The sequence below is a fragment of the Rhododendron vialii genome, chromosome 8a, assembly GCF_030253575.1.
Source record: "Rhododendron vialii isolate Sample 1 chromosome 8a, ASM3025357v1".
NCBI lineage: Eukaryota > Viridiplantae > Streptophyta > Magnoliopsida > Ericales > Ericaceae > Rhododendron > Rhododendron vialii.
This window is the reverse complement of record NC_080564.1, coordinates 9084862-9156148: the sequence shown is the minus strand read 5'-3', so window position 1 is coordinate 9156148 and position 71287 is coordinate 9084862. Positions and strand designations below refer to the sequence as shown.

The 71287-nt window shown below is 37.4% G+C and overlaps 5 protein-coding genes across 17 annotated transcripts; 3 read left to right on the top strand and 2 right to left on the bottom strand.

Annotated features, from left to right (window-relative positions):
- The first annotated feature begins 23735 nt into the window (after positions 1–23735).
- Positions 23736–29333, top strand: LOC131335659 (squalene epoxidase 3-like). Its single transcript, XM_058371128.1, has 8 exons — positions 23736–24336; positions 25994–26105; positions 26265–26439; positions 27091–27259; positions 27460–27678; positions 27809–28084; positions 28674–28952; positions 29107–29333. The coding sequence occupies exons 1-8, from the start codon at positions 24064–24066 to the stop codon at positions 29209–29211; spliced, it is 1608 nt and encodes a 535-aa protein (XP_058227111.1). The 5' UTR covers positions 23736–24063; the 3' UTR covers positions 29212–29333.
- A 2325-nt stretch (positions 29334–31658) lies between these two features.
- Positions 31659–41592, top strand: LOC131335657 (putative pentatricopeptide repeat-containing protein At5g65820). 8 transcript variants are annotated; one of them, XM_058371115.1, is made up of 6 exons: positions 31671–34058; positions 35867–35985; positions 36074–36207; positions 36314–36387; positions 40689–41137; positions 41304–41592. In XM_058371115.1, exon 1 carries the CDS (start codon positions 31852–31854, stop codon positions 33871–33873), a length of 2022 nt encoding a protein of 673 aa, XP_058227098.1. In that variant the 5' UTR covers positions 31671–31851; the 3' UTR covers positions 33874–34058; positions 35867–35985; positions 36074–36207; positions 36314–36387; positions 40689–41137; positions 41304–41592. The 8 variants fall into 8 exon arrangements, with proteins under 8 accessions (XP_058227096.1, XP_058227098.1, XP_058227100.1 ...); XM_058371117.1 differs by having other exon boundaries at positions 40950–41592; XM_058371116.1 differs by having other exon boundaries at positions 40692–41592.
- Positions 35889–41301, bottom strand: LOC131335658 (DUF21 domain-containing protein At2g14520-like). 6 transcript variants are annotated; one of them, XM_058371127.1, is made up of 11 exons: positions 41058–41301; positions 40678–40754; positions 40499–40582; positions 40237–40350; positions 40070–40156; positions 39228–39367; positions 39046–39133; positions 37264–37337; positions 36809–36936; positions 36218–36462; positions 35889–36127 (listed from the first exon to the last, which is right to left on the bottom strand). In XM_058371127.1, exons 1-11 carry the CDS (start codon positions 41260–41262, stop codon positions 36083–36085), a joined length of 1287 nt encoding a protein of 428 aa, XP_058227110.1. In that variant the 5' UTR covers positions 41263–41301; the 3' UTR covers positions 35889–36082. The 6 variants fall into 6 exon arrangements, with proteins under 6 accessions (XP_058227110.1, XP_058227107.1, XP_058227108.1 ...); XM_058371124.1 differs by having other exon boundaries at positions 35890–36127; positions 36218–36480; XM_058371125.1 differs by having other exon boundaries at positions 35890–36127; positions 36218–36477.
- A 10804-nt stretch (positions 41593–52396) lies between the features above and the next one.
- LOC131335656 (transcription factor RAX3-like) lies at positions 52397–54123 on the bottom strand. The gene is made up of 3 exons (XM_058371112.1): positions 53866–54123; positions 53425–53554; positions 52397–53260 (listed from the first exon to the last, which is right to left on the bottom strand). Exons 1-3 carry the CDS (start codon positions 53999–54001, stop codon positions 52642–52644), a joined length of 885 nt encoding a protein of 294 aa, XP_058227095.1. The 5' UTR covers positions 54002–54123; the 3' UTR covers positions 52397–52641.
- Positions 54124–55924: 1801 nt separating this feature from the next.
- Positions 55925–57108, top strand: LOC131298530 (uncharacterized). Its single transcript, XM_058324013.1, has 2 exons — positions 55925–56600; positions 56837–57108. Exons 1-2 carry the CDS (start codon positions 55925–55927, stop codon positions 56872–56874), a joined length of 714 nt encoding a protein of 237 aa, XP_058179996.1. The 3' UTR covers positions 56875–57108.
- Positions 57109–71287: the final 14179 nt, after the last annotated feature.

The following is a 71287-nucleotide window of genomic DNA, read 5'->3' as shown; positions in this document are numbered from 1 at the left end:
CATTAAATGTAAAATATTTTTTCAAGGGTTTCTGTAAAAAAATCAACCAAATTCAATACCTATAGATGCTTGATCTAATCATTTAACTTTTCATTACCCGAAAATCTGAATGAAATTTTAGATGATTGGATCGAGAACTTATAGGTATTAGATCGAGCTGATTTTTTACGAGGACTCTTGAAAAAATATTTTATATTTAATGAACGACTCGGATCATTTGTGTGGGACCCGTGGTGGACCCCACCACAAAATTTGTGCACAGATTGTCTGTACCAATAGCATGGTTGGTGAATTTTTCAGGGAGAGGAGAACTTAAAATGTTAAAGCATGTACGTGACTCTTTAAACAATTCTCTAAACTAAAGCAAAGAGCAAAAATGAGAAAATTGACAAAAAAATGCCCTACAACATCCTCTATTCCTTCTTCTTTACTTTGCAAAATATGTTTTGTTTTCTTTGCTTTTCAAAAAATTGCACACAGATTCTCTCTATTTTCAACATTTCTCTCTCTATCTCTTTCCAATTATCACCCATACTATTTTTCAAATCTAAATCCAAACACAGCATAAATAACTTTGCTACAGTGGCTCTTTTGTTTTAAAGAGTCACTATTCACCCTTTTAACTATTAATTGAGAAGAGAAATGTGGAAATAAATGAAGGAAATATAAAAGTATGAATATTTAATTGAATAGAGAGTGAGAGTAAAGAGTCTGATGCAATAGACATTTTAAAAGTGAGTAGTTAAAGTAATAAAATGAGTTTTTAAGATGTAATTTGGTTCAAAATTTAACAAAATTGATGCGGATGCTCAAGATTTCCGTATACAGAAAAGCATAAATTCTGTAGTGATTTTGGGTGTTTTGTTAACGCCTCTAACGATATCGAACGAAGCTCATTTTTTACAGAGACCTTAAACGACATATTTAGAACAAAATGAGTGGCTCCGATCATCTTTGTGCGACCCGAGCCGGGAGAAAATGGCATCTGTGCACAGCTGCTGTGTATAAGCTGCTGTGCATATAGCACTGCTCTTCCGTATAAATGGAGATGAAGAGATTTGTCTCAAAGCAAAAGACCAAAAGGGTAAAATTGTCAACTGCAAGATGGTGCCAGACTGAAATGATGCCTTATCAGTGACAAAGTAAAACGGAGACAACAAAGGACACGTGGTTAGATGGGGTAATTGTTTACCCGGCTCTATAGGTCGCCCGTTAGACGTACCGTTTATTAAATATGGATCTTTAAAATAAAAATAGGTAAATCAAAGCCATTGGTTCAAAACAATGCACAAAAAGCAAGAATGGTGAAAAGGAAATTCACAAAGCCCAAGGGGTAGCACAAACATTGTTGTATTTTTTTTATCCGCGAAAGTCAATATTCAATTATGAGGAGAAAACTTATACAACAGAAAGAAACCGCATGGGATAAATAGGCGTCCACAGACCGGACAAATTATTAGTTAGGACAATCAGAGCACAGTAAGTACAGCCCTATTTCAAACTAATCTAGCAAGATCAGGTTTGCAAAAAATAAAACTAATATCAAGAACATGACCAATTCACCACCGAATTAAATCCGGACATAAACCGGACTAAATCTTGAGAAAATGAAATAAAGCAAAAAATACACTCTCCTCCGTCATTGAGCAGCCATTCTCTTGTCTAGTCCCTTATCGATCAAGCTCGATCCAAAGCCGGTGACCCAAGAAGCCACTGGTGACCACGTGGCTGCAAACCCAGAAGCAGTGCGGCGGTGAACGACAAGCAATTTTGGTGGAGAAGGGAAAATAGAAATCAAACCTGAAGGCACGAATTGGTCTCTCCTCTCCCGCCGCCCAAATTATGGTATAAAACCAAGGGGGAAGGAAAAGACGAAGTGTGACAGCTATTTTAGAGTTGAAGAGATGTGCTCCCGTTTTTAGAGAGAGAAAGGGAGGACCAAGATGATTTGGTTAAAAGGAGTACATATTGGATAAATGCTTTACTTTTGGAAAAAGTTCAAACTAAAAGTGAAAGTCAGTATTATTAGAATAGATGTTTTAACATCTTATAAAAGAAGTCGAACACTTGATCTCCTTTCTCTTAAAACCTAAGTGCACACTCCTAATTTCGTTGAGCCAATGGCCTCTTCGTGCATTTTTGTGATTGATTCACACAATTGAGTTGTAGTCACTACAAGAAATTACACCATTGCCGACTAAAATAAATTTAGTCGCCTATTGTTGGACAATTACCGACTAAAATCATTTAGTCGGGAAATAATAATCTTTGCCGACTAAAACAAATTTTAGTCGGCGAAAAAACCTATTTGCCGACCAAAAAATAAATCTAGTCGGCAAATATAAATTTTCCCCTAATTTGAAAAAACAATAAATGAAAAAATTTTCCTAGTAAATAATTTAGTAGGGAATAGGTAATATTTGCCGACTAAAATTACATTTGATCGGCAAATATCAAATTTTCTCTATTTTAAAAAAAATCAATGAATGAAAAAATATTTCCCAACTAAATAATTTAGTAGGGAATAGTAATATTTGCCGACTAAAATTACATTTCGTCGGCGAATATCAAATTTTTTTTCTAATTTACAAAATCGATCAACAAATGAAATACATTTCCCGACTAAATAATTTAGTATGGAATAGGTAATATTTGCCGACTAAAATTACATTTGGTCAGCGAATATCAATTTTTTTCCCCTTTTACACAAATTTCAAGAAAGGAAATATTTGTTTCGACGGACATTGATCACGATGCAACCTTTCCCGATCTAACCCGTTCTTTTTTTTTCCTTCTTTAATCATAAGATTTTTTGTAAATTTTTGGCTAGATCGGGTTAAGGAAAGCCGTCTATCAGCATGCAAATTCTTAAATAAAAAGAATTTTGTTGTCAGATCAAGTGTCTATCCATAGGCGATTAACTTCATTCTTGGTACAAATGATCTAACTTGTATTACGTCAAAAGAGATGATTTGGATTTTGCCAAAAAAAGACCTCAAGCAGGGCTTGGTTAGTGCACTATAACACTTAAACGTCTCCAAACGCATTAAATATCTTTCGATCTTAATTAATTGAAAAGTCGCACGGACTCCCAAAAATGACTAAAAAATTAGAATTGAGGAAGTAATAATCAAGGACTGTGCGCAAAAAGAAAGGGTTGGATCACTAAACTCAAACCGAACGTAGTCACGTTTCTTGGGAAGGAGATAGTAGTTGGTGATGGTGTTGTTGTACGGTGTGGTGTGGTTGCTGTGCTGATCAAGGTTCCGTTCTGTGGTCTTTGCTGTCTCTCGGCCGCCTTGACATGGCGGCAGTGAGGGTCTTGATCAACATTTTTGGGCGGTTGAACTTAGGGCCGGGTGTGGATCTGTTGTTTGCTCGTAGGTTTTGCTTTAGTTTTTGTTTACTGTTTCTTTTTTTTGTTGGTTTTCTTCCCCTACATGGGATTTTCTCTCACTCCTTGTGTGTGTTGTTTTGGTGGGTTTTCTATTTCGTCTTATGGCTTTTCGAGGTCGAAAACTAGTCTTGTCCTGAATGTTCAATTCGTATGTGAGTTTAGGTCTCTTTTGTGATTACTTTCCTCTCTCTTTGGAGGTGGATACCCGTTCGGCCGTTCCTGATATATGTTTTTCATATCAATGAAAGTATCTCTAAAGTTTGACAAAAAAAAAAAAAATTGGTAAGAACCCTAGCCCCGTTATATATTTTAGCAAAAAATTAAATAGACATCCTATTGAAGTCATCATGGGTTCCACAGAGTTAAATGCTAAGTTTTGGTCATTGGATGGTTCTGCCCTGTAACGCCCCGAATTTTGAGTACATTAAAGAAGACATTTTATTGATAAAATCAAATGGAGTCTGGCTCGTTATTACAACAAAACTCTCACAAGAGTTCAATATTTACACAAATGAAGGGGGTTCTAGGGTTCCTAACTACAGCTCCACCTGCTCCTCCATCCTAGCCAGCTCCTCAGCTCCAAAAGCCTCCAAGGTGTACTGTTCATCTTGATAATCTACAAGGTCTGACACATTATACCAGCTTCGCCACCGATATAATATGTCAGGGTCACCAAAAAGGGAACACCGTGAGCTACAACAGCTCAGCAGAACAATCTCATACCAGCTAATCCATAACTTAAAAACAACAGAAAATAATAACACATCGATTTCCACATGATACATATATACGCAGCTAACAATGACACATCCACATTCGTTAATCAACTATCGTTGGTGTCCAAGATTCTCCGGGATTATCCTACGCAACTCATCGTAGATCGTGTCAACATTTTCACATACCAATTCATCTTTCAAAAATCATTTGTTTAACTCACACAATTTGCATTGGCTCCGTACCGCGGATAACCAAGCTACACACCCAACCTCGGTTCCACCGCGCCAGTCTCCCGAGTATCCTCACAATGGTTCCGCCGCGCCGGGTTCCCATTGGCACACATTTGTATTGGCTCCGTACCACGGATAATCAAGCCACAGTTCAAAATCCTTGGTTCCGCCACTCCGGGTTCCCAAGTATCCCACAATGGTTTCGCCGCTCCGGGTTCCCATTGGGGTTTTCGAAAAACCAAACCATCGGTTCCGCCGCTCCGGGTTCCCGAGTATCCCCACAATGATTCCGCCGCTCCGGGTTCTCATTGGGGTTTTCGAAAAACTAAACCCTCGGTTCCGCCGCTCCGGATTCCCGAGTATCCCCACAATGATTCCGCCGCTCCGGGTTCTCATTGGGTTTTTCACAAATCTTACTTTTACACACGCACACAACTCACATAATGCCACCCAAAACCGGTCATTATGTAGTTTCAAAATATTTCCTTCCTCGGAAAACATTTCCTTCATTAACCACACCCAAAGTGCCATGTTTCTAGTTTCTCGGTTCTTGTGTCTCGTTACATGCATAGACTCCGCAGTAGGACAAAAGTAAGCAGGAATCATTCTAACAAGATCATCCAATTCTATATTACTTATCATGCTAAATCACCACTTATAGCATAACGCCACATGTACGGACGCCCTTGGAGTGTATCACTTATGCTTATACAAAGCACAACGCCACATGTACGGACGCCTTTGGAGTGAAATCACTTATGTTTTATCACACCACAAGTAATACAGGCAATTCATATATGCATACTCATAACCATCCTAAAGATCAAAATACGAATACTTAAAGTAAACAGGTAAAGATACACTTCATATAATTGAGAATCTACCATTCTTTCTTAGCGGTTCAAAATAACAACGTTATACTTGAATCAGTAAATAGGAAGTAAGTAAGGATTTCCTTACCATTCTTCTAGGCGGTAGTAACGGCTACGGAAGGTTAGTCGGCTATCGGAGTAACTTCCTACGGTATGCCTTCGAGAGCTTCGAAAGAGAATGGTTTTTCTCGAAACCTAATCTTGACTAACACTACTCTATTTTATGGATCGAAGGGTGGTCGAGTGGCGGTTTAGTGGCGGCTTTGGATGAGTTTCTTGAAGAACACAAGAACACTCAAGAACAAAGAAGAACTAAGCAAGAACAAAGAAAGAACAAGATTTTTCTAAAGAGAGAAGTTGCTAGGTGAAGGTGTGAGTTGAATGGCATGGGAATGACTTTATTTATAGGCAAAACCTTGGCCCTCTCCTCTCTCTCAAGGCCGCCCCCCCCCCCCCCCCCCCCCCCCCCCCCCATACTTCAAATTTTGACACTAAGGATGATTATGGAAGATTTGTTTGGAAAGAATGAGACAATGGTACAAGATTTGGGTTTTAAACAATTCTAGAAGTACAATGGAGAGTTAAGTTTGGCTAGGAAAAAGATTCACCAAGAATTTGAAAAGATCAAGGTACACATCAAATCTTCTCTCTCTCTCTCCTCTCCCTCTTTCTCGGCCTCTCTCTCTCTCTCTCTCAAGTACACTTATATATATATATATATATATATATATATATATATATATATATATACATATATAATATAAAGGTACAAAGTACAAGATTCACAAAATCAAATACCCAATAAAAAATTACAATTAGGCACATGTCCCATTTAAATAAATAAACTAGTGTACTAATGTACTCTAGGAAGATCAACTCCCCATTAAACTAATCCAATTGGGTACAAAACTCTAATATAAAATAATAAAAGAGTACTTTTAAGAATCTTAGGCCTTAAAGGCTATTAAAGCTAATAAGTACTTTTCATAATAAAATATTATGTACTTTATCACAGGGGGTTTAAGAAAAAGACTAATTTAATAAACCCATGTACTTGGTTGGAAGATGGGCCTATTACCCAATGGACAATAAATTTCCTAACTTTTATTGTCCAATGGACAAAAGGTAAAAGGAAACTTTTATATTAAAATAATCAAAGTTGTCATTTAAAGCATGTGACAAAGGTGTGGTACTAAGTACCTCAATTAAATAAAAAGGCTAAGATTCTCCCCATTAGATTATTAATAGAGTACAAGTACTAGTTTAATCAATAAAGTACTAGAAAATCTAGGGTTTAGATATACCCCAATAGTTTAATGCATAAAAGTACACGGGAATCCAAATCTTGATTATTTAAATAAAACCTTATACTTGGTAGGAAGATTTGGGCTATTACCCAATGGATAATAATTTTCCTAGCGGGTTAAAGACCAATGGATAAAAGAAGTACAAGTACTTTTTATTTTAAAATAAGATTTTGAAAGACTACATGTACTTTTAGTCAAATATAATAATGAAAAGCTTATTGTCCAATGGACAAAAATTACCCTAACCATTATGGACCAATGGGCAAAGGCAAAGGTTCAAAAGGTTAGTCTAGTAACTAGGTGAGTTGGTTGCTCGGTTCCTCTAAGTAGTCGGTTGGAATCTAATTCGATTGGCCAAGTAGGGTTTTTAGTCGAGAGTTTAACAAATGACCAAAATTTAACTACGACGAAAATTAACAAGAAATCATATCGCCACTCAAGAGAAAATAAGTAATTCAAATAAAATCGAAATTTTTACTGACCAAAAATCAGGGGCATTACATGCCCATTGTCTTGGTCGATGTCGATGGTAAGCCCTTCATATTCCCATTGACTTAGGCATGTTTGTCTTTGATCCAAAGACTCGACACATACTTTTTGGAGTAGTCTTTTTTGCCTTTTTTCATTTTTGTCCTCCTAGCTAGCCTAATATAAGTGTACAAGATCACTCTGCCAGTCTATTTTGGTTCCCATTTATTTACTGTTTTTTGTCCCACATATACCAGGTAATCGCTGGGACTAAACCAGTCATGCATCGTTTTCAAAATGTATCTAGTCTTTGGGACCAATTAATTATAAAGCAGAAATACATTTTATAAGTGCATATCTATTTTATAATTAACCTCTTAATTTAGTTATTCTTTGGATTTGTAAATGAAAAGTATCTAACATGTGAATCTAACTTTTGGACCCAGCAAACAAAATTCCTTGCTCCACCCCTAGGTGCAATGAATCTAATCTAATAGGCGGCTCGTCCTCAGTGTCGTTATTAGTGTGAAGAAAAATGAAATTATGTATTATTGATCATGTGTAGCTCATTTGCGGGCTTTAGATAACAAAAAGGTTAATAACTATTGCCCACTAAAGAACCCTTTTTGCACGAAAGCAATTAGCTATAAACTCATATCAAAACATTAGTTTTATTTAGAATTACAGCAAAGCATTTTCTTGTTTTTCAAAATGACTTTTTAATAAAAATATTTTACCTATACTTTAAGAAATCAATTTTGTCATAGAATATAAGCAAAATCAATAATTCTAATTCTAACACAGAATCTACTATCACTTCTATCCCCACAAGCGTTATCAATTGAACCTCAAATGGTACTATGCAGAGAAACGTTATCATTACGGCCCACACTATGACAGTAACCAAAATGACAAAGGTTTACAAACTTATACATCTCTGTGGGCGAGACAATATTGGCTGGAAATGTATAAGCGAACGACATGGTCATCAGTGGCGGGCAAGGATTTTGACCCGGAAGGACCGGCTTAATAGACATGTATTTTTGGAAAATTTATATAAATGGTCCTCCTAATTTCACTCGAGTCTCATTTTTGTCCTCCAAGTATATCATGTGGTCGTCGATATCGAGTGATCTTCGATTTTGGTGACAATGCTATGATTGGTAATAAGTGAAATTCTAACGGTTCAGATCAAGTATTATAAAAAATTACTCGGCAGTTATGTTTTACAATTTAGACCTTTGATTTACTTGATAGTCAACTAGGTCTTATGTTGCACTTATTGTTGCAGAAGCCACACGATCACGAGAAAATCATTACGATCGAGACCGTTCATTTTGTTACACTTGTTGAATAATTCATCCTCGTAAATTTGCGACTCGATCAGGTTTAGAAAACCCCTTTATCGAGACATGAACTCATAATAAAATAATATTTTCGTTCAAACAATTGTCTAATGAAAAACGATCAAACTATAATCTCCGATAAAGAATGATCTTTAACCTAGTAATAAAACGAAGATAGATGGTTCTAGCCGGGCAAAAAGACCTCAAGTGGGGCTCGGGTGATAATGGTTCTAATTTGCGTATTTGGAGAAATAGGTTCTGTCTATGAATGTAATTGCAATATTCTCTTTTAGTGTGTAAGTCCTAAAAAAAAGATTTAGTGCTAACAAGTTTTTTTGAATTTTAAAAAAGTAAATTTAAAAGCTTATTCAAAAAAAAAGTAAATTTAAAAAATAAGAGTAAAACAGATGAAACCGAATGGTATAAGTATATTTATTACCGAAAAGAAAACAAAGTACAGCGGTGGTGGAGTGGCAAGTTGCGTGTGGGATGAACCATATGGTCTTATGTTCAAGATTTGGGGCTCCATCTTGGAACAAGGGAATCTTACCAAGGCAAATCCCCATCAAAAAGGGCAATTTAATTTTTCCATTTTGGCGACACCCCCTAATTTTTTTGTAATAACATTAGATGCCACAATGCAATTATTATTGCCGACTAAATATTTAGTCGGCAAAAGTTAACTTTACCGACTAAAAGAGAAATTGCGACTAAGTTTTTTAGTCACCCATTTAGTCGCTAAAACCATCCATTGGCCGACTAAACCTTATTTAGTTGGCAATTACATTTGCCGACTCTCATTCCCCGACTAAATTGCCAACCAAATTATTTAGTAGGGAAAACCATTTTGCGACTAAAAAGGTCACATTAGGTGACTAAACCTTTAGTCGGCAATTGTGTTTTTTCTTGTAGTGAGTAGAAGGAATGTTCAAAAACGAAAAAACGTAGGAGCATTGTAACTTCACTAGCTTAATTAAAAGGTTACTCGAAGTAGAGGTTGGGATACACGCGATGTGCCTGCAAGTCGAGACGATGAATTCACGTTTGCTAGATGACATATGATTATAAAAAATATGAAACAGAATTAATTGAAACACCTTCGTTGGGAAAAAAAAATTCAATGCAACAGTTAGTCTACCATCTTGACTTCGTACCCAATCCAATATCTGCACAAACACAAGAGAACCATTATCAGTTTTCAGAAAAAAAGAATAGAAACAGAAGTGCGCATACAATTTACGGTCTACGGAGATTCTTCAATAAGGAAGAAATCGGATCACGAGTCAGGGGTTCTTTATGCCTTTTGAGTTATCAATCATTCTACTTCCGTACCCAAATATACACCCAATTACACATCCCTATTATGAGTGTGGGTATGTGATTGAGTGTGGAGTTAGAATTTCCGTTGAGCAATATACTCAGTTAAAAGGAACAAAACAAAAAGGAAGCATGAAGATGGTAAAGTAGAGGCGGAAGACATTAGTGGAAGCCCACTTTAAAAGGAGTCCGTAGTTTCTCATGCTTTTCCGTTTATTTTCACCACTTTAGATATCTTTTCTATTCCACTAAAAAAAGAAAAGAAAAAGAGATATCCTTTCTAAGTTTTATTAATTAAATAAATCAAGATTATTTCACTCCGAAGTTGTATTGTTGAACTGATGGAGCGAATTATGGAATGTGGTTCGAATATCCCCCACCAAATACAACCTACTTTTACGGAGTAGTAGGTATGATTTATCAATCTATTAGTGTCCCACCACGATCAATTATGTTTATAATAAGTATCCACAATCTATTTGTTGTGTGTTCTAATTAATGCTACAATACAAATCACCTTTTGATGGATAGAATATGCACTCACCATTGAGAGGTGTAACATTTTCACTGAGAGGCCCAACGTTTTAGCCGATAGGCGTAACCCCTATATATAAAGGGTGCGTAACTTTATTTAATAATGGTCCATCCGTGATTTTTTGTTTGTCTCATTGAAATATGATGTTGAAATAATATTTTAAGCTTATAACGAGTAAAGGTCCTTCCTATTTTTATACTCCATTTATTTAAAAAAGGGCGAATAGTTTTTTATTGGGTGAGAGGTGGTACTAAATCGGTCTATTTCTAATTTTCTAGATTTTTTATACCTTTAATATGTTTATTTCCTTATTATACAGAGAATCCGGATGATTCTTTGGATTCGCTCTTTCTTTACTATAAAAAAAAATGACAACACAATGGAATGGCATTTTGCGTGACTGCTAGCTATGGACAGAATTGAAAACTTCCCTTCCGTTGTCCTGTCATCTATTCTTGATATTAAACCTGGAAAATAATTGAACTAGGCAGCCATCAAGTAATTTTCATTTGAGGGATCAATATTTGGAGTATTCCTGTCTCGTGCTAGCTCGAGGAACATCCACCACAAATTGGTCAATCATACACCCATAACATGTTTTGATGATTTTCATATGTCACTCCACTTGCTAATCCAATCCATGCACCTTGACGGTTCGAATACAGTGTCATAGCTAGTAATTTAAAGTTTTTAATTCAAACAAAAATTGAAAAAAAAAAAAGCAAATTTTTTTAGTAAATTTCCTATTCAAAAGCTTTGCCAATTATGTAAACATGTAAGACGAAGGTGAAACCTATTCTTATAGGGATCCATCTTTTGATCAGCTCACTTAAACTTTAACAAGCTAAAGAAAATGACAAAAAAACAAATACTCCAATATGTTTTTCACACAATTCTATACATTTTTCTAACTGTACCAGCAGCCCTTTGAGTTGATTTTAGTATTTCCTTTGTTTTTTGTTCAGCGAAAGTCATCATTGTTAGTTGTACTTAATGACGCTTGAATTCCTGTCAAATGCATGAGAGTACATGGTGCCTACCATTTATCGACTTAAATTACTTCTTCTACTTTTTTGCACCTTACGTATATGAAAACATCGTTCGTTTATCATGTGATTTTGGTATGCTATTTTGATATTTTTCAAAACGATAATATTACATTCAGTCCTTCTTTCCAAAGGGGTAGACCGTTGCCATATAGCGCAACGTCCAAACCTATTTCTTTCATCGAGGTATCTTTTCTGGTTAATTTTGTCTTTCTAGTTTTTTTGTCGACTTTGTGATCTCGACTGTTCATTGAAGTTGTGATGCGGAAACATCTATCTCTATCTACATGGAAAAGGAACTCTTGGCCATGCACCCGGCCAGACAAAAAGATTGTTTTTTGGGGAGGGGAGAAATTGCAAGGAAAACCCCAGAGTGTCGTGCTAAAACAATTTAGACCCTGTAGGTTTCTATTGTTCAACGTAAACCCTGAATTATTAAACGAGATTTATAAGTATACCAGGGTTACTCTCTAGGTGCTTGGCTGGGATTTTTGGCTACTTCAGAATTATGATTCTATGCGAGCGTGCCAGAAAAAAGGCTTGTAACTATCCTTTTTAGATTTAAGCTTATAAAAGCCAAACTTAATCAGACGATCGTGTTGTCGCTTCAATTACCTCAACGAAAAGGATTTTTCCTCTGAAGTATTGAAACGGTACAACGATTCACTAGAAATTCAACAATTAAAGAAGAACAAGATACCTTGATCAATTTAACCTGCTTTCCAAATGATTTTCCAACTTCAAAATTAAATAACACGAACAGATTACAATGTAACTACTACAAACTACTCTTAATTACTTCAAACTAAGTCTAAGTTCCTAAATTACTGCCTATGGACAAACAAAGCATAGCATAGCTATTTGTTTGATGATTTGTCTGAGGGTTCTTCCTTCTTTCGTTTCTTATATTTATAAGCAAGCTCTTGAGTCTTCTCAACAGCTTCCATTCTCCCGCCCAGCTGTCTTCAAAGTCAGTTCTGCTTTTGAGTTCAAACTTTCACTCCAAAGCTTTTGCTTGTAACCATCCCATAGTGGGTCAGTTAATCCATCATCTCCACTTCCCTTGATTGCATCGTGTCTGAAGTGGGTGGTTTTATGTTAGAATAACACTGGTTATGTCTCTGGGCTTCAAACTGCATATTTCTCCTCATTTACTCTTTGAATGACACTGACAATGATTGTCTTCATACATAAAACGACATTGAATAATTAGTCAGAACGTCATCGTTCTTTTAAGTGTGATTCTGTGCATTCCAACCCATACGTGTTTCGCTTTGTTCAGTATAGATGGCCACTTGTCATCTTTTGATTGGGCTAGTGAATTTCCCAAACAAATACTAGGGTGTAAAACTCTGTGCCAAAAAAAATCTAGGGTTTTAACAGAGAGATTGAGAGACCACGATTTAGGGTTTCAAAGCCATTTGGTAGGGAATCGAGGGTTTCTGTTACCTCGGTTCCACTACGAGAAATTAGGTCTTTAGAGATAAATTGAAATCATCACAAAAATGTATGTTTTTTGTTGTCAATAGTATAAGTCACTACTACAATAAACCATAAAGATCACAGTTATTGACTGTGATTATAAGTTTTCCATCACGTTTTTGCTACCTGATGGATTTTTTTATCTCGCAGCAAGAGTGAGATCATTTATCTCACTTTTTTCGCGCTAAAGTTTTTTACCACGCTACAAGGGTGATGCCATTTCTCTTTTATCTCGCCACAAAAGCGAGATTTTTTATCTCATTCTTTTCCGCCCTAAAATCTTTTATCACGCCACAAGGATGAAGTCTTTTCTCTTTTATCTCGCCACAAGAACGAGATCTTTTATCTCATTTTTTCCGCCCTAAAATCTTTTATCACACTGCAAGAGTGAGGTTGTTTTTCTTTTATCTCGCTGCAAAAGTGAGGTCTTTTATTTCGCGCTAAAACTCACTTTTTATCTCAGCTTTGGACTTAAACTAAGATAAAAAATTTTAAGCACCACTTTTTATCACGCTTTCACTGAAAACCGTGATCTTTGTGAATCTCTTTAGTATGACGCATATCTATTATTGTAGTAGTGAGTAACGAAAATTAGTTTTGTCACTTATAGGTTGTCTCTGAAAGTCATCTGATGACGAAAATCTTGTTTCCTCGCGAAAATCTTGTTTCCTCGCCTATAGTAACTTTTGGTGACGAAAATTTACAACAACGATCGAGTAAAGTATGTTTTGCTTGATGTTTTGCAATGAATTTTTTTTTTTTATTGTTTGGCATTTTCATTTTAAACGGTGTATTATCACTTATCCATGCATAGCACAGAACGAACGCTTGTATTACCGACAAAATTAATGGAAGTAAACTAGGACACATGTTAAGAGCTTTCCACCAATATAATTTCAGGCACTACTAGGTACGTAGCTAGCTACGAATTCTCGACTTATGCAATTAATAGTATTTTGCATTATTGACATGAATACTATGAAATTTCAACGTGGAGTACTGATTGGAATATGGATGGGATTTGCTCCTGTTTTTTGAATCATTTGATTGATCATGATATGAACAAACAACTGTTTTGTATTTGTGAGCACAAGTTTCTTGGATGATGGACGAGAATTGGCTTCTCTCTCTCTCTCTCTCTCTCTCTCTCTCTCTCTCTGTACGTAATGGGCCGATTGATTATCCTGTGCATGCACAGGGGATTTGTATACTCCTATTTGCTTACAAGTGTTTTGTCGACAAGTAATCTGAACATGAATGCAAGGGCCTTTCTTTCTTTTCGTTTTTAGAAAGAGTAAGAACTTCAGTTGATAATTAAATAGCATATAGGAAATACGACAACGTAACCAATAAAGCAACGAATACATATGAAAAGGCGAATCAGCACTAGATCTATCCAAAAAATATTGTTCGCCTGTAACTCGATGATGCATGAATGACGACAGAGTTTCCTTTGCCAAGCAATGGCCTTGGTAACTATTCTTTCACTGAGCCTTTAAGATCCTAAAAAAAAAAGTTTGAAATCTCCTTACGGAGGCTTTGCTTCTGATAGCTTGCGTACTAGCTCTTTGGCAGATTCTTTAGATATGCAGTTTCGTAGTATATGGATCCTAAAAGTCTGTTGACACAGACAAAATCGACACAGATCGTGCATAGATTTTTTGTGGGATTCACTACGGGTCTTACACAAACGATCTAAACCGTTCATTAAGTGTAAAATATTTTTTCAAAGGTCCCCACAAAAAATCAGCTCAATCCGATAATTATAAGTATTCGATCCAATCATCTTGCTTTTCATTATCTTGAAATCCGAATGAAAAATTAGATGTTTCAATTGAGTACCTGTAGGTATCGGATTGAGTTGATTTTTCACGGAAACCTTTGAAAAAATATTTTACATTTAATGAATGGCTCGAATCATTTATATGAATCTCGTAATGAGCTCCACAAAAAATCTGTGCGCGATCTGTGTTGTTCTTGTCTGTGTAAATAGCACACTTCGATATGATATTATTAGTAAAGCAGAAGAGGCTGCACAACAAAAGTATATCTGCGTAGCGACCCTCAATCTTTGTGTAATTGTGTGCACATGTGTTTTCTTTTCTTTTCTTAAAGGAATGCTAGAAACAAAGTAAAACATAATTCTAGATATAATTATGTCCGGAACGATTAATATATTTTGATCTACTATACACACATCAAACGGCTCTGAATACAATTGTTCATGTTCAGTAGTTGCGTTCCAATACCTTTTGTTTTGCTTTATCCAATGCTAGAAACATAATTAGTTCAAATAAAACTGTCCGCAACTCCACGTACATTTAACAGCTCAAAACACCGTTGTGTAGGACAGCTGTACAAATCCTATATTTTCGTGTGCACAGCTGTTTAATTATCCGCTGCCAAAGATAGAACTAAAACGCTACGGCTTTAACCGTATTTGAAATTTTCTTTTATTTTGTGTGCAGCAGGTATGAATTTTTTATTTTTTTATTTCATGTGATCTGAGTTTTACAAGTATGAAAGCCACGTGCAATCTGTGTGTGCATTGTTACTAGGTCTACGTTTTGAGAGTAGTAACGACACACACCTTGTTTCGGGACACTTTTTTTTTTACCACGCTAATGCAAATGAATAAATCATTCTACTTTCACACACAAGTACACACCCATTTACACACTCTCATTCATAATAGAGGTGGAGTCCGAACACATTATACATTCAGTGTGTGTGGATCCCATCTCTTTTATGAGTAGGGGTATGTAAATGGGTGCGTGTTTAGGTGTGGAATTAGAATTTTTGAATGAATAAATGGTTTTCCTATTTTGAATGGCATAATCAAGGCTTCCCATTTTTGGTTATCTATTTAAGAGATGACTAAGAGCATCCTCATTATAATAATCAAAATCACCGAGTTGTTAAAGTTAGCAATATATGCTAAAAAAACGCTTACATTGTAATAATCAAACTTAATAACCTCCTAACCAATAATCAAATTTAGGCATTTGCATAATCAAAACTAGCAATATTTTTGCCAATAACCAAATTTATTGAACCCCTTCTCACTCTCCTCTTTCCTCTTCATCTCCTCTTTCCTCTTCACAACTTTTACCCCAATTAAAAGGTAGGCAACATGTTCATGAGATCAGTTGCCCTTTCGGCAGCTAAATGCTTCCAAAAAAGAGCATCATTGATTCACAGAGGAATGATACTTTCTTGGGAGAATTTTGCATAAGTCCACTACAGCAATTTTCAAACCCATCTAGTCCACTTCTAAGTTTCATAACCTCTTAAGTCCACTAGCCTACAAAAATACCAATATACCCCAACATATGTAGCTTTAATCACTATATGTAGCCCTATATATACCCCACTATATGTAGTTTCTTTTCCATTTCTTCAAATGGAGGGAGGGGGGAGGGGAGAGAGAGAGAGAGAAAGCAGCGACAAATATCTCGTTGCAACCTCCTGTCATCGTCGCCATCACCACCCACTTCCCATTGCCGTCACATCCCGTCCCTGCCGATTACTCACTTTTGCCGGTTCACTCCTCCTTCTCCTCGCCTGCTCGCCACGGTGCACTCCTCATCCTCCTCCTCCTTGCCGCCCTTCGTCGCCATCCATGGCCGAGTTCCTGCCCTCCATCACTGCTACCACCGTCGCCGACACCTTCATCATCATATATCTGTTCAAAACATCAAGTGCCCTTCCAAATCGTAACAAATAACTCGATCTTTATCCCCTTGTGTCCCTCGGTATGGTTCTTTGTATTTGAAGGGTTTATACACCAGTAAAAGCATAAGAATCCTTCTTTTTCTTTTCTTTATCCTTCTCTGTGAAGGGTTGTATATTCAGATCTGTTAAGATTTTGTTTTTTGTACGTTTGTTTAGCTGTTGTTGGGTACCATATATGGTTATATGTTCAGATATGTTAGGGTTTTGTTTTTTGTACTTTTGATTAGCTGCTATTGGGTAACATATATGGTTATATGTTCAGATCTGTTAGGCCGCTGCGTGGACCAATTCATATAAGGTTGTTTATGGTTATATATGGTTATGATAACATATATGGTTATATATATAGTTATACATGGTTATGGTGTATATTTATGCATATATAAAATATATGGTTATATATTCAAGTCTATAAACGATAGTCCAATTGCACTGAAACTGTTTTTTTTGCTGGCTTTAGAATATTTTTTGTACTTTTTTGTTGCTGTTGAGAAACATATATGGTTATATATTCAGGTCTATAATCCGTTGCGCGGACCTATTCAATAATGTAAATTTAGTAGTGTACTAGTTTTTGTGTATAAATATATGTTAATTTATTTTGTACATATAACCATATATCGTGAGATATATAATGTTTAGGTTTTCGTTTAATAGCTGATATCATGAAACATATATGGTAATATACGAATTATTGAATTTTTTTTTAACATATAAAGCTATATATTTCCATCTGTTTAACTTTTTCCTTATATGTGCAGAAATGACAAATCCACAAGAAATAGGAGTATGGTTTCATGAAGTGCCTAATCCAATTTATTGCAAATTGGAGTATCAACATAATGACACCGTGATAATGGAGTTTAGGATGAACTCCAATCTCAGAAGAGCCCTCCACATCAAATCCATCTACCAAAGGTATCTCATGACGTTAAAGAGCCACATTAGGATCGTTGATCCTGACAAGACAGCCAAGAACATTAGATTTAGAATTTTAATTTGGTTAAAGTCTTTTGGTGTAATTTCTTTGTCTTGTTTTCATATTGCTATTCAGAAGACTCTGAATCCGTTTGTAGATCTATCGATCAAATTTATAACTACGTAGTTGAACAATAGCAGATTCTGAATCCATTTTTTATTTATTTTGAACACAGATGTTTTGATTGGCGGATGTAATGGTTTCAATGATCGATACTTGTTAAAACTTGAATATATATATATATATATATATATATATATGCGCACAAACATATAACCATATATATAACCATAAACAGCCTTATATGAATTGGTCCGTGTAACGGCTTAACAGACCTAAACATATAATGTTATATGTGCAGCGACAGAGCGGGTGAGTGGTTTCAATAATTGTTACTTGTTAAAACTTGATCATATATATGCATAAACATATAACCATAATCATATATAACCATAGACAACCTTATATGAATTGGTCCGCGCAGCGGTTTAATTCTTAAAAAGGAGAATATATAACGTTATATATGTACAATAACGTTATATATAGTGTATCAGAAAATGAGAATCTTCGACTGTTATATAATATTATGTAAGTACAACAATGTGATTGGTGTGATTTCAAATATATATATATATATAGATATATATATATATATATATATATAGAGAGAGAGAGAGAGAGAGAGAGAGAGAGAGAGAGAGAGAGAGAGAGAGAGAGCCGTGATTGGCGTGATTTCAAAACTAGAAGGGATAATGGGCTAAATGGATGAGATTAGAATGGAAGGGTAATTCTGTCAGGCACTAATTCTTTTTTTAAATGTAGTGGATTTTATACCTTACTAAATACATATTAGTGGACTTAGTGGGTTAGAAACTTGATCAGTGGACCTAGTGGGTTAAAAACATGCTATAGTGGACCCTAGGCCAATTTTTTATACTTTCTTTTGTTTTATTTCAACTTTCAAGTATAATTTTCCAACTATAATCGGCAATCCCAAATTAGCAAAACTCACAAAATAACATAACGGTGGTAAAATTGTTGGGACGAAATGATGGAAAAATTTTGGGGGATGAAATAATCGTTAAATGGAGGTGAAAATTTTGGAGGGAAGGAATAAGTGGCAGTAGGCGCATTGATTTTAATTATGGGCAAAAAATAAATAATTTGAGACTTAACATTACTAATTTTAGCAACTTCTAAATGGATAATCAAAATCAATTTTGATTATTCAAATTTGCTTATTACAATGAGGATGCTCTAAGATTAACAATGTGAAATCTCACAATGCATGGTTCATAATTAAAAATTCACTTTTAGTGGAGAGAGACAAAAAGAGTTATGATTAAATATAGGAAAATTCTAAAATCAGCCCAATGGGTTGACAATAGTGAGTGTGTGAATGTGTATTAAAGGTATAAAAAGTACACAGAAATACGTGTTTTCCTTGTCTTTTAGTATGCTTATCGTCAGCCCAGTGGGCTGACAATAGCAAGACCGTTAAATATAAGTGAGCGAGTCCATTGATAATGGGAGGGGAGAGAAACGAAAGAGGGGGTTGTGGTCCCATTAGATTTGGTTTGCCAAGAGAAAAATGTGGCTAGTTTTAGTTATCTGAATGCCAAAATTTGGTTATTGGTTAATAATTTGCTAAGTTTTTTTTTTGATTCTCAAATTGCTAAGTTTGATTATACTTTTGTAAACTATATTCTGGTCCAACATTACTAAATGTTAAAATTTCTTTATTTTGGTTAAACCATTGTAAACACTCTAATTAATATTGTAAACACTCTAATTAATATATTTCTTTATCGGCTTATTAATGGTAATTAAACCAATGGCACCAATATTGACCCAATGCCTACAAAATTGGTTGCGCCGAGTTAATGGCAAACCGCGCGCCCTGACCACACACGTTAAATATGTAGCGTTTTAATGCTTATAAATAGCCTGATTTTGAGAATTGCTTAAACGCTAAGCAAAAGGTTTTCCTCTTCCTTTTTCATCGAAGGAAATGAACTACTCCGTTTGAGCACACAAAATTGAGAGTTCGCCTTCCGGAATCACGGTGCCAAATGCCTTGAGTAGTACCGTACTTAGGAAACTCACCCACCCACCCAGACACAGTCAGTCTCAAATGAGGGAGTTCTTATTTTAGTTAAAATGCGGACCTCCTCATTTCTCCCATTTTCCGATCGAATTTCGATGATCCGAACCGCTCAATGTGTTCAGAACTTGATTTTAAGAGTACTCGCGAGAAATCGGCAAAAAAAATGACCGGGAAGGGCTTTATCCGAGCAGTTTTTGTTTGAACCGTTTGATAAAAAAACAAACAAAAACTGCTTGGATGAAGCCCTTCCCGGTCATTTTTTTTGCCGATTTCCTGTGAATACCCTTAAAATCATATTCTGAACACATTGAGCGGCTCGGATCATCAAAATTCAATCGGGAAAGGGATGTCTGCATTTTATTAAAATAAGGTGGTCCTTACGGGAGACGAACTGTTTATATATATATATATATATATATATTATTGTTGTGCTAGAATAATAGAAGTGCAGTTATGGTACCTCATCAGTTGCGTGATGGCTGCTGCACGTATTTCGAGATCAAAACTAAAATCTCATCACTTATGAATGATGTTAAAGATTATTTTAGCCTCAATAAAGGATTATAACGATTAAGGACTCGAACTTGGGTCTTATCCAACATAGTAACATGTACAAAGTTACTATGGTTAGTTACTATGGTTCGGTCAAACCATAGTAACTCTATACATGTTATTATTGTTGGATAAGACCCAAGTTTGAGTCCTTAATCGTTATAGAGTTGCTTAGAAAAAAAAATTCCACTACTGAAAACACTCCCAGTAACATTAAGGGGGTGTTTGGGAGCCTACTTTTTAGCTTTTCATTTTTAACTTTTTGGCTTTTGGGATTATGATCATGATATATTTTGTATTTGGTAGAGTGTTTGGATAATATGTGCAGAATGCATTTTACAGCAGGAGTAGTGTTTCGGAGATATGAAATGAAAATGAATTATGGATTGATTTTTTACTATGTTACCCCTGATTATTAATAATGGTGTATAATGTATATAAATAGTGTTTTAATCAATTTTTTAAAAATTTACTTCCGAAATTGCTTATGTACATGAACTAAAAGTGTTCCCCACCTTTTTTTTAATTATATTTTTATAATGTATGTGAACAACTGTGTGAGGTGAAGGAAAATCAGTTGAGAGATAACGTTAAAAAACGAGGGCAAAGTGGAAATTATTCCAAAAGGAAGAGAGTAGGGATGTCTTTTTGGCACGACAGGATTCCAAATTGAGAAAATGAAAATTGAAATAGCTCCTCTTCACCTCTTTCTGCGTTTTGTATTAGAAATGTGAAAATAGAAAACTTATTTTCCTCAAAACCCATTTTGCCTCTTTCAGCCAAACACCCAAAATCCAAAAATGAGAAGTAGAAAATGGAAAAAGGGGCCATCCAAACACCCCCTAATAAAATGGAGCACCCCAAGATTTTGTTCGTTTCTTAAACACCACGGTTGAAGCCACGACATTGAGGCCAGGTATGATAATGGTGGTAGGGTGGTGGACCAGTGGGCCCTCTATATGAGTGTTTGAAAGTCAGAGGAACTCCATGCATGGGGTTGTTACTGCTAGTCAAATTCGGACTCGGTATGCTTGAAAGTCTGATTTGCCCCTACATATTTTCCTACATTACAATAATGTCCTTTTTTTTCTCTCTCTTACTAATTCATTTTTTCCCCCAATTATACATACTTCATTTATCTTTATTAATAAAATAGTGAATAAAAATAAATATTGTTTTGAGATGTTACATTATGGTGCAATCTTATTCGTCTTTCTATCTAAGCATTTCACGTCTATTTCATATTTTTGGATGCAATATTTTTATTTATTGGTTGTGTTTTACGCTTGTCTTGCAAAAAGATGGATTAAAATGGTAAAAACTTGATTAAGTGTGTTAAAATTTAAAATTATTTTTTAAAAAAAGTGTTTAATTAAATCTACATTTTTTTCGAAAAGGAAAATGGTCCCCAACTTCATCTTCTCCTACATAATTGTATCAATTGAGAGGGACCAGACTTGGAGAAAATGTCAAAAAAAAGACTTGGAGAAAGTCTATGTTACAAATTCCGACGATGACATGAACTTAAAAAAGACATTTTATTTTTTACCAAAAAAAAAAATCTCATTGGCCCATTTTATTTTCTTACAATGGAATTTTAAGGGATGTCTCCTTTGAAAGTTTAACACGATTTCAACATCCCTTTATTCTCTATCTTATAAATACTCTTACTTATTTATAGGGTTAGCTTGTCGAAATTTACAAACTTTTTCGTTGATTTTTGTTAAGATATCTCAAAGTAAAAGAGGAAACAAAATGGAATATTAGAGAATGCATTCGTTTTACTCCTAAAATGGGTGGGATTGTTTTTCAAATAATTTCAAAACAACACCAGGGTCACCATAGAATGTGGGGACCATACCATCGCCTTTCTATTTTTGGGTGTTCATAAAAATTATTTAATTCTCACATAAATACAGAATATACATGAACAGTATACTTCTCCCTCTCATATAACATGTGGGACTTACAAGTACGCGTGTTCAGAAAAATTATTTAATACTGTCGAAATATTTGAATAGTATACTCCTTCTATCATATAATACGTGGATCCACACGTGTGAGACTCATGTATTGTGTGAAAGGGGAAGAATACTCCTGAAATACTAACCAATTACTTTTCTTTTTTTTGGTCCGTCGGAAATTCTGACCAATTATTCTTCGGTAGAACACACCGTCGCCTTTCGCCTTTGATAGCATAAGGAAAAATAGAAACAACTAAATAAACGAGTTGTCCAACGCCAATACGTCGTAGGTCACAAAATGGAAATGTTATTCTGTCACGTAGGCCAAGAAATATTGTTCCGTCAAACAGTATCACTATTTGTAAGAAATTTTACTGCACTTATATTGAAAGTCCGAGACCGATTCTAAAATCTCTTTACTTGTTAACGGTGTCAAGATGTTTAGTCATAATAAAAGGGTGTTGCTAATGCTAAAATTGTAGTGCATAAAATTTTTGTACCATGTGCAATGTACAAGATTTTTATGCATTAGAATTTTGGTACAAACAAAAATAATTTTTGACATTATCATTCCCCAATAAAAAGCTGCAGTATAAAAACTTGAGTATGTGTATTGTCCAACAAAATTTCTAACAACTTAGCACACCTCTTGTTGGTCCCCACGTCAGAGCATCTCCAACCCATTTCCAAACCTTCAAAATATTTGTAATTTATCCTCTATTTTCTTCATTTTTTCTACTATTCGAGAGAATTTTAGAAGGATCTATCGTCATTTTTAGAGATTTGGTTCCAAAATGAAAATATCGTACATCCAAAAGGACAATAGGTTTCTCCAAAATGAGAAATTTTTTGGTACCGGGTGGGTACCACCTCGCCGTGCCCATGTGGTGCCCGAGTAGTACATCCGGGTATTTCAAAAGTGTATTGGACGGTTCAGATTGAAACCCTTCATCCTCTCATCCCATCACTTTCTCTCTCTCGACATTCAAGCGTCCAACATCGAAATGGACGGTCTGGATATTCCGAGCGGGCGCCATTTGGTACCCATCTAGTACTGAAAAAAATTCTCGCTTCTTCCAAAAAGTACAAAAAGTAAAAAAAAAAAAAAAAATCTTCTGTTAACATGTCACATTTAGGCTCCGTTCGGCTAAATAAGCCACGTGACTTATTTTTTTGTTCTTATTTAATTTTTTTTCATATTTGTTAGTTTTTCATCAATTTTTTGGAGATTATTGCATCGTCTTTATTAAAAAAAATGATTTCGATTATAATTTTTTACTTTTTAGAGTTCTTTTGTCATGACATTGTTTTCGTCTTTATTCAATAAAAATTTAATTTTTTCTTTTTTTTTCAAAAAAAATTGATTTCGATCATAATTTTTTACTTTTTAGATTCTTCTTGTCATGACGATGCAATAACTTTTAAAAAATTGACGAAAAACTAACAAATACAAAAAAAATTTAAATAAAAATAAAAAAATAAACCACTTAGCTTATTTAGCCGAACGAAGCCTTAATTCTCCATTTTCAAAGTTTTAGAGATATTTTGGAGACGCTCTCGTGTGGTTAGTAGTAGTAGGAAATTATAAATGGAATTAAAAAAGTTTACGTAATACAACAATCTTTTTTTTTTTGATCGGACGTAATACAATCTCGAACCACCAATAAAATAAGATCCAGGTCAAATCAGAACCCATCAAAATGCTAGTAGTACAACCCTTCTCCTCCGCCTCTCACTCTCACCGCCCTTTCCCGGGTCGACCCGGATTTCAATCCGGACCCCCACGACATCTGCCAGCACGAGCCGTCCCCACGATTCTGGCCTATAAAACCCCCCTCCTCTCTCCTCCGACACTCTCTTTCGTCCTCCTCTTCCAGCACCCCTCTGCGACCTCGATAACACCCACAGCCCGATCCCGACCCGCCGGAGCCAGACAGACATAAACGAGAAGCGGGGGCAACGGCATTTTCGGGGCGAGGGTGGAGGGAGAAAGCGACGGTTCGAAGGATATGGCGGTAATGGTGGACAACTACGTCGCGGGCACCCTCTTGGCGTTTCTCTTGGGGTTCGTTGTTGTGTACATTTTGAGGCGCAAAACGACGGCGGAGAAGGATGAAAGGGCAGAGGGAAGAGCGGAGGGTGGTGGGTTTGATGAGATCCAAAATGATTGCGTCCGGAGCTCTACCAACGGAGAGGTCCGGCCCGAGGGAGGACCCGAGACTGATGTCGTCATCGTCGGAGCAGGGGTCGCCGGCGCTGCCCTCGCTCACACCCTCGGCGAGGTCAGATCTTCTTTCTTTCTTTCTTTTTTTTTAATCCAGTATCTTCGTAATTGCGAAATTACCAGGTACGGAATTAGAATACGAAATTTTTTATTTTTTTTCTCTGCGGGAAAATTTTTTTGAGGAAAGAAAACATCCTGTTCAAAGGGGTAATTTTTCTGGCAACTAATTTGAAAAGCCATGATAATCTTTACTACTTGCATGCTTCACGGTACTAGAAAGTAGAAACAACTGTAGACTTTTCTTTTTCCCGGTCAAAACAAACAGGGTATAGAGGAAAGCGGATAGTCCAAATGGTTGGGTCATTCATGCACTGCTCATCCTGTAGAGGTCTAGAATCTTGATTAGTGTTTTTTTTTCAACCGAATCGTGATTAGTGTTGTAATATTCTAATCGTTCATAAATGGGAAAAAGATAGTAATAAGTAGTATCCGACAAGATTTGATGATTATTCTTTTAAGCGGTTGATGATTTTGAACTTTTTGGCCTAATTACTTGAATCGTTTGAGTAATTTTTTATTGTTAAACAGCACAGCTACTTGTTCCTTTCTTTTCTTTTTTTGTGAAATGGAAGAATGAAAATCTCGGGAGGACAATCAATCGTGGCGTAGATGTTTGATCTGGAGCCGGTTTAACGGGACCCAGTAGCAGTGGTAACGTCTTTCTTGAGTAGTACAGTACAACTGGAGTTTTAGGGATTGGGAGATGCTCAAAGCGGCGGTGCTTAGGGATGTTTAAATAAAAAATTGATGCTAGCCTGTACGGCATACGTAGCACTACTATACCCTCACGACAGCTAGTTCAGATTTGTTTCACTAGACAATGATCTACGGGTCATGGACGGCTCCGAAATTTTAGTTTAGAGGTGCGAAAAACATAAAGAGATTGTTTTGTATATGAAGCTTTATACAAAATAAATACTCCTATATTTATTTTAGTTGAAGATTTAATGGGCCTAGTTTATTTGGTTTTGTTGAGCTAGATTATCTACCTTCTCAAATTTACTAGTTTACTTTGGCTACGTATAAGATTCCGTTCCAGAAACCTTCTTAAAAAATAAACAGTTTATTTCACATTTTCAAACTCAAAAATAAAGTAAATGAAAAATAATTTTTCAATTTTTTTTTGCATCGTATAAAAGATCTCATCGAGATCTTCCAAACAAGATCCATATTGTATATTTTTAAATTTCAATAAACCTATAATTTTTGAGCTTGAAATTACCTCCTTAAAAAATAAGGACTTATTTTTTGTTCCGGAACGGAGCCTAAGTAATTTCGTGCTGACAATGTTAAAGAAAAATGACCTTATTATATATAAAAAGTAGGAAATTTTGGTGCTTTTTTTGAGAGTGTGTTGAAGAAGAAGCCACTGCTTTAGCTGGGATTTGGATTTATGATGGTCAAAGAATTTTTCTTTTTATTTTCTCCTTTTTCAGATGTTCTCTCTTTTTCCTTCTGTAAAGGCCACAGTATCATGATTCCATGACAAGGGAGATGGGTCCGATGCTTTGATTCTCCCCAGGAACTAGAGGGTCCAGACCAACCGTGTGACTGGACCGTGACTGGACCCTTCTGTTATTGTAGAGAAGCCCGCCCCTTTGTTTTTCTTCTTGTGAACGAATCTTTAGACTCTTATTTTCTTCCATTTGTTGCAGGAAGGACGGAGAGTTCATGTAATTGAAAGAGATTTGACGGAGCCCGACAGAATTGTTGGTGAACTTTTACAGCCTGGAGGATACCTAAAGCTAATTGAATTGGGCCTTCAGGGTATGCCTTGACTTATCCTATGGTTTGGTTTGTGATATGTCCTGTGTGTATGAAGTACAATATATTTGAGTTATTGACTATTTTATTTTTTATTTTTTTTGGTCATGAATGGTTTCTTTCGGTTGTGAAAGCTCGATCTCATATGGTCTTGGAGTGCAGATTGTGTGGAGGAAATTGATGCCCAGAGGGTGTTGGGATATGCTCTTTTCAAAGATGGGAGAAATACTAGGCTTTCGTATCCTTTGGAAAAGTTTCATTCCGATGTGGCTGGGAGAAGCTTCCACAATGGTCGGTTCATACAAAGGATGAGAGATAAAGCCGCTGCCCTTCCGAAGTATACTTTCTTGCCCATTGTTTCCTATTTGGTCTATAGAGTTTTTGAACCATGCTATACAAAATAAGTTAAACCCAATAAACAGCTGTCACTTTTTCGAATTAAGTTTCAGATCCATCAATACTTGTCTGTCCTCACAGGTCATGACTCCACATTGGTTAGGGAATCAGATTGGTCATGACTTGTGACTTTAATAAAGAATAGTGCATAAAGATTAACGATAACGCACCTAAGCTCTAATTATATGCTAGTCAAAATTGGAATTTTATTTTCTCCCCCTTTTTCCCAAGAAAAAAAAAAACTTTTTCATTGAATTGATTCCCAAAGTACCCTCACTCCACGAGCTGGTTTTCACTTTTCAAACACAAGGATTATAGAGAAAACACTCGCTTTCCAGAATGATAGTTCTGATTTTATGAACTTTTTTTTATGTCCTAGAGCTTTGAATTTAGTACTTTACTACCAGAAAATCTTGGCTTTCAAAATTTATCTGACGCATATTAAAATTTATTTTTTCATACTCCTAGTGTGCGATGCAGTATAGCCTCTACTGACTGTTCATTTTAACCATGTCATGGCTGAAATATTGCTGTTTCGTTATTTGATTATTGATTCCATTCCCTGATTTTGTGTTTCGATTTTTCTATCCAGTGTGCGACTAGAACAAGGAACTGTAACATCCCTACTTGAGGAAAACGGAATAATTAAGGGGGTTCAGTATAAAACAAAGACCGGTGAAGAAATTAGATCATATGCTCCTCTTACAATTGTTTGCGACGGATGCTTCTCAAATTTACGCCGTTCTCTTTGCAAACCTATGGTAAAGAATCTTTACCTGCTAAATTATTCTGTGCTTGATGTTTGATTAATTCGCTAAACATTCATATGATTTTCTTCTGATGCAACCAACCAAGTTATTATACTCGCATTTGATTTTGCTACTATTTGACCAATGCTCTAGACTTCTAACGAGCATCGAGCACTCCTTTTATAATTTTCTGTTATTAATTTGTTTTACAGGTAGATGTGCCCTCTTGCTTTGTTGGCTTGGTCTTAGAGAACTGTAACCTTCCATTCCCAAATCACGGGCACGTTATTTTAGCAGATCCCTCACCCATTTTATTCTATCCAATAAGTAGTACAGAGATTCGTTGTTTGGTTGATGTACCCGGCAAAAAGATCCCTTCTATTGCTAACGGTGAATTGGCGAACTATTTAAAGACTGCCGTCGCTCCCCAGGTATCTTTAGCTTTTCAAATGCAATAAACTAACATTTATTGTTTCTACTTCTGATTTCATTCTTGCAAACTGTCATGTCTTCTATGCTTCCAACTAAGACATCGGATTAAATAATACAATTTTAATTCAGGTTCCACCTGAGCTGCACAAAGCATTCTTAGCTGCAATTGACAAAGGAAATATTAGAACAATGCCCAATAGAAGTATGCCGGCTGCTCCCTACCCTACACCTGGAGCACTTTTAATGGGTGATGCTTTCAACATGCGGCATCCTTTAACTGGAGGAGGAATGACCGTTGCTCTGTCTGATATTGTTGTTCTGCGGGATCTGCTTAAGCCTCTGCGTGACCTCAATGATTCAGCTTCATTGTGTAAATATCTGGAATCGTTTTACACGCTGCGCAAGGTAAGCTGGAGTCCAATCCTTTGTCGTAGTGCCATTATAACATAGATGATTAAGTTGCTTATATGTAGCAATACTATCTTTGCAATGGGAAGTAGGAAAGATGATCACCTTACTGAAAAGCTACAGGAGTTCAAAGAGAAGGGTTGCATGTTCTTTCACTGAGCGAATTATTATTTCTGCACTATAAGGATATGACATTTTCCCTTCATTGCAGAAAATACTTCAAAATTTGTTTTCAGTCGACATAACCATTATGTTGTGGTAGTTGTAAAGTCATGGTGGTAAAAAGATTACCAAAGTTAGAAAGGGCTGCATAAGTTTATGCATGAAGGATTCCATTCCTCAAATGGATCAAAAAAATATATGCCATGTCACCTTCCCCACCCCCAAAAGGGAGAAAAGAATCCAATTACATGAAAGGTTGAAGGAAAGACCGGAAAACTTAAATTGGTTGATTTTGATGCCCACTTTTAAGTCTTCTATCCGACTATTGAAGTGATAAGACAAAATTTCATTTGATAAATGTTTCTTTCATTCCTTTTTGAGTTTGATTCAATGATATTATTGGCACCGTATGCTTGTCGTGCAGCCTGTGGCATCCACTATAAATACTTTGGCTGGAGCCCTATACAAAGTGTTTTGTGCCTCTCCTGATCAAGCAAGAAAGGAAATGCGTGAAGCATGTTTTGATTATTTAAGCCTTGGAGGAGTGTGTTCAACTGGACCTGTGGCCCTACTCTCTGGGCTAAACCCTCGACCATTGAGCTTGGTACTCCATTTCTTTGCTGTGGCTATTTATGGTGTTGGTCGTCTCTTAATTCCGTTTCCTTCCCCTAAACGCTTGTGGATCGGAGCTAGGTTAATTTCGGTATGTTGTTTAATTTTTGGTTTTACTTGTTTTCTACTTCTCAGTTTCAGTATCTCTGGATCCTAGCCCTAAATTCGATTATTGGCAAAATGGAAATCCTAACCCTTCTCTCTCTGCACATGGAAAATAAATTTTATGAATTTTTTTTTTCCAGGGTGCATCCGGTATCATATTTCCGATAATAAAGGCCGAAGGGGTGAGGCAAATGTTCTTCCCTGCAACTGTCCCAGCCTATTATAGGGCGCCGCCTGTTGAATGAAATAAGTTTTTTGCTCCACGGCCTTAAAGATCACATTTAACTGACTGCCTTCCTAGTTCTGGATTTTCCTTTTAAATGTAATAATAAATCTCCATTCTTTATGTTAGTAATACTATTCATAATGGTCTCCTTTTATTGATATCACTATCGAGATGCATGCAAGTTGGTCCGGACATTCGGTTATTAAAAAACATTACTTCCGGTATTGCATGCATGTCATAGTGATGAAAACCTTTGCCAAGGTTCTTCAAAAGTTTACCTCTTGAAGATTGAAGAAAAAGACCTGATCTGGGATATCAGTTTCTCTTCGAATTTAGAAAGCAAGACTTACCCGATCAAAAAACAAGAGTGTAAGACTTACCCCTCTCTATGGTGAGTTCTAAAATAGATTCAAAGAGTCCTAATAACCAACTTTTTCTCACCTTATTTTCTCCCAACTTAATTCAACAACTATTTCTGTTAAAAAATAATTGTCATGTCCGAGGTCTTTAGAAAAAAAATTAAAAATTACTCCCTCCGTCATTTTTTAAGTGTCTAGCTTTGTAACTCTAACTTATTAAGGAGATTTTATCATTACACATTTTCATATCAACTTTTACCTCAACTTTTCATACTTACTCTCTACGAAGATATCATAATTATATTTTTATTCACTAATTTTTCAAAATTGAATATATTTTTAGGGGCAAAATGAAAAATGTACTAACTTTAACCCACTAACTTTATAAAATGGACACTTATTAATGGACATACCAAAATGGAATCATGGAATCTAAAAAAAGAGACGGAGGGAGTTTCTTTTATTTTTAACTTCCGTCCAAATTATTCGTCCACCTAACTTTCCTCCAACCATCATTCTCAACTCAATTACCATTTTCACAATCAATATATAAATAAGCATATCTTCCATATTAGCAGTTGCAATTGATGATGTGTCAAGTATAGCTCCAGTCATTTGGGGATGGAAATATCCATCAACATATCTATCAAATGCATTTTCCATCCCCATTGGAGCATTGATTTCTGTATTTGGAGACGAAAAATGACTATCCATCCTCCATTGGACTTGCTCATACTTTGTTAGCGTGAACAACAAATTAAAATGCCAAAACTTGTTAATTAATATAAACAAGATGATAAAATGACTTACGTTTTTTCAATAAAAACTTAGCGGAAACTCCACCTTAGTATACATCAAACTAGTTTGATTTACGTTACACTTTTCCATTTCTGCATGTTGGTAGAACGTAACTTCGTTGCTATTTTATGGAAGGTGTATAATGGAGAAGAAGAGAAAATAAGATAGGAAATTGAAAATTGTAAGAGAGAAATTTCAAGTATATTGTACTTATTTTCCTCTTTTTTTTTTCATTTTTGAAAATATAAAATTTAAGCAAAGTAGAAGAAAATATTGGCATTTAATGAAAGATAGGAATTAAAAGCCTGTTTGGAAGTTGTGGAAAATAAGAGATAGGGAAGAGAAAATAATAAGAAGAAAAATTGGAGGGAAATGTGGAAAAAAATTGCGTACTGTTTTTAATACTTCATTAATTATTTTCTCCTCTCTTTCTTCTTAAAACAAAACAAGATAGGAGATTTTTTTTTTAACTTTCTATTCCCTTCCCTCATTTTCTTCAAATTTTGGACCATAAAATAAACAAAGAAAACAAATTTTTAGTACGTTCTCTCTTCTTAAGGAAAAAGCTAAAAATAGGTAATTGAGCTGTCGTTACGGTTTAAAAAATATATTAAAATAGGTGACTAGTGAATAAAATAAAAGTGTATTAAAAAATGTAAAAAGTGCATTAATTTTTTATGTATTTTTATGAGCTTATCGACAATCTAGTGGGCTGTCAATAGAATGAGTTATTTTTCATCCCAAAAAGTCACGTTTGATAGTTCGGTTTGGGATTGAGGAATTTTTTTTGAAAATAATAAGTGTAGCGGCATAAATAGATAAAATCTATTGAAAACCGTGCGTGAAGAGTGATGTTATGTTTTTATTGGGATTAAGGTCCAATCAAGTTGCTCTTACCATTGAGTCCGGTTCAGTGTGGATTTTTGGGCCTAATCTAGGTAAAAAAAAAAATGATTCGAATCATTTATTTTGTCTAACTCGTTGAGAACTTCAACCCTGAAAAAATTTATATTGATCGGATACAAATAACTACCTGATTGGGCCACATCTATCGCACACTGGATTGCACCCATTTGCTTTAAGAGTAAAGTGTTTTGAATCTTTGGAGCAGGTACTAATTGGTATCCGATCGACATGAATTTTTGCAGGGTTAAATTTCTTGACGAACTTGATAAAATGAACAATTCAAATCATTTTTTTGAGCCAGGAACAGGCTCGAAAATCTACACTAGACCGGACTGGATGGTAAGTGCAACTGGACCGGACCTCAACCTTTTTTATTGCCGCATCTCAAACAACAAAAAGAAACTCCCTCCCCTGCTTTTCACCTCCTTGGGTTCCCAAGCACACCCGTACCCGCCCGTCTTCTTCTTCATAACCCGAATGTGATACAAATTCAACACAGTTTCAGCTTTGAAAGCTGAACAACAAATCTACATCCCCTTCCCCCCACAAAGCTAACCAGGAATGATTTCGCCAGAAGTCATGTAGTAACCATAGTTATGCGGAGATTTTCTTCAAAAGCAGTGCTTCTCTGCAACAACTACCATCTCCCCCTTCTACCCTCCCAACCAAACACACTCATCCCCATACAATCATACTCTTCTACCCGATTCCACGATCCACCCACAACCCATTTCACCTCCCCCGCTCCTCTAACGTCTTCCCCCCAAAACCCATCAAAATTCAACCCAACCCACAACGAAATTCCTCGTCAGTCGAGTCACAGAGGGAGTGGGTTCGGCCTCGTCCGCCTCGAAAACAACAACCCAGAAGACTCCGCCGCCACCGGTCACAGCCACGACGAGTTCGCGGCCGACGTCGAAAAGGTATACAAAATCCTCAGGAAATTCCACTCTAGGGTTCCAAAACTAGAACTTGCCTTGAAAGAATCCGGCGTCGTCGTCCGGTCGGGGCTCACCGAGCGCGTCCTGAACCGTTGCGGCGATGCCGGGAACTTAGGGTACAGGTTCTTTATATGGTCTTCCAAGCAGCCTAGTTATAGACATAGTTATGAGGTTTACAAGGCCATGATCAAGAGTCTGGCGAAAATGAGGCAGTTTGGTGCTGTGTGGGCTTTGATTGAGGAGATGAGGAAAGAGAATACTATGCTTATTGGGCCTGAAGTGTTTGTTGTGATAATGAGGAGATTTGCGTCGGCGAGGATGGTGAAAAAGGCGGTAGAGGTATTGGATGAGATGCCCAAATACGGGTGTGAACCAGATGAGTATGTATTCGGGTGTTTATTGGATGCTTTGTGCAAGAATGGCAGTGTGAAAGAAGCTGCTTCGCTGTTTGAGGAGATGAGGGTTAGGTTTTCGCCGACTATTAAGCATTTCACTTCGTTGTTGTATGGGTGGTGTAAAGAGGGGAAGCTTATGGAGGCGAAATTCGTGTTGGTTCAGATGAGGGAAGCTGGGTTTGAGCCGGACATTGTGGTTTATAACAACTTACTTAGTGGGTATTCTGTTGCAGGGAAAATGGCAGATGCGTTTGATCTTTTGCAAGAGATGAGGCGGAAGGGTTGTGAGCCGAATGCTACTTCTTTCACTATTTTGATTCAGGCTCTCTGTTCTCAGGAGAAAATGGTGGAGGCAATGCAGGTTTTTGTTGAAATGGAGAGGAGTGGCTGTGAGGCAGATATTGTGACTTACACTACTTTGATCAGTGGGTTTTGTAAGTGGGGGAAGATTGATAAGGGTTATGAGATTTTGGATAGGATGATACAGAAAGGACATGCTCCGAATCAGATGACTTACTTGCATATTTTGCTGGCACATGAGAAGAAGGAAGAGCTAGAGGAGAGTTTAGAACTTGTGGAGGAGATGCGGAAGATTGGTTGCACGCCTGACCTTAACATCTACAACACTGTAATTCGAATGTCATGCAAGTTGGGAGAGATTAAAGAGGGTGTTCAACTTTGGAATGAAATGGATGCAAATGGGCTGAGCCCAGGGCTTGACACCTTTGTGATTATGATTCATGGGTTTCTTGAACAAGGTTGTCTCGTTGAAGCTAGTGAATACTTTAAAGACATGGTAGGAAGAGGTCTTCTTTCTGCTTCTCAATATGGTACCTTGAAAGAGCTACTAAATGCCCTACTAAGAGCAGATAAACTTGAAACCAGTAAAGATGTTTGGAGTTGTATGATGACTAAAGGATGTGAACTTAATGTGTATGCTTGGACAATCTGGATTCATGCACTGTTCGCGAATGGGCACGTTAAGGAAGCTTGTTCATACTGTTTGGACATGATGGATGCAGAATTGATGCCTCAGCCGGATACTTTTGCTAAGCTAATGAGGGGTCTGAGGAAACTGTACAATAGACAGATTGCAGCTGAGATCACTGAGAAGGTGAGGAAGATGGCTGCTGAGAGAGGGGTTACCTTTAAGATGTATAAAAGGCGAGGTGAGAGGGACTTGAAAGAGAAAGTTAAGGCAAAAAAGGATGGGAGGAAGAGGAGGTCTCGTCAACGCCAGTGGGGTGGGGGCCGTGGTAGAGCAAACTTGGGTGTAACTTGAGTCAGAACTTAGAAGCATGCTGTGAAGTAAACCTGTTTGACTTGCAGAGTGGGACCAAGGGGTACCAGACTCTCCTTGCTCGGAAGAGTTCAGTAGAGATAATAAGAGATGATCTCTGCCAACACGCCCTTCAGAGGAACGATGCTGGAGCAGATTCTTCTCCTCTGTTATATTTCTTCCATAGGGTATGAATGTGGTCATTCCTCCATTCTCCAAGTCTGCACTTACTGGTTCATGGAAATATCGTTTCGATTCTGAAGTTCAGGCTGTTTTTTTAAAGGGCTATTGGATTTTAAGTTTTGCAAGTGTTAGGTTTGATGACATTACAAAATGAAGTTATTCTTGGAATTGTGCGCTATTGTATGGATATTCCAATTTAATGATACAAAATGAAGTTATTCTTGGAATTGTGCACTATTGTACGGCCTTGCAATGTCATGGGCATATCCTCTGGTTGGTTGAAATTCTATTGTTACTCAACGATGTTGTTACTTGTTACCTTGCACTTAGGTTTGGCATGACACCTCATTTAGAGTTGCCCAACCATTCATGGTTTGCTGCCGGGACCAGGAGGAGATAGGGAAAAAATTAGCTATTAAGAGTTGATACCTGTATTTTTCATATTCTGTGGCTCAAATTCTCTGCTTTAGACTTTAAGTTCTTTCTGTTAGTTAATCGGTTGATGCTACGGGCACAAGCATTTGGATCAGTTATCGTATACATTTGAACAAGTAACAGCTGATGGCTAAGAGTCACCTAGGTACGCAAACTATTGAACTGTCAGATGTGTTGTTAGGAGAACTCTTGTCGCCCCAGGTTGCATTACCCTATCGTTGCTGTGTCAATCTAGGCCCCTCTTGTCTGTCTCTCAAGCAGGTAGAGGCTCCTTTAGTCATGCTCAGGGAGGGATCGGAAGGTTTCCATGCTCTGGTTGTTCCCTCCCACTCTGTGGTCCACAACAAAAGAAAATGATTTTCGATTATTACGTATATCGAATGAAGTACTTTTTGGGTGTTTGCCATTCCATCATATTATGTAAACAGAGAAGGCTATGTAGCAACCTTTCTTGATGAAGTCGGACCTTCTATACTCATTTTTGCTGGTTGAGACTGAAGAATTTCAAGCACGTGCTTTGCTCACGGCTCACTCATTTATAGCTGTAGTCTAGCGACACGAGTGTTATGTTTGCTTTTTGCATTCCTTTTTTATAAGTATGTTTCTCTATTATTAAACAGCTACATTCTCTTTCAGAAGTTTAGAGTGGTAAGGAGCCATTAGGATGTGCTTACAATCCTCCCTCTCCCCTGTAGGACCCATTTAGCACGAGAGGAGCTTCAGGCACAGCCAACAGGGCTGTGGACTTAGATATCTTTCACAGTGTTTCACGGCAAATTGTATGAGAATGTGTAGTGGAGAGAAATCAAAGAACTTATCAGGATTATCGTGATATGGCTTCATTGGTAGTTGTCATTTGAGCAGAGTGCTGACAATATTTCTTGGCCTTGTAATGTTACGGATTCTCCATGAGCTCAAGATGCGTCAGAATTGTTACCTATGGCTATGGTGTGCGATGTTGAGGTTATGACACATGACTTGTCTAGTTTGCGGGAGTTATACAGTAAGTGCAGAAGTGATATTGATGTTTTCTTCTGTCTTGCAAGTCTGTGTCTTTCTTCATTGTTAGCCTGTTTGGGTTAGTTGAACAGCTCATACTTATTGTTTCTAATAAGTTTTTCCTACTACTGGGTAAATCGCAAAAACAAATCTAAGGAAAGAACAGAAGTTCTTGAATAGAGATGTAAGCAGAGAAGGGAAACCACAGCATACTTGTTAACATCCTTATTAATTAGCATCATGGGTAAAATAGGATAGGTGTTACAATCTTTTTTTTGATAAGTAGAGTAGGTATTACAAACTTCATTATAACATTGATAAAAATAACTTCATGATAATAAGGTCTGTTGCAGATAAATGTTCTTTCTGATTGTTGCAGTCTTACTGGAAGTCATACAAATAATATCATGTGAACCAAAGAAAAAAATCTGAGAAAATTCTGTGTCGCACTCCATGACCAGTAAGTTATCCCAAGTCATGAGCCACATTCTTTGGGATGTAGGTTAAAACCTGTGAGCCATAATGTCGATATGATTTCAACATTCTCTGCATTCAACTCATTATCCTTATTTCTTGGATCCCGAAGGTAATCAGGCTATGAATTGTTGTCACGAAGATCAGTCTCTTCATATATTTCCTCCTGCTTGGAAAAAGAACACACAGCAGAGACTTAAGTTTTTCGAGAAGATAACAAAAGCAGACAAATTGACAGAAAAAGAAGTCTGTGTACATTTAGCAGCTCCTCAATTACATCTTCCATGGTTATGATGCCTATGACTTCCCCATCTGCAGTGAGTGCTGATAATGACTTGTCATTGATTTGCAGAACCTCTGAGTCATAATGCTCCGACCATCTCCTGCTCTTTGAGGTTACTCTTCGCGGAACGGTTGTGCTATCAGGTAAATTCTTCAGCGATCTCTTGCTTTTCACATTATGGTTTTGATTCCGCCTTTCATTCTGAATGTCTAGTCTCACTTCCCTCATTGAAACTACTATTCAGTCATATAGATGAAATCATTCTCCACCAAAAACAAATACTCTGTATATGCTCAGAAAAACTATAGACGCACCAGCTATGTGGCAAGGATCAATGTTTCCTTTCGGTCAGCTAGGAAATGAAACGGTTCAAAAACCTTTCGAATACATGAAAGAAATGTCAAATTCAAGAACGCAGCATTTCTCTGTTTTCCAGTGCATTTCAGCGGGAACATGAAATTTTGGATTTCACTAAGCATTTGTTTCCTAGGAAACATAATCGTTTTGGGCAAAATTTTGTTCCTTGACATAGGAAAATCTTTATATAGGGAAAATCATACTCACCTTTGGCTACGTGTTTGCTTGCTTGCTGCTCCACCATGTGATTATGCGGTTTTATTACGGCAGCCATATGGCTATGACCTTTCTGAAACTCGTTCAGTATGTCGTATAAGGGCATTGTCTCTGGAACCCTATTAGAAGGTCCATCAAAAGGAGTTAGCACTTGTTTGTCGCTGAAAAATTTAGTGACACAGTATTTTCTTTTTGCCAATCTATAGGAGAATATTGGCCTATTATGAGAAGTACATCACCCTGGACAATAAATTGCATGTAAAATGTCCATCAAAATAAACCAACTAAAGAGAAGCGGATGAGAAAAATGAATCCCTGCTTTTTTGGAGAATATTTCTAGTCCGGTTTTGTGTCTTAACCCAAAAACTATCAAACTCGTTGTATAATTGGTGCTCTTGTTTTTGGTAATGAGGAATATGGAACTTCCATGGGACAAGTCATTATACCTCGGAATCCAGCGAATGGTTGAATCCTTCACCGGTATCTCATCTGCTGGATTGATGGTCAGTAAATTCTTCACCTGCAATGAACATGTAAAATATTAGACAGGTAACAACCAATACATAAAATTGATGAAGAATCCCTTGAGTCTTGGGCACAGTAATGTGCAATCGTATGAATTTGATAACAAGTTAGTTGGTTTGATGCAATAATGCTACTTAACATGAAACAGATCCTGAAGGAATCTAAGAAGCACAGATACGGATATGGACACGGACACAAGACATGGATACAACACAACACGGATATGCGGTATAGGTTATTTCTGTAAAATCTATGGCACGGACACTTAGAGGATACACTCAATAGGTGTCTAAATATATGGTTATGTATATATACCACCATAAGTACACATCCCATATTATAAAATACTCCCTCATTCCCAGTTTGTTTGTCCAATTTTGGGATTCCAATTTCTGAAGTGGACAAAAATGATTTCTAAGGAAAGGTTTTGAGTTTCCAAGAATACCCCTCACTTTCAAACATTAAATGAGAGTACACATTTTCCAATGCATAATTTTTCAAAGAGGGATGGCATTAAGGATACTTTTTTTTAAAGTCAACTTAAAATTGGACAAACATTTTGGGACATGTAAAATTCAAAAAGTAGACAAACAAATTGGGACGGGGGAGAGTAGATAAGATACAATGAGATATTAAGAATCTAGTTGACATGAAACTCTAGAAATCTTTCAAACATAAAACATGAGCACAGTCCAGAATCCTCAAGAAATCCTTTCCAAATTCCAAATGAATTTAATATGTTAAATTCTAAGAATTACTATTTCTTCAACTTTGTATATCATAGTGATATGTACAAATTTCAGCATCTTTGATAGTCAAATGTTAGCAACTATGATACATGGATCCTCAGTTTTCGGCTAGTACCGTGTCGACACGACATGAAATGGACACGGTACGGGATCTCGTGTCCAATACGACTCTGTAAATCCTGGCATGGCTGGAATTTTTAAATTTTTTTTTATAGAACTACTTGAGTTGATATGTCTTCAAATTTTCAGGGAAAACCTAAAATCTGTTGTTGGAACTTCTCATTGAAGTTTCCAATCGATTTGGAAGCCATTTCAGTTGCAGTGCTTTGAATGGAGAGGAGCGACGACCAGAAATTGACTAAAAACCCATACACCTTGAAGTCTTCAAATTCTGACCATTCGTTGTACTCTATTTCTTTTTTTGGCACATGAAAATCAAGTCTCTTTTACAAATATAGGAACAATTAAAAATATTTTGAAAACTAGGTGGTGTATGACATATCCATGAATCCTCTATTTTCCCGCTTGTGGTGCCTGACCCTTAGACATACACCCGTATCCGATTCACTTACCCTCGTTTGTGTAACTTAGGTTCGGAAGTGTCCAAGAAGTTTCGATCACATATTTATCTCTTAAGCACACATGCCAAAGAAGTGTCAGAACAGGTTGCAGAAAGTGTGTCGGACACGTGTCCGAATTAAGATTTTTATTTTCAAATAAAAATTATGGACACGAAATACAGTACTGGACACGTATCCAAGAGTGTCGATGTCTGACATGTGTTGGACATGGACACACCACCTTGTTTTGAGTGTCGGTGCTTCTTGGGAAGGAATAGTACCAATGATAAACAGTAATTGTAAATCTTAAAATGATGATATTAACAAGGAGGAGAAGGAAAGCAAACAACCGCCAGAGAACCAAATGAGTTCTACAGTAAATGGAAAGAATTACCAGAACAAGTCCAATGATGTTCTTTGGTTGCTCATAGTAAAGTGGCACCCTACTATATCCCTTCTCCATGATCAAATTTAGCAAATCCCTGTGCAATTGCCGATATGCAGTATCCTTCATCAGCTCAATTACGTTGGAAACCCCCCTAAAATTCTGTCCTTGTTTGTGATCATGCACCATACCTATCAAGTTTGGCGTTGATATCAATGGCAAAAGTTTCGGATAGTGGAGTCATCGCATCTCTTGCTGTTTTCTCCGTGAGCTCAAGAGCTCCTCCGATGATTGAAATCTCATCATGCGATAGGTCTCCTCCTTTTCCTGCCTGCTTGCCAGCCAACGTTAGCAACATGACATTTCAACTGCTTCAGTCCATGAAGCACACGGGAGGAATTGCATGAAAGAAGGGAAGATAAATTACTCCTTCCGTCCAGTAATGTTTGTCCGGTCCTCAAAACGAGAATGTAAAAATAATTCAATTTTTGCAAGAAAAACTCCATTTTTTCAACAATTCACTAGATATCAATGAGTTCTTTAAATTTATGAAAAAAAATTGAATTTTTTCTTGAAAGAAATGCATTATTTTTTAGTCGTCGTTTTACGGACTGGACAAACATTTTGGGATGGAGGGATTATTATAAGATGAAGGACAGAGATTTTGTTCGGGTATGCTGTTTTGGTTGGCTGGGAAAAGGAAACGTTTCGGAAGTAGTTTGGACATGATCCGCAAACATTTTGAAAAGTAGCCGGAACACAACGAAAATATCAAAACAACTTGAGAATGTATGACCATGTCATTGTTGGTTATGTCTGACAACGAAGTAGCTCATAGTTTTCGTATGTTTCATAGATTATGGAAATGTTTTGGTGCATTTCAGTATGTGTCCGTGAAAATGTTGGAATTTCAGAAATTTACTACTTGTTTTGTCTCCTAGGAAATTCAAATGTTTTGGTCCAAGTCCCGTAAATGCATTTTGAAGTTTACATGGTAGAGAAAGGAACTGATTGAGAGCAAGAAAATGCATACCTCGAAACTGTGCAAGTCAACTAATGTTTTCAACTCGGCTCGACGGTATAGAGGTTCATGCTCATTTCCCAGCAATAAATCTAGTAGCTGGTGAGAAAGAACTGATGGTTTAGACTGGTGAAAAAGATAAGACATTTGCAAGAATGGCAAGCCAAATAAATATCCACCTTGCTTATTGGATATGCTACTGGAAAGCAAATCAAAACAAGAACGCGAACAATTGGAGCTAGGGCTGCACCAATGACCAAACCATATCGTGTACAAATTGATTGTGGTATTATCTGCACAGGAAAGTGCATTTAACCACGTGTTTCGTTAGGTACTAAAAGAAAAGCTTTATTCGTTTCTTACGAAGCGCTGATTGGTTAGATTTGCAAGAGGTCGGGGTTCATCAAATGTCCAGAACATTGAATGAAATATTTGTCTTACCTCACCGAACAGAAGTATCAATGTAACAGAAATAAGAATTGCTCCCAAGTCTGGTACCAAATTATCTAGAAAAATAGGGAGTGCCTGGATATAAATAGAACTCTGGTGTTAACTACTCTTTTATGCTATATTTGCAACTTGAATTGTCATATGTGCTACTGGCTACTGCTAAAACGTACCTCCATAGCAGCAGCATTGGAGACCAAAAGAGTGCAAAGCAATAGATGTTGCTGCCTTAAAACTGGTAGAATTTTTGCTGTTTTGAGAAAGTAAACTGTAAGTATCTTCATTGTGCACTACTTGTGATTTGCGTTCGTCGCTTATTATGGTGCTACCACAATCTTATTCTAAGGTTTGCCAATCATGTCATATCAAAGCTACGTTACATCGACTTGTTCACTGATCTGATTGGTGTTTTAATTTGATCATTCTATATGAGAATTCTGCACAGTATGAAACAGGTTCGATTTATCCATCTATTGGGGTTTCGTTGTTAGTCTCGGAGCAGAAATCTAAAGCACGAGTAACAAAGGAGAGTGGAGTGGAGTCGGCAATATACAGGCATGGAGACGGTCCTTGGGGGTTCCGGACTTGGCAAGAACTTCAAGATCAAAAAGGCTCATTGACATGAGTCCCAAGGTGAGTCCAGACATCAACCCAGCAAACAACACCAGCATCGCGATTGCTACTATCTGTATGAAAAACTGTGGCTCACAGCATTTGTAGTAATGTTTTACTTGGTGTTCACCTCCAGTCATCACCATCCTATTTTCTTCCTCTTCCTCTTCCTTTTCTTCTCCTGCAGGTACAGAGTCCTTATGTTTTCTGAAAACAGGAAAAGATAAATTATGGAAACCGGCAATCACTGGAAGAGGTGGGGCAACAAACTCCACGAACTTTTGAAGCATTGGAATAGAATTTATTCATTGTTTGGCCTGAAGGGAATATAATTAGATTCTTATACCTTTGTGTAAGAATTACGGGGAATACTAAAAGGAAGGTATGATACAATTTGTCAGGGGTAATTTACACAACCAAAATCATGTATTTGTATACGTTTCTTTGAAGAGTCACATAAGAGGTGATAATTAAAGTGAGATTTTGTAGTACTTCTTACTAGAACTGGATTGAACAGTTCTAAGTCGTAGTTTGATACAGATGTGACAGTTTGGAATTTTTGACACGAGGTATGTACTCCCCATAAGATCATTAGAATGTTAGCTTTAATGGTAGGCGTCATGCAAGCATACGATATTCCCACAAGAAGATAGGAGCATCCTACAACTCGCCCGTAGATATAAGCTGTATTTGAATGCATCTCTCTATTTTTCACTCCTTAGGTTCATACACAATTCATGCTATGCGCAGGAGGTCTGTTATTCGTATCTTAGTTATAGTATAACTGTCTATATAATGTAAAATGTCGCATAAAATGTCGTTAGCTTATATTAAAGTGTCTGGTAATTTACATAGTAGGCTGAAATTCAAAGGAATATTGATTGCTTTGATGTCTCCTGATACCATTTGGTTACTCCTGACAACTTGCTCGGAATTTATACCTATATCCAGCCCCAATGGAATTCCAAATGGAAATTTGTTGTCCTTTGGAATATGCCAATGTGTCTTGCGGGAGAATAGGAATTGGGCTGGGCTAGGCTGAAACTTTTAGGCTCTAGCTGGGTTGGGCCTTCTACTTGCAAGTGACTAGGGGTGTCAAACGGGCAGTGTCATGCCGGCCTGGCCCGTTTAGCTTTGTGTCAACCGTAGTTTCGTGCCGTGCCATACCAGACTATTTACTTAAATCGTGTCGTGCCGTGCCATGCCATTTTCAATTGTGTTGTGTCGTGCCGTGCCTATTTACTTAAATCGTGTCGTGTCGTGCTGGCCCATTTTTTAATCGTGTCGTGCCGTGCCGGCCCGTTTACCTGATCGTGTGTCGTGTTGTGCCATTTTTCAATCGTGCCGTGCCATGTGTCATGCTGTTTTTAATCGTGTCATGCCCGTTTAGTGGTGTCAAACGGGCCGTGCCGTTTGACCCCTATAGGCTATAGCAATTGACATCTCATGTGATTCAAAACTATTTTTGTTAGTGGCTTAATGCCAACTATTGTTGTGAATAAAGACTTTGTACTACTAGTCTTTTGCAAATGGGCTGGCACTCACTTTATGACTTATGCTTTGTTATATTTGTCCTACTAGTACTAATTAGAGTGTCTAAGACGACTCTTGTGTAAAAAAGTATGGCATGCCATGTACTCTATTTCTTCTTGTATTTGTATTTGTTGGAATTTTATGCTTGGTTATAACCCTCGGCATTCGACTTTGCCTTTTACTTTTCCTCTTTCTTTCTTTCTTTCTTTAAGTACAAATAAAACAGTTCGACGAGCATTCAAATGGCACTTGCACTTAAAAACCTCATGGAAACTGGAAAGCCATTATTTTTCCTTGTCTATTTCATCATTTTATTAGTTAACAAGCCACGTTACCTTTTCCGAAGACTAATCAGCAAAAATTACAATGCAGAAACAATGATACATGCATGAGGTATATTATCAGCTTATACAAAAAATTCACTTCTCAAGTACAAAATACAGTAGCCTAGCTATCCTCCACTTGCTAACGCAATGAGATCATATCCACATTCAAATCTCTTAAAACTAAGTTGCCTATCTATATATGTCTTCATACAAAATAGGAGTTAGCTGGTAGAGCAAAAACTTCAATTAAATTCCAACCAACATTAGAATATATCTCCATCTTCAACAAAAAGTGCCTTGTGTCGTGCCCTTTCGTGCCCGTCAACCCGTGCCGTGCCTGGCTAAAACAGTATCATGTCGGGCTGTTCCCGGCTAGAACCGTGCCGTGCCCGGCTAGGCCTTGAACCGTGCCGTGCCCTACCGTGCCGTGTCGTGCCAAGCCAACTTCCGTGTCGTGGCCATGCCATGCCCGCCTCTTCCGTGCCCCGTGCCAGTCCACGTGCCCACTAAAACCGTGCCATGTCGTGCCATGCCCTTCCAAGACCGTGCTCGTGTCTGTCCACGTGCTCACCAAGACCGTGCCCATGCTGTGCCACATTTAAACATGCTGTGCTGTGCCGACCCGGCCCATTTGACACTCCTACAAGTGACATCCAAGAAATGGTCCGGAATAATGATAGTCAACTTGCAAGTGATTTTTTTTTTTTTTATAAAATTTTTGCATGTGTTTTTTTTATTTTTAACAAAACAAAATCCTATACTAATTTAGGAGAAAGGGGAAAAAATTTGTGGCGTTTGAACCCTCACCTAGTGTAAGAAGTATGATGCGTCCATCAGTTGGTTGTCATTCAATTGGACATATGTAAAGTGGAATAACACTCTCTTTAAAATTTTCATTTTTAAGACAAGCAAAAACACCACATTTTGTGATTTTAATAGTCGGAACTTTTTTTTAGCATACTTGATTAAATTTTGAACTCTATTTTTAATATAGTACTAATTATTCAATATTCAGATTTTTATTTTTTCCTAATTTTTTTCTCTTCTTAATTCAGTCTGTCCCGAGTGGAGATTCTAGTTCCACCACTGAATTAGTCCACTAGTTTTTTTTTTTTTTAAATTTACATATTTAACTATAATGTAAATTTTCTTTAATTTTGTCATGAAACAAGTTGTGAAAATTCGTCGGAACAAAAATACCCAAGAGAATCTATTAAATGTGAGAAATCATGTACATAATCGAGTTGTTTAATTTCTCAGTCTCTCTTCATTGTAAGTTTCAGCAGAGAGAGAGAGAGAGAGAGAGAGAGAACTAATGCAATCAAAGCAGTACTTTATATTTGTTTCCTCGAACTATCTAGCTCCATATCTTCGTCGTGCGCTGACGGCAATTTTTTTAATTCGATGAAGCGAATTTCATTGGGGTTTGGGTTTATCCATGTTCACACTATTGGTCAACATTCTATTATTCCTTAATCACGAGTTAAGACGAAATTCACAAACTCTAATAAAGACCACAAAGATTAATTACGACTTTCAAAGAAATAATACTATTCTCACGGTAGCGACTAGTGAGTATTTTAGACTTTTTAGTAGGAGTACTATTAGTTAACTAATCTCCGGCTTAGTACAAAAACGAAAGTTCGTGGCAATGTCGTACGTCCCCCGTGCTGTTTTTATGGCTTGGGTGACCTAGCAGATGATTAAGATTCCTGTTATTGTGAAAGAATGATCTGTCTTGTAAAGCGAGTAATAATAAGTATTTAAAAAATAAGAATCTTAGCAAAACGGAACTTAATTTTGTGATAATCATGGTTTGAAATTTTGTCGGTTGATTTTTGGCTGCCAACATTTCACAAAAAAAAAAGAAGGCAACTCCCCCCGTCATTTTTTAAATGTCTCGCTTCGTAATTTCAACTTATTAAGAAAACATTATCATTACACTTTTCACATCAGCTTTTACATCCACTTTCCTTATTTATCATTTATAGAGACATCATCATTACACTTTTACTCACTAACTTTTCAAAATGAAATCTACGTTTAGGGGCAAAATTGAAAATGTACCAATTTTTACCCACTAACTTTACAAAATAGACACTTATTAAGGGACAATCCAAAATGAAATACTGGACTTTAAAAATGGAACGGATGGCGTATTAATTAACAAAGAATAGTTGAGTATGAGCACCTTAACCAAGGCTGTTCTTGGTCATGAACCCCTGAATAATCTCTAGTGCATATTATACTTTGGTGTACTCCTTCCATCCCATAATTTTAGTCTCTTACAAAATTATGTGCAATTTTCAAACTTAAAAATAATATATATACTAAAATGTTTTTTTTTGATTTTCTTGCGATTTATATCAAATAACATCTATATTGTACAAAAAATTATTTTGGTAAGTACAATATTTTTAAGTTTAATAATTGCACATAGTTTCATAAGGGACTAAAATTATGGGACTGATGGAGTACTATGCAGCAGCCTTATATATCTAGAAGTTTTTTTTTGGTAACTCATATATCCAGAAGTTGTAGACCAACTTAATTTGGACAAATTCAAAGTCAAATTAGTTGGTGAAAATGTGAGGATCAATTGAATGTACACTTAATTTGCTTGATCAGACTAGGTGAATGGCTTTGATAAGAATGCATGTGTAGTGCGCCCCGTTAAGCCCTGCCTGCAGGTCTTTGACAACAACACGTTTTTTGATTTAAGGGTCATAATTGACTACATAAATAGGGAATTGACTTCTACACTCCATTTTTTATCACATACACTCCTTTTTTTGTCCTTATTTATGTGAATTTACCTTTTTACCCTTTTATAAGTTCATTTTTTTACACATTAAGGGACAATAGAGTAAATTCACACCAAATAAAGACAAAAAAAAAGGGAATGTGTGTGATAAAAAGGGGAGTGTAGAAGTCAATTTCCCATAAATAATCCATTTTGATTTTCTTCTGGGACGTACAAGAATTGTTAGTTGATTAATTTTGACTTTTTTTTTTCTTCCTAAAGGACAAATGGAAAAGGAATTTATGTGTTTCTACATTGATTTGACAAAAGTCACTACCGGTATCAAATCAATATCAGCCAGATGTAATAAATAAACTGGCTAAAGAAAGAAAGAAAATTTGGAGGAAGCGGTCCTACATATAAAACATTATGCATGCCAGTACATTTTATAACTACACTCATCGTTTTTGACATAGTACTTTTGAAAAAAGAAAAAATTGTGAAAGAAAAAATAGGACCCCATTTGGGAATGAAATCGATCGAGCTCTGCCCTCTGTATCAGCTTTCATAGAAAAGAGGGAGTTGAGTTGATGTATTGATTGGATCCGTCGGGATTGAAGGGGTTTGAACCCGCAAACACCGAAAGAACATGCACATTAATTTTATATAGTGTCATTATTATAAATTTATGGACGCATTAGTTATGCGATTTTCTTTTGCCTTACGTCAAAACATGAATAGATCTGTGGATCCTTGAGCCGTGTTGAATATCTCTCAAGAGTTTATCTTCCTGATTAACATATTTGAGGAAAGCCCTAGGACGAGAACCTGGGCTATACATAGTTCTTTGGTGAATCTTCGAGGGGCAAATGGAAAACTTGCAGAGATTCAAGGCAACGACAGACAAACAATGGGTATAGTAAATGTAGATTCAACAAATACGTCTTAGAATAATTATAAGGATTCAAATCATATGGTAAGATTTTTGTAATTACACAATGATAATCGTAGTGTTTGATTCATTCCGGTGATTGTTACGTACCCATTTACTAAAAAAGCTTTTTTCTTTTACAAGATACAGAGAAAACTTTTAGCACTTTTAAAAAACTCACCCTACTCTAATTGGTGGGTTGATTAATACCCAGAAAAGATCAAAACGAAGCAAATCCATATATCTAGGTCATGATTTAGGGTTTTCCACATAAAACGCAATTTCTTACGGATACATATGTTTTTTCTTTTTCTCGATCAGCACTGCACTCCTATCCTTGGAAGTTGGAACTTGAAAGATTTTGCAAGATCATAAATGAGATCATCAAAGGGGGGTGGAGTTGAAACTGTATTAATTCATGGGAGCTAGCAGAATATTTGATTGATTATTATTCACCCATGCCTTTGTGAAGCCATCTTTTAGATATCCGCTTTGATACTGCAATGATTTCACTTTAGCTCAAACGAATTTTCATAACATCAGCATTACAGATATCCTTGAACGTTTATATATTATCTGACCAAGGAAATCAATAAAGCTAGCCAGATACTGTTTGAAACTGTAGGCTCAGAAAAATATTCCTCAACAGTTAGTTACCAGTCTGTATCAAACATGAGAAGAAACTTATTTCCGGAGCAGCTGCAAACAGCCTATTTATGGAGTTGTGCAATTTCAGCTGTCAGTTTCGGCAATCAATGGTCCAGATTTTAAAAAGACTATTCGCGCGAATAGTTTTTTTAAAATTCGGGGGCCGAGATTAAGCTCCGTAAACATTTGTTTATAGCCGCTCTATAAACAAGAAACTTTCCACCCAAAATCTAATACGTTAAGAGTAAATAGTACTGTAATTTAGTTTTTTTTTTTTTGGGGTACGTCGGTAACTTCATGTATAACCTAGACCTCAAAGAAGGTCCGCATCAGAGGTGCGAGCAAAGTCAAGTAAATATTACAGACCAAAACAAGCTAAAATTAGCCTAGGAATTGCCTAATGTGTTTAGGCTGTCCCTGATCATAAACTAGGTCTTCTTCTTGTCCGGCTCTCAATCGTGCAAGATGGCCAGCTAGCGCACTGATTAGCATCGCGATAGCTGTGGGATAGAGTGGTTTCGTTTACCTCAGGGGAGTTATTGCATCTTGGGTATTTAGTTCTCTTGACTGGGTAAATCGCTTCGAAGATCATCAAGGCAATAATGCAGTTTCATATTGTTTTTTTAACTCTTTTTTTTTTTTGTTTGTGTATTTGACTTTATATTCTTTACTAATTTTTTAAATTTTGACCAAATTTTTTACTTTTTTTGACTTGTCTCGTCAAGAGAAATTAGAAAATAGTAAAAGTATACATTAGTTTTGAGAAAGACAAAAGGTGAACCTAAAAGCAATGGTTTGGCGCTCGCGAGCGCGCGCACTCTTTCTCTCTCTTGTTCTTGAGAATTTATTTTAATTTTCGTATTATATTATTTATGTTTTTTTATTCTTCTTGTCCATCAACTCAAAAAGCATAAATTTTGATCGAAACCAGAAATAAAAAGAAAAAGAAAAACAAACTGTTTCTTTCAGATGGCCCAAACTTCGAAAATGCCATAGGAACCGATCACAGCAGCACCGACCATCAAGCAGGGCCCATTTTAGGTCCTGCCCGGATGATCCAAGCTGGTCAATAAGTTTAAAAAAAATCATGTGGGCCTGTGAAAAATCAGCTCAATCCGATACGTATAGGTACAGTTCGGATCCAATGAGGGATCCCTTACGGCCTTACAGTGCGGGACTCCCTTTTCCCGATCGAATTGCGACGATCCAAGCCGCTCAAAGTGTGCAGAACGTGATTTTAAGGGTACCCGCGAGAAATCAGCAAAAAAAATGATCGGAAAGGGCTTGATTCGAGCAGTTTTTTACTGAACCGTTCAATAAAAAACTGTTCGGATCAAGCCCTTCCCGATCATTTTTTTTGCTGATTTCTCGCGAGTACCCTTAAAATCACGTTCTGATCACTTTGAGCGGTTCGGATCGTCATAATTCGATTGGAAAAGGGGAGTCCCGCACGGTAGCACCATGCGGGATCCCTCATTGGATCCGGACTGCGTATAGGTAATCGATTCAATCTTTCAATTTTTCTTTCAGATTATAGGATCTTGAATTTGAATGAAAAATTACAAGATTGGATCGAGCATTTACACGTTTCAGATTGAGTTAATTTTTCATAAACCTACTCCATTATATATATATATATATATATATATATATATATATATATATATATATATATATATTGAACAGCTCGGATCATCTATGCAGGACCCAAAATGAGTTCCACGTAATGGTCAGTGCACTTTGGTCGGTGGCTGTAGTCGATTTTTCACGAACTTACTCCGTTTTTTTTTTTTTTTGTAAAATTCATTGAACAACTCGAATCATTTATACAAGAACCGGAGTGAGTTCCACGTAATGGTCAGTTCACTTTAGTCGGTGGCCGCAGTCGGGTCCCCAAACTTAGAAGACTTGGTCAATCCTGCATCTTTAGCTCAAGAGGCCTAATATAGATGGTAACAAGAAAAGTTTCTAGGAAACGGTCCAGGAAACATAAATGAACAGTTCAAATTTGCTTAATCTAAAATCTGGTACGTTCATTTCTCTTGTGGTGGGCCCCCCGTTCACTTTGTTTGTTTTAAACTAGTGCACAGTCTTTTGCATGGAATTAAATTAAAGAACTTCCCACTAAATTTTTGTCCTTGCCTATCAGATAACCTTTTTCCTCGTTAATTAATCTTTCATTCATTATCATCACCTTTGGACAGAAAATTTTACACAACAAAAAAATAAATTTCTTTTCAGCCACTTTCTTTTTAATTAGTTCTAGTTTTTTCAGACCTGAGCCTCACTTGGTCAAATCTTTTCGTTTTGATTATTTTGAATGATAGTATTTATTTCTTTGATTTAGACTTATTAGCAAGTATTGCATTTTCTTATTATTTTGTTTCATAGTCGATCACACGGTTTCATATGTTGTAACCAACGTTGTATACCTTACTAGTTAGCTGTGTGCTGTTTGTTTGGATTTCTTTGAAAAGGTTAAGAACTCACCAAAAAAAAAAAAAATACTAAGCCTTAGAAAATATCGAAAGATTTATAAATTTTACCATTTATCCGATAGAGATAATCTCTTCTTTTTTGTAGTTCTGATAATTTATGTATTCAATTCAATAGATATTCTGTGATCATGACAAAAAGAGGTTCAAATGAAGTTGGGAATTGACACAAAAGGATTTCTTTTTGGCCGGATAATGTATCGTTGTTTGTAAGTTAAAATTGCTAGCTCTCAACTACTCGAAAATTTAAGCTATATACCTGGACGTACACCCTAAGTTATAAAAAAACACTAAACATTGCTAGCAAAGTAATACTCAATTGAGATGTTGTGGCAGCACGCGACGTCGGAAGGAGATTTTAGAGAAGACAACACCCATGCACATAGGATCCTAACCCTCTCTCTGCCCATGAAATTATGAAGCCATGGCATGAGCTGCACATCGAGTTGTCTACATTCTCATTGGAACTACATCAAATGGACAGGTGCTACTTCTTTCACATCTCTCTTTCTTGTTCTATTTTCCAGACAGGAAGATAGATAAATATAAAGGAATGCACCAACTTTTGGATACCCTACATGCTATCGATCCAAACAAGTTGCTGCCAAAACGTCAAAAGCAAAGCACCTTTCCCTTCTGTCTTTCCAAGTAGGTAGTAGAACTTTGTCATAAGAAACATTAATTCAAGTCATATATATACTATCATGAAGAAAGATAAGCAAAACCAAGTTTTATACTTTTATGCCATGATTATTTATAGACAAATAGTACAGGCCCTTTGTACTTTAAAAGTAGTAGTATATGATCATGAGGAAAGAGTACCGTATGCTTTTCAAACAAAAAAAAAGAAGAAGAAGGAATTAAGAGTACCATACTTTTATGCCGCGGGTAGAAATGGAACCAACATGGCAATGGATTAATTTTCTAGTTTAGGACTCCAAGCTTCTAGATAAGATTCCCAGAATTTCACCTTATTAAAAGGATTTAATTTGAGAATCACTTCTACTAAAGTTGGTAACTCATCTCCCTTCTCAGTGGTGATCAAGGTTCGAGTTCAGTAATTTTTGTGTATAATAAATTAATAATCATACGAAATTAGGAATGAGTTGTGATATATAAAAGTTTAGTCTAAATTATCTTTTCAGGGAAGGAAAACTAAATATTGCAGTGGATCAATAAATTAGAAAATTAGTTGATTAAGGTATTCCCATGTTTATTTGGTGAATCATAATTAAATTACACACACACACACACACACACAGTGTTTCCTATGAGGGGTTCCACATTTTAGTTAAAATACGGACCCCCCCTTTCCCAATCAAATTTCGATGATTTGAGTCGCTCAGTGTGTTTAGAACGTGATTAATGTACTATACGGTTTGAATTGGTTTGGAATCATAACCGTAAACATGAATCCACAAACCAAACCATATAAAGCGATTTCTCATTTTTTTAAATCATGACCAAACCATAATACTAAAAAATCAAACCAAATCTTTCAGTTTGAATTGATTTGGACTGGGTTCGCGGTTTGACGAATTTTTTGCTCACCTCTAATTGCGATCGATTATGTGGAATACACAAAGAACTCATGGATCTATAACAAGAAACTATAAAAGATGAAAGAAGAATAAGACAAGCAAGAAACAGTCACACAAGAACACAAGATTTAGATGCTTCAATACACATGCTTTATATCTACTCCGGGGATCAAGTGTTTAGGCCAGCTTTTGCTTACCTGGACTAATCTTGGAAGACCAATTTCACCACTCATTTGCGGGGGTCCCAATTAAAATCAAAGCAAATTAAAGCTCTGTATGGACTAGACCTAAACGAGTTAATAACACTTAAGGAGTTTCAAATCTAGAACCTTAAGAACGTGCAAATTCTAAGTCCTAAACCATGACCACTTGGCCCAACCCCTTGAAATTAGAGAATAATTAATACTGATATAATAACTAAAGATTACAGGCACTCCAATCTCATTTTAATTGCCTCTCTCAGATTTTCTTGGTTTCTCGCACCAAAACAAGTTTAGTCTACCCTAAAACAAATGAGATACAGTACAATATATAGGGCTCCCCCGAGTCCGGACGAAGAAAACACAGTTCTCCGGCAATAACCTTGGGCCACGCGTCGGAACGCACTTGACCAGCACCCAGACTCACTTGACACACCTCTTTGGCCATTTAAGCTTGAGCCCTGCGTCTAGATGAACGTGACTCCCGTCCAGACGCTCTTCCCCAATTTGAAGTCACACTCAACAGGATCCCATTATCACATTTTACGAGAGAGTTGTGTTCAGATCTGTGTAAATATCTTTTGTCAGCCAATGTTCAAGCATTTTTTTTTTGAACGGCAAAATAACATTTTATTAGGGGTGGAGAAAGGTTTCCAACCAAAAGTTAGAACTAAAGTAAAAAGGGCGAACCTAATGCAACACCTGAGGACCGAAGAAACCCAGATATACAATAAACAACACAATATATCAAGCATATATCAAACCAAACCATCGGCCACAAAAGGTTAATAAAATTGCGTGGAAGAGAAACAAATGATGCAAAAGTGAAGCCTACGTAAATGAAGCAAATATGAGATTGATAATTTTTTTTGAACGGCAAAATAACATTTTATTAGGGGTGGAGAAAGGTTCCAACCAAAAGTTAGAAGTAAAGTAAAAAGGGCGAACCTAATGCAACACCTGAGGACCAATATGAGACTGATAATACTGCAATGGAAAAAACAAATCGAAGAACAATTCTGACTTGCCATGGGGCATAAGCCAGTAAATTAAGCACTAAAACAGATTCCCCTATCTATTCAGATTGATTAGTACACCCCACCACGAGCTATTGTAACCCAAAGTAACTTGCTTCACATGTTGAACCTTGCATTGTGCCTTCATAATGGGGAACCATGGGAGAGTAGACCAGAGAGTTAATATCCCCCCAACTATTACTTTCAACAGAGCTAATTCCACTTCCAGTGCTACTCAGATTTACCATCTCTAGATCCACCCCAGAAAAACTCTCCAATCCATCTAGTACTTGTTGCGGGGTGCCGTAGACGATTCCTCCTAGATCGATCTGGTAGTTGTTGAATCCTTGAAACATGTTTGGCATCTGGGAAAAAGTACTACTACTGCTCTTCACAGAATTCATGGAGGTGGAAGAGGCAAAGGTGATAGTGGAATTATCACATGGCTGGGCTTGGGTGGTGGAAACATCAAAGGGGTATTGCAAATATGTGTCATGCAAAGGCAGTTCTGGCCAGTACAGAATTGGGTTCATGGCCTCATGAGGATTAACCACGAAACTCTCACTCTCTCTCTTCATTTCATGCTTGATGCTACTCGTGCGCTGTTCCTTCCGTTGCTTTCCCATGAGCTTCTTCTTCAGTCTCGTGTTCCAGTAGTTCTTGATATCGTTATCAGTTCGTCCAGGCAATTGCGCAGCAATTATAGACCACCTACACAAATGAAATCCCGATCGAAGGAGAAAATGTTCAATCTTTTGAGTTTGGAAAGTACAAAAAGTGGAATTTTTTTGATATAGGAAACAAATGGAATTTTAAGAAAGGAGAAAAAGAAGCTAAGCCCAATTTTAGTTGCTTACAGAAGGAGGGTCAATTACCTGCTTCCAATACTTAAATAGAGGCTGCAGATTATGTTATCTTCTTCTTCTGAAAAGCCTCCATGCTTGATGTTTGGCCGGAGATAATTCAACCATCTAAGCCGGCAACTCTTGCCACATCTCTTGAGGCCTAAAAATCCAAACAGTTAAATTTTAGTTCCAAATTCAATGTTGGGTAGACTTTAGTAATTTTATAAACAAAATCAAGAAGTTATCGAAAATTTTCAAGTCACAACATACGTTTTCTTTTTCTTGAACGGCAAAGAAATGTCATTCATAACAACGATAAAAGAAAAGTTATAGTATAATTATTCGCATTAGTGTGGTTATTGCAATTCCATTGCATTTGCGGTTAGCGCGTTAGCTGTCAATTGTCATCGTACATGCGAAACTTACAAATTATAAGGATAGTAGGGCTCAAAATTAAGGTTTTATATGTACCTATTTTTTGTGGCAAGGCAATCCAGTTACCACAGGTGCCGTGTTGGTCGATGTAGGATTTGAGTGTGGCATCTTCATCGGGAGACCATGGGCCTCTCTTGACGTTGGCTTTGTCACAGCAGGGAGCTCTGCCCATGTTAGTTCCGTGTGTGTTGTTGTGAGGGGTTGGTGTTGGTTTCTTAGAGTTGTCACCCTCTTGATGAATATATATAACCTGTTTGTATGAGAGAGAGAGAGAGAGAGAGAGAGAGAGAGAGAGAATAATAGCTGGAGGAGAGGCTTGGAATGGTCACCAGATTTCAGAAAGGTACTGTGTGTGTGAAAACAAGGACAATTTAATTGGATAGAATAATGGAGGAAATTTCAAATGCCAGAACACGAGATTAACGTTTTTTCTTCTTTTATTTATAATAATTATGTGTCCGACACCAACTTGCAGTGCATTTCGACTAATCTCGGACTATTTAATTAGTGTTAGTTTCACTCTATCTGTTGTCACCTATGGATGAATATATAATTTGCGCACCACAAGTAAAGGCAGGGTGAAGATATATTTATAGAAACTGACTCCAAAAGAGTTGATAGCACTTGTTAGAGTATTGTCAGGCTTATGTTAGTCCCACATTAGTTAATTATCTCATTGTAATGAGTATCTCATAATATAAATAAAGTCTTTGTGTGTTAGGGTAACTCAACAATCCTAAACACTTTTTCTCCTTTCTCTCTCTTTCTAACAATATGGTATCAGAGCGGAACCCACCGTAAATCCATCATACGTCACCCACCACCACATAATAGTCGTGAACAGTAATCTCGGCTGTGAACAATGGTGTTTTCTGAAGACCTCAGATCTACGCCTGACAACTCCAACCCAGGTGCCGGCGACCCTCGCCGGCCGTCGCTTAGTCACCGACGACCCTCGTCGGCCATCGCCTGACTCCGGCGACTCTCGCCTGACTCCGGCGACTCTCTTCTGTACCAGATCTGCTTCTTTCTCTATCATATCTACTCCTTTCTCTGCCGACTCTCTTTTGTACCAGCCTTAAACCCGTCGCCACCCACAGCCCAGCCACCGGCGACCCTCGCCGGCAGTCACCCAGTCTCCGGCGACCCTCGCCTGACTCCGGCGAGTCTCCTAGTTGCAGATTCATGTGATTTCAGCCTCCTGTGCTCTGTGTTGCTGGTATTTTTTGGATCTCTTGTGATTTTCTTGGTATGCAAGTCAATTTGCTCATCATTTCTCTATCTTCTACTCAATATTGATGTAAGTCGGACCTTTTGGAGTTGTTTTGTTTAGTTTATTTGGGTTGGACGGTGTTCGATTTATCCTGTTTAGTTATTGGTGGATCTACGTCATCTATGGAGTTCGTATCCGTGACTGTTATGTCTAACGCACGTCCAATCTGTTGGGTATTTATGGCTGTGGTCAGTTCTAATTGTTCTTGCTTCAGTTGATGTTCGCTTGTTGGTAGTTATTGCTCCTGTTAGTTGATCTTGTTGGTTTTTATTGATTGGTGCCTTTCTGTTGACCGGTAAAATGTCTGAGCAGAAGAATGATTCTGATTCTGGTACTGTATCTAGCAGTGGTTCTACTCTTGTTGGTAGCTTATCTGGTGGTTCTTGGTCTTGCGACAGGCGCCCTATTACCTCCACCCCATTAAATGGGGGCAATTATGTTCTTTTTGCTAAAGCCGTTGATGTGTATTATATGGGTCAATTCGAGGACTCCTATTTGATTGATGATGCTCCTGCTACTACTGATGGACCGACATATAGGGCATGGAAAGCTATTGATGCCTGTATTCGTTCCGAGTTATGGAATAGTATGATTGAACAAGTTGCTAGTATGCTAATGTTCTGTGATACTGCTAAAGAGGTGTGGACCCAGGCAAAAGAATTGTATTCAGGTGTCGACAATCTCCGTCGCACATATGACCTTCATCAGTCTTTCTTTGCTATAACTCAGGGTGATGATTCTTTTGAAGATTATTATGCCAAGTTCCGGCGCATTTGTAATGAATTGGATATTTGTGAACCACTTTAAACTGATATTCAAGTTATGCGGCGCCAGCGTGACCGTATGAGGGTCACTCGCTTTCTCTCCGGTGCATCATCGAACTTTGGTCCTGTGGGTAATCAGATTTTGGGGACTCGTGACTTACCTCCTCTCAGTGAGGTTTTCAGTCGTTTCCGTCAGTCATTATCTATTTCTACACCGACTCCTGACCATTTTGCTTTAACTTCCGCTGTTTCTAATAGCTCTGAGTTCTCAGTCAGCCGTGGTCATGCTCGCGGCAGTGATTCTAGGTTTAGAGGTCGTGGCCGCGATTTTGGAATACATGGCCATGGTTCTGTTGGCCGTACAGATACTGTTATCGGTGGTCGAGGTGATGGTACATTTAGTCGAGGTGGCCGCACGACGGGGGGAGGCCGTGGTGCTCGGTTGTGTACTTACTGTGGGGGGACCAATCATTGGGTGGACACATGTTATGAGTTGTATGGTTTTCCTCAAGCTCATCAGGCCACTGTCTCTGAGGATACTGGACAGTTTGCTCAATCTTCTGCCGATAGTTTGGTTATTTCAGCTGATGAGTACCAGCGCTTATTGTCATTTCAGAATACGACAGGATCTTTCGCTGCTATGCTTGCTCAGATCGGTCCATCTATTGCTTGTGTTGCCTCCTCTTCTTCCTCTCCTTGGGTTATTGACTCGGGAGCTACGGATCATATGACTGGTACACCTGTTTTCCTTTGTGATTGACAACCAGTTGGTAGATCATCTCATGTTACCTTAGCTGATGGATCTACCACTGCTGTTACTGGTTTGGGTTCAGTTCCTGTCTCTTCCTCTCTTACATTGACATATGTATTACATGTTCCTCGTTTCCCGTTTAATCTTATGTCTGTAAGCCGTCTTACAAAATCTTTAAATTGTTCTGTTACATTTCTTCCTCATGGTTATGTTTTTCAGGATCTCACGACGGGGAGGAAGATTGGTGGGGGCATTGAGCGAGGTGGCCTCTATTACTTGACAGTGTCTCAACCTGTTGCCCTTCAGACATCAGAGTCTCCATATCAACAGCACTGTAGTCTTGGTCATCCCTCTCTTCAGAGTTTGCAGCGACTTGTGCCCTCGTGTCGTTCCATTAATAAGTTGGTTTGTGAAGTCTGTGAGTTTAGTAAACACCGTCGAGTCAGTTTTTATCCTAGGGTTGAGTGTCGTGCGTTGCATCCTTTTCAATTAGTTCATTCAGACATTTGAGGGCTTATTCATGTGCCTAGTATTTCTGGTTTTCAGTATTATATTATTTTTGCGAATGATTTTTCTCGTATCACTTATCTTTATCTAATGAAAGAGAGATTTGAATTGAAATCTGTTTTTAAATCCTTTTACATGCAGATTAAGAATCAGTTTGATACGTGCATTAAGACATTTCGTTCAGATAATGCTCGTGAATATTTTCATAGTACCCTTTCTCAATTTTTTTGATCATGGCATTATTCACCAATCGTCTTGCTCTCGGACTCCACAACAAAATGGAGTTGCTGAGCGCAAGATTCAGCACTTATCTGAAGTTATGCGTGCCTTATTATTTCAAATGCAGCTTCCTAAGTCATATTGGAGCGACGCTGTCCTCACTGCCTGTTACTTAGTCAATCGCATGCCCTCTACGGTCCTAGGTGGTCAGGTTTCCCATATGGTCTTATTTCCTGATCAGCGTCTCCATTCCTTATCTCCTCGAGTTTTTGGGTGCACCTGTTATGTCCATGCTCTTGACCCTGATAGGAGTAAACTTGACCCTCGGTCTTTTCGGTGTATTTTTCTGGGATACTCACACACTCAAAAAGGGTATCGATGTTACTCTCCTACTTTACGTCGTCACTTTGTCTGTGCTGATGTCACGTTCAATGAGTCTTTGCCATATTACTCAGCTCCTATTACTACCAATGACCTCCTTACCCTAGAGTCTGTGTTACCTATGGCTATTCCAATTGGCACTATACTAAATCGTTTACAGGTTTATGTTTGGCGTTCCCCTGCACCAACACCACCCCAGCCTCCGGCACCAACCCAGCCTCCACATACAGAACACTCCTCGCCTGCCGAACCGTCTTCGCCAGCACCTCCGTCTTCTCCCCCATCGTCAGATCCGCCTGCTCCTCACTATCCCACTGGTGAGAATCGCCACCCGCCTGTTAAATATGATTTTTTTAATTGTTCTCGCACTTCTCATCCTCTTTATCAGGTTATCTCTTATAATCATCTCTCTCTATCTCTTCGTGCTTTCACTACTACTGTCTCCTCTGTTTTTGTTCCTAACACTGTTCCGGAGGCATTATCACGGTCTGAGTGGCGGCAAGCTATGGAAGATGAAATGTCTGCTCTTCATAATAATGGCACGTGGGAGTTGGTTACTCTTTCTGCTGGTCAAACTACTGTCGGCTGTCGTTGGGTCTATACTGTCAAGTACCTTCCTGATGGCACTGTTGAGCGCCACAAAGCCCGTTTGGTTGGCAAAGGGTACACCCAGACTTATGGTGTTAATTATTCAGAAACATTCTCTCCCATTGCCAAGCTTGGTTCTGTGCGCATTCTTATTTCTCTTGCTGCTAATCTTGGTTGGCCGTTGTTCCAACTCGACGTCAAAAATGCCTTTCTCCCATGGCGATCTCCAAAAGGAAGTCTACATGGAGCAACCACCTGGGTTTGTTGCTCAGGGGGAGCATCATAAGGTATGTCGTCTTTGCAAAGCACTCTATGGACTTAAACAATCTCCTAGAGCGTGGTTCAACAAGTTTAGTGATGCAGTTATGAAGTTTGGCATGTGTCGAAGTCAATCAGACCACTCTGTATTCTCCCTTATGTCGGCTCGAGAGAAAGTATTACTCATTGTCTATGTAGATGACATTATTATTACTGGAGATGATCAAAAAGGGATTGATGAGCTAAAACAGTTCTTACATAGTCAGTTCCACACTAAAGACTTGGGTAAGCTGAGATATTTCTTAGCCATTGAGGTAGTGAGGTCCAAGGATGGGATCAGTCTATCCTAGAGGAAATATGTGTTGGATATTCTAGAGAAGACAGGTTTATTGGGAGCTAGACCTGTGGAGACTCCAATGGATCCTAATGTGAAACTCTGTATTGATCAGAGGGAGGTATTTCCTCGTCCAGACTAGTATCGTTGATTGGTTGGTATGTTGAATTATCTTACTAATACACGTCCTGATATCTCATTTGCTGTTAGTACCGTGAGTCAGTTTATGTCTGCTCCTCGTCTTCCACATTGGGAAGTTTGTATTTGCATTGTTAAGTACCTTAAGGCTCATCCTAGACGCGGTTTGTTTTACCGTTCTAATGGTCTTTTTCGTGTTGAGGCATTTACGGATGCAGATTGGGCAGGGTCACCTTCTGACAGACGTTCAACAACTGGTTATTGTACTTTTGTTGGTGGCAACCTAGTTACTTGGAAGAGTAAGAAGCAAACTGTTGTTGCAAGGTCTAGTGCAGAAGCTGAGTACCGTGCTATGGCTCATACCACATATGAGATTGTTTGACTGAGATCCTTTCTTGAGGAGCTGGGATTTCAGATGCAATTACCCATTCCGTTGTATTGTGATAATCAGGCAACAATTCACATTGCATCCAATCCGGTATTTCATGAGAGAACTAAGCATATTGAAGTTGATTGTCATCTGGTGCGCGAGAAGTTAGTTGGTGGTGTGATAGCTACTCCTTTTGTGTCTACAAGTGCTCAGTTAGCTGATGTGTTTACTAAGTCATTGTTCAAGCTCCGGTTAGAGTTGTTATGTAACAAGCTGGGACTTTGTGATATTTACTCTCCAGCTTGAGGGGGAGTGTTAGAGTATTGTCAGGCTTATGTTAGTCTCACATTGATTAATTATCTCATTGTAATGAGTATCTCATAATATAAATAAAGTCTTTGTGTGTTAGGGTAACTCAACAACCCTAAACACTTTTTCTCCTTTCTCTCTCTTTCTAACAACAGCACTATCAATACAATATCACACAAAATATGTTTCTCACCGGCTTATATTATTAGCGCGCGTTGATATTTTTCACATTTGATGAACTTTTGTTACATAATTTGTATCATGTTGAAACAGTTATTAAGACAGAAGCTCAGCCTACAATGTGTGATCTAGGAGAAACTTATTCATGGCTCCGTTCAATCTCAGTCGACCGTTTCGACAATTAATGGTCCAAATTTTAAAAAAACTATTTGCTAAAATAGTTAAACTATTCTCGCGAATAGTTTTTTTTTTGCTTGGCAAAGGAAACATTTTATTAATCTCGAAAGGGGTACATCGAGAAGAAAACAAGTAAAGAAAGAGCTAGACAAATCCCGAATTTACATACACCTCCAACCGATAGTTGGATGCACACCTGAAAACTAGGTTACAATCTCAGTTTTCGGACACCATCTAAGAAAATTTTAAACTCCTCAACAGTGTAGACCTTGATGTCGAACTTCGCCTTCATCCATATCGCAACTCTAGTTTTGACTAACTCCCCCACCTCGCAAACTTGTTTCGCGAATAGTTTTTTTTTTAAAATCTGTACTGTCCAAAACACTTATGGACGCGCGCGATTGAACGCTGTAAATTTTATTTACGGGTTGCTCCTTAAAGAAGTTTTTCTCGTGTGATCTAGGTACATTAGAAAGATTTTGTTTTATTGTACTTGTGATGTTTTACAACTTTTGCATAGGTAAACTTTACATGTTCATACAAAATGTAAATCTTGCACTAGCTAATTCCGATTAGGTAGGAAACGAGTGACCGCTTAATATAATGGGGAATTACCTTTCCACTAACATGCTTAAGATTTTAGATCAAATTTAAATTTTTTTATATTGTACCGGTGCGGGGCGATTACATTCCATATTTTAGACCCCCATGATGACATGTCCAAAAAAAGGCTACACTTAGTAAACCTTTAAAACGACTCCACATGAAGGGGATGTTGGATAATGCTATTAAGTCTCACTATCTCACATTAATTTGATACTCCTGACATCTCAAATTGTCGGCCTTGTACGATAAGTTGTGCGATTTTGAGATCACAAAAATCGCTTGTGCTTTCATGCATAGTTTTTATATGCACAGAATTAAGTGCATTTTTCGATCCTAAAATACAATATTAATTTTTCATAAGCGGAGAGCAATGTGGGACGGATAGAGTATAAAATAGGTGACTACTTGATACTATGTTTTAAGGAACTCCCTAGCTATGACTTAACTTTTTGGCTGCGTTCAATTGTCCGAAAAGTTGTGTAGAAAATTTAGTCCCGGGAAAAAGTGAATTGAAGTGAAATAAAGAAAATGAAAAATTACTTTCCTGTGAGTATTTAAGATGCAAGATGCATATTTTCCATCATTTCTTGTCATCTGAACGGGGCGTTTGAGTATAATGTACGTGCGATCCCGGATTACAAAGTGAGAAGATCAAATAACACACAACTTTAACTTCGACAGGAACGCCAAATATATATGTCCTTAATTAGCATACAAAGGCTGCCAAAAACAGCTCCATTTTTATGCTAGCAAGTATTTACAGTCACATCAGAGTTTGGGGGCACCATTTTTTCTTTTGGTTGGTGACCAAATGGCCAACCGAATGGAAAATTGCGTTGTTATTTTACAGAATAAAGTTAATGGCTGCTGGAACCTGCCTCCTAATTGCCTTTTTTTTTTTTTGCCTCATTTTTGTTAGTTTTGAGTTAATTTTGTTTTGACTATGCAATATTCATCATGATCATGAGACGAACTAAAATATATAATGGCCAAAAGCTATTAATAGGTTAACTACAGACAAAATAATTCAAAATGGACATTTTTTTTTGGAATTATTTTGTCATTTCTATACAATTTAATTTCAAATTTTTTTTTTTTACTTTTCTAATTCTTCCCCTAAAAAAGAATACGAAAAGTCAATATTTTAAGCAAAAATTAAAGAAAGTCCACCAACAATGATGAGATGTTAACGATTAATTAAATAAGATAGCTAGAGGGTAGCATATTCAATGACGCAAATGGTATCCAAAGTATAAGAAGTAGTAGTGATTAAAGCTTAACCTTATTTTGTTGGCATCTTGTCAATATCTAGTGTTCTTGTTTTGAAGCTTTCTCAATGATTTTGAGAATTTGCGAGTAACGGTAATATAAGAGTCTTCTGCACTCTTTGAAAGCTTTCTCAATGATTCTTTTTTTCTATTGTAACGATTTAGTTTATTATCTCCATGATAATGAAATTTTGTTTTTGCCATTAAAAAAACTGATTAAACCTTGATTCCAAGGATCTGAAATTATACCCTGCAAATTAATTACATTAACTGAACTGCATTTCGATTGAGGACCTGCATTTGAATCCTCGGATTGCATCTCGTGAAATGGTTTTTTCTCTCTCTCTTCTATAAAAGATCCATCAAACCTATTATGAAATTAAATTAACACTTTTAAAAATGGAAAATTTTAAAATCAACTCAATGGGCTAACAATAGTGAGTGCGTGAATGTATATTAAAGGATATAAAAAGTACACATAAATGCATGTTTTCCTTATTTTCTAATGTGTTTATCGTCAGCTCAGTGGACTGACAATAACAAGACCGTTTAAAAATTTAACAAAATTGCGCAAAAAATGTATTGCCAAATCTCCGTACGCAGGATTTGCCTCAGTCACATAGTACATGGATAAGAAACAAGAAGTCCTATTCAACGTCATGGGTTCGTCCGGTTAGTTAGTGGGTTTACTACATTATACAATTGATCGATCAGTATTTGATTCTCGAGGTCCGACTGTAAGAAAATAATTTCTTTTGAATCTCTTACTTTTGACGTGGATGATCTACCTTAGATCGGACTGAAAAGAAAAATAATCGAGATGAGTGTGAATTATCCATACGCACTTCACTTGCCTGATGGAGAAAGGAGGACCTATTCCATGTACGTGGTCCTTTTACAAAGTGTAATTAGACGAGATATTTTGCTAGCGAAGGAGTCAGCCTTGTGGTTTCCCCTGAAAAGACAGTGGAATAAAATGTATAACAAACAAGAGAGAGAGAGAGAGAGAGAGAGAGAGAGAAGGTGGTGGCCAACCAAGACGACTATTTCCTTCTGTCTGCGTTGAAAACGTTAGGGTGCTTCTCTTTCAGAAGAACTTTATTTACTTGTAAAGCTAATAATTATGCAACAAACACAGTGTAAATCAACAACAATGTCTAAAGTTAACTATAAATTAAAGCCACCTTTGACATTTCACAGATTCAAATTAAGCCAAAAGTCCGTCTAATTACCTTTTCTTTCGGTCCTGTTCATACACCTTTTTGGGGGTTGCTCTTTCTTTTTTTTGACCCGGCATCTCTGCACTTGGATTGCAGAGATGCCTATGCCGTTTCATCGTACATATGTAGTCATTTATCTCTGCATTCAGCAGTTTAGATTTTATTATCTAAACAGTTAAAAACATTTTGCGAATGGCACTCTGTAGTTCAATAAGAGACAGCTGGGAAGCCAAATTCTTTTTTTTTTTTCCCTTCTTTAATAAACCAGCTTTCTTCTCGTTCGTTTGTTTATGCTCTAAGCATGGACCTACTTGTTTTGAAAGAGTCTTCTTTTTAACCAAAAAAAAAAAAAAAAGGAAAAAGAAAAAGAAAGAAGGACAGAGTCTTGTTTGACTCTCTATCTGTTAAAGCAATCCAGCTCAATCCGACTACTATCTTCTCAATGTGTACTCTTTCTCTTCTTTTTTATTATTTTGAGGGGACTAGAGAAAGTAAAGTTGATTGACTATTCTACAATGATTATATACCAGTACTAGTTCTATGTTCATAATTCCATCCAATTATTCAGCATTCATTTCGAGTTCAATAGAAAAGTTCCATTTTCTGTCTGATTAGAATCTACAAATAATTTTCGCATTCTGCTTAATTTTGTTCAAATCTACTCAATTTTGCAGAGGATTCATTAAGTAAAGTTACCTAGACATGACCAGATGTAATTTCGATACTTTTGCTAGATCGTAACTCATATCATACAAGAACAAAGGCATTTCATAACTTTTGACCAATGAAAACAACAAAAATATAAGTGTAGAGAGAAGTGGATTGTCATAGAAATAAAATTGTTTGGTCAAAAGAGCTGGAGTGCAGAAATCATTACACAAGTATTATTCATGAAAAATGAGACCTTACATAGTGAAAGTCCGTTCTTTCAATTGTGGATCTCGAAAAACTCTAGCTCTTGGATTCAAAATTTCTCGAGAATACATTTTTAATTCATGGCGAGTACGGTGTGTCTTTGGCTTGCTTCAGCATCTGCAAACTCTTAGCATGAACCAGCCAGTGGATTAATCTACATTCTGCCCGTCTTGAAAGCCCTCTCCTGAGCAAGCAAGAAGATCGGAGTGTCGTCGTGAGAAAGAAAGACGGAGACGGTTTATTTTGTTATGTAGCTATTTCCGTTACGAATCCTCAAGCATGTGTTCGATTACGAAATTGTTGGACTCTACTCCTTAATTTAAAACAAGTTGTGGTATAGTCAACACATGTAAATGAAAAACTATCAACATCCAGGTATGACTATATGGATACCTACCCGCAAATAATGGTTCCAAAGGTCAAAAATGTAGCTAGAAATGCCTGAGACCTGAGTCATGCTTCTGAAGATTTTTTTCATTTTTATAATGATGCATGATTCAAATGATATGATCAGCCCAGGTAGCTATCTATCTATCATCTGCATGCGATGTAGTTAGAGCTCTGGTTTCTAGATGCATTAGTTTATTTCAATAAACATATTATAGTGGACGCTTAAGGGTGGGCGGGCGACCTTATCAACCATAAAAACAAATTAAAGAAAGAAACAAAATACGGAGTATATATTATTTACTGTATTAAAAACCAGTTACATTTATGCCAGTGAATAGAACTTAACGCTTTTTATTTCTGGTTTATTCTTCTTTCCATGGCTTTTTTTTTGGGGGGGGGGGATTGGCAGTATTGTTTCCGCGTTTCATGACATGTGTTCCGGTTCATTCACACCTTGGGGTTTTACATGAAGGAATGATACCCCCACCGCACTTCCCCCACCGAACAGCCCACCGCACGCACGCCGGGCCCACTCCGGCCACCGGACGGCCGATCCGATCCGTCCAAAAATTCTAAAAAAAAAAACCGAGTGGGTCTACGTGAAAATCAACGGCATCCGACATGTGTAAGTGCTTGATCCGAAATTCCAAAAATCAGAGATCCGAGCCGTTAAAAGATGGAAGATTGGTTCGAGCACTTACGCATGTCGGATGCCATTGATTTTTTCGGTGACCCACTCGGTTTTTTTTTATAGAATTTTTGGACGGATTGGATCGGCCGTCCGGTGGCCGGAATGGGCCGACGTGCGTGCGGTGGGCTGTTCGGTGGGGGAAGTGCGGTGGGGTTATCATTCTCCTTTTACATGCATGTTTATTATCTCATAAATCCTAAGGGACAGATCACATTCATACCCACGGAAATGGGGGACACACTTTGGGTCCTGCTAATCGAGCACGTACACATATTAAATTGAGCTGATTCTCGTGGGGCCTGCTTATTTTTTTTGTTTTTTTTTAAAAATTATATTGAAGGTTCAGATCATCCGTGTGGGACCTGGAGTAGGCCCCGCATTTCCGTTAGTATGAATGTGGTTGGTACCTGAAGTGGGGTTGTTATTATCTTTTCTTGAAAAAACTAACATTATGTGCATGCTAATTAATACTAGTAATTATCATAAAGTTACAAGGGGGAGAAACTCCAAAAACACACCCAAGACATGTAACCCATGCACCAAGAAGTGTACCATAGTTTGTTCATGTCCAAAATGTCTACTATAATTGGAGTGAATGGCCTGCGCGCCACATATAAATGCACAGATCAGTAGAATGGTGACATCGATCACACTATGATTCGGTCAGTGTGGAAGCAAACCAAATTCAAAACCAAAGACATTTGGTTGGTGGGGGTGCACACCAGTTTTGTATCGATCGGATTTTCCATGTTCCTCTTGTTCCTATGTATTCATGAGCTTTGAGCCGTTAGATTGAATCAGTATGGACAGATGATTTGATCTCGATGGAGGTGAATATTGGAAACCCAAAATTATATAATGAAGGGTCAGAATCTGTCATTAGAGAAATTAATTTCTTTTCGTTGTTCAAAAAAAGCAGTGGGAATTTTGGCAGCTCTAGGGGTGGAGACATTATTAGCTATTCAGTGGCCCAAGAAGCATAATCAGTTGGCTAATTTGAAGGAGAATCATGAGTTGAGACTGGGCTTATCAAGAAACTCGTTGATGGGCTAACTTGGCCCGGCTTTGACTGCAAGTCCGAGCCCAGTGACCCAACCTCCAACTCCTCTTTTTATGTTTGGGAAATCAATGGCTCCCTAGCTCCCCGGGAGAAGAAAGAACAAGAGAAAAGGGAAGAAGGTGATGTTCAGATGCAAAACTAAAGCAACTCAAGTAGGAGTACAAAATCTCTGAGGTTAATTCCAAAGAATCAAAAGCACAGCAGCCAATTAATTCGCCATTCAATTTTTTATTTTTTTGGTTTCAGATTGATCGCATCAAACTTATGTCAAAAAAAAAATTGAATTCGGTTCTACGTACAAGATAATATTCCTTTCATACCGTTGGCAAAATCCACCACTGGAATTTAAATGAAAATAGAAATAACATAATAATAAGCAAAGCTATAAAATGGATCACCTTAATTTGTGCATACCATCTCATAGTGGGGCTTACATGAAACTAACCGTACCGTACGCGTATTTGGTGCAGGTAAATGCCACCTTATGCAGTAGTGGTGAATCAATTTGGTCACAATAGCATAGTTGCACGCAAAATGTTAAAGAGCAAGTCTAATGGTTGGGCCATTTTAGCGTAAGCTATTTCTATAAAATGGTCATTAATAGTGTCATTTGGCCAAAAAATGACAATGGTAGGACCAATAGTGCATTGCTATTTGCACGGCCATTTTTTTCAATAATTTACTTGTATCGTTTTCCTAACTAATTTTCACCAAGTACTTCTATCTATCGTTCTTCATCTACCTTTTTCCACCTGCTATCTCTCATCTCTATAAATAAAAAAATTCCAAAAAATGTTTCTTTTGAATATATTATTAACCTTCTCGTATTCTATACAATGAATAAGTTAAAAAAAAAATTATTCTCAGCAGAATTTTTTTTTTGCATCTTCATCATATACTGTATCATTCACCAGGTGGACGAGAATAAGAGGAGGGTCTATAAAAGTTTGGTTGATTTGGTCCCGGACTGAATGAGCTCCCTCTCCCCATGACTTTGTTAGGTACTCCAACGAAAACTCCTAACTTTTTCTGTTTTTCACTCCAGATCAGTCCAAATTCAGTCCACACACACCAGATGTGCTGCGGGGACGGGAAATGCTCCGGCGACGGGAATGGCTCCAGATCTGTTCCGGCAACGGTAACTGTGGGTTGAGCTCTCTCTCTCTCTCTCTCTCTCTCTCTCTCTCTCAAACACACACACCCCACACACAGGCACAGTTTTGCCAGGAAGAAGAGAGAAGGAAGGATTGTTGGTTGATTTTAGATGATACGGCAAAAATGGCTCAGCCATTTTTTGGTTGCACAAATGACCAACTATTGGGATATGTGTTTTTTTTGCCATTTTTTGGGAATGACTTGAACCATTTGTGAGCCATTGGACTTGCTCTAACAATCTAACCAACGCTTTAATAACTTCAATTGTAAAATTGGAGCAAACAATCTAACCAATGGTTTTTCTTCAAATTGATTTTCTTAGAGTTTTAAAGTATTTGTATCTTTAGGTTTGGAATTGAGAACTGAGGAGCCACGAATCAAGTGAGATGTACATAAGTAAGTCTGGACACCGTGAAAAAAATATTTCTTTTGTTAGAGATCAAAAAATAATGAACTAGTAAAAAACTACAAAAAAACAAGAGAAAAGGTAGCTTAGTAAACAACGAAAATCATTTTATTTACAAAATTAAACGTATGAATAATTCATTCCCTTTTAATTTTTGTTCAATCAGTTTAATAAAAAAAAAATTTATTCGTGCACAAATTCAACATCTAAACATAGGTTGGTTAAAAGATTATCAATCTAGATGCGAGCCCGGCCCAATCTAATTTACGATAGCCCGGCCCATATAAATAGGGCCTACCAGTCAATATATAGGGCCTACAGCTATGATAGTAGAGAAAGTCCATGGGCCCAATTGCCATGATTCTGAAAACTATTAAACTATGTTCTGTGTTTAGGAGCTCCTACAGACACAAAAATATATAGAAAATAAAGAGCGATTTTTTTTTTTCGTTTTTTTAATCCTTTCCATATCAATTTTTAAAACTCATTGAGAAAATTGGGAATACCAAAACAACGTTGAACAGATTCCGGTTGATCTAAGTTTTAAATGAATCTATCTTTAGATAAATCGCACGATGTGTTTCAAACCGGTGTTGTAGTCCTTATTTTTAATGTAAATGCAGTCTAAAATCATATAATTACCATATATTCGATAAACGTAATTTTTAGCGTGATCGATGTTCTCAACGAGCTCTAAAAGGTGAACAACTTGGACCATCGAAGTGGATCTGAAAAAGAACTAAAACGGGAGAACTAGGTCGTTATGAAAGGGAGAAGAGGATTCGATCACTTTCCATAACACAAAAAGTATTAGGACACCTCTAAAAGCATACCAATGTCGAAAACAAATTTCTCTTAATTTACATCCATTAAAAAAAAAAAAAAAAGGCAACTACATAATTTTCATTTTTACATTATTTTTTGATCTTTTGAAGCCAACTTCTATTCAAGAACCAAAATCACAAAATATAACAGGGCAACAAAAGGACAGATTCCTAGCTGTGAGCACAAACAAATCCCCCTGTCAAAGTAGAAATATAAACATATCAACACACCTACGGCATACCATTCACTGTCACACGGGCATTGCCTCCTCTCTCTCTCTCACCACGTAAGTCACATAATGTATACAGAGTCGACTCATAACTTTAGGAGCCAAAAGCGAATTCCTTGAATGAGGTCCATTCAATATTTTTCATACAAAAGTTGGTCGTCAAAGAGTTTCATAAAAATAAAAAAAAAGCCATAACAAAAGATTTACTATTAAATTTTTTTGAATTGGACATATTTTGTGTAGAGAATACTTAAATCAAATTTATATGGGCCCAATATATAGGGGTCCTAAGGATTTGGGAGACCCTATTTGTAGCTTTTTTTCAGAGGCCCAAAGCTTAGGCTTCCGTGGCTTCTCCCATAAGCTGGCTCTGATTGCATATGTGCGTGTGGAAATGCGAACTTGATCATCGTGACTCGCGAGCGCGAAAGCATAACTCAAAAAACATTCATAATATTAACAAACGTTAGAGCGAGAACTAACAGCGCGAGTTTCGAAGCGAGAGTTGAGAGCGGGAGCGAGAACCCCTATTGAAGGATTAGGTGACTTAGGCTCCATTCCGGTTTATAGGAAAATGAACTTTTTGAAAAGGAAGGTAATTTCAAGCTCAAAAATCATGTATTTACGCAAATAATTTTCCTACCAATATGGATCTTGTTTGATAGATTTTATTGAGATCTTTTAAACGGTGCAAAAAAAATTTAAAAAGGCCGCTGCTACTGCCACGAAAGAAACTTTTAATGCCACGACGTTTTGTATGAAGAGACTACTCTGCCCTCATCTCTTCTCCAGCTTAATTTCAATCATCATAATTGCCGTCCACCCACCCCACCGACAAAGTCATGGATCCATCTCATCTCCATCTTTCCTTCCCCTTCGGCCATCACAAAACCCACCGCTTTCAACTCAAATCGAAACGTTCAGATAAGAGAATAGATTGTTGGGTCCAAATCAGGTACGTTATTCAGCTTTTCAAAAGAAAAACAAAAGCACCAACAAACATCAGGAAGAGGAGAGAAACAGAAAATTAGAGCAGAGTCCCTTCTTTCTTTCTTCGCGTTTTGCTCGATCATTGCAGATCCTTAATGATAAATGATAGGATTTGGCATGTGTGGGGAGCTCACCTTCTTGAGCCTTTTTCTTTCTTCTATAGATTTGTGGAAGTGCTGAATTGATCTTTTATACCTACAGAACCGGAGGGGGTGTTCCTTCGAAAAGAAGCTCTGACGAACAAGTCAGTAAGTGGAGGAGGAAGGAGAAGTTTAGTCAGATTATATGCATGCTAGGAGAGAGAAGAGAGTAATAATGAATTTTTTTCTAGACCCCTTTACTTGAGGAAATGGCCTTGTATTTATAGGCAAAGATGTAGAGTGCTGCACAGGCTGAATTTGCATCCCACGTACTTTGTTACGTTCGGATGACGTCACATGTCAGGAGCATTTATTAGGCAACGCTTCTTAGGAGTTTGTAAAGCCGCGTTTGTCGGTGTCAGAAAAGTCATATCATTCAGAGATGTCACTTCGACTATCAGAGAAGACAGTTAGCGTATCATCAGAAGCTTCCACATAGGCAGTGTCCGAACAGATACGTTCCCGAATAAACGAAGTCTTTCCCGAACATTCACTAAGTAATCCGAACAATGATAACTTATCCGAACAAATGAAACCCGTTTACACTCGGATTCCTATGACGTTCGGTGATACACAGAGGATCCTCGTATCCTTCGGAAAAAGGACCAACATATTATGCCAACCCACATCTTAGCTCACAGATGAACTGAGACAATTAAATGATGAGCTCAAACAGAATCGACCCCTCTGAATTCCTTGAACCTTCGGACATTTCGGCCCCCTACAGCATGATACAAGATTCAGAGGCTACAAATTACATGCAAATCTGGTTGTGTCTTGTGCTCAGTGAGGTTGGGTCCAGATCCGATTATTTGAGAGAAATCTAAATAGGTGATTGCAAAACCATGTATGTTTACACAGAACATGATTGTGGGTCTGTTGAGAGAGAGATTGGAGAGGTCGGAGAGAGATGCCCGGACACAAAGGTTGAGGGTAAAGTTGTCACACTAAGGGCTCGATTGGATGTTGTATTGGAGGGGTGTATTAGCTCATACACCTGTATAAGGGCTTGACATGACGTTTTTTGCGCCGTTTGGATGCCATTTGTGTGGGTGTATTATCTAATCCCCCCTCTTCCCATATCCAGGCTAATCCCGCCTCAGCGGGATAAATTATAGACACCCCTAGGGGTAGCAATAAATTAGCCAGTTGAATACACCCGGAATTTTGACCATTCTACCCTCCCTCATTCCTCTTTTCATCTGCCCCCTTCACACACACACGCAGAGCGAGAGAGAGGGAGAGAGAAACGATTACAGTGAGAGAGAGCAGAGCGTCGGAAAGACAGCAGACCGTCGTCGGAGATTACATCAC

Bases quoted from the DNA above. Each gene is read 5' to 3' on its own strand.
- LOC131335659 (XM_058371128.1), top strand. From the start codon at position 24,064: ATGGCGGTAATGGTGGACAACTACGTCGCGGGCACCCTCTTGGCGTTT. The intron at 26,106-26,264 runs GTATGCCTTGAC...CTTGGAGTGCAG, and splicing joins AATTGAATTGGGCCTTCAGG to ATTGTGTGGAGGAAATTGAT. The intron at 28,085-28,673 runs GTAAGCTGGAGT...CTTGTCGTGCAG, and splicing joins CGTTTTACACGCTGCGCAAG to CCTGTGGCATCCACTATAAA.
- LOC131335657 (XM_058371113.1), top strand. From the start codon at position 31,852: ATGCGGAGATTTTCTTCAAAAGCAGTGCTTCTCTGCAACAACTACCAT.
- LOC131335658 (XM_058371122.1), bottom strand. From the start codon at position 41,262: ATGGTGATGACTGGAGGTGAACACCAAGTAAAACATTACTACAAATGC. The intron at 40,351-40,498 runs GTAAGACAAATA...TTTCCTGTGCAG, and splicing joins TGATACTTCTGTTCGGTGAG to ATAATACCACAATCAATTTG. The intron at 39,368-40,069 runs GTATGCATTTTC...GCTGGCAAGCAG, and splicing joins TTGACTTGCACAGTTTCGAG to GCAGGAAAAGGAGGAGACCT.
- LOC131335656 (XM_058371112.1), bottom strand. From the start codon at position 54,001: ATGGGCAGAGCTCCCTGCTGTGACAAAGCCAACGTCAAGAGAGGCCCA. The intron at 53,555-53,865 runs GTACATATAAAA...TTGGATTTTTAG, and splicing joins TGCCTTGCCACAAAAAATAG to GCCTCAAGAGATGTGGCAAG. The intron at 53,261-53,424 runs GTAATTGACCCT...TCATTTGTGTAG, and splicing joins TATTTAAGTATTGGAAGCAG to GTGGTCTATAATTGCTGCGC.
- LOC131298530 (XM_058324013.1), top strand. From the start codon at position 55,925: ATGCGGCGCCAGCGTGACCGTATGAGGGTCACTCGCTTTCTCTCCGGT. The intron at 56,601-56,836 runs GTACACCTGTTT...TATGTTTTTCAG, and splicing joins AGCTACGGATCATATGACTG to GATCTCACGACGGGGAGGAA.